The sequence below is a fragment of the Arachis stenosperma genome, chromosome 4, assembly GCF_014773155.1.
Source record: "Arachis stenosperma cultivar V10309 chromosome 4, arast.V10309.gnm1.PFL2, whole genome shotgun sequence".
NCBI lineage: Eukaryota > Viridiplantae > Streptophyta > Magnoliopsida > Fabales > Fabaceae > Arachis > Arachis stenosperma.
Genome location: NC_080380.1, coordinates 143,839,333 through 143,911,421, shown reverse-complemented (window position 1 = coordinate 143,911,421; position 72,089 = coordinate 143,839,333). Strand labels below are relative to the sequence as shown.

Genomic DNA, 72,089 nt, shown 5'->3' with positions numbered 1-72,089 from the left:
CGTACGAAGGTATGGTTTTGGTTTCTCGTAGTTAATATTTAATGTCACGTAAAAACTTAGGCTAGAAGACCTTAAGATAGGAATGAACTGAGTGAATAATTGATGGTTTGTGTATATGGTATATGTGAGGTTTAGCTGTTGTCGATAATTTGCTGTTGAAGTTGGTCGGTTTGGAAAAAGATTTAATATTGGTATTTGTTTGATTATGAAATAATTTGTTACTGGAAATGATTTGAGTGACTGAGAGGTGTTTGGTTTGATAGTTGGGACCCTTGAAGGGTGGCAGAAATTTAAGTCTTAGAGGAGATAATGTCAAAATTTCTTTAAGAATTGGAATTTGATTTGAGGTGGTATTTTAAAAAGAAAGAGATTATTATGTGGCTTGTGTATTTGAGATTATTTGTTGACCCTCTGTCGCAAGATGTGACCGGACACTTTAACTCCCCGGATTCCCCCATGTGCATGCATATAAATATGAATATTGAATATTATTGAGCTTGGAGTTTAACTCCATGGAATACTATATTATTGAGCTTGGAGTGTAACTCCATGGAATATTATTGAGCTTGGAGTGTGACTCCATGGAATATTATATTTGAGCTTGGAGTTTGACTCCATGGAATATTATTGAGCTTGGGGATGCGCGCACAGAGGGACTGTCCAATGGTTAACTACCAGGACTTGTCGGGTTGGCTGTATAACCGACAGATGAGACTCATCAGCCATAGGACAGGCATACATCATATGCATTTGTTTGTTTGCTTGAGTGTGCATTGTTTTGGTTTGCTTAACTGTTTAATTCTGCTTATCCGCTACTTGTTCTACTTGCTGTAAATGCTTCTCTACCTGTGTTTTTCTTGCTTGAACTATATGTGTATGTTTTCTGAGAAATCCTTCTTGGCGAAGGTGTGAGGAGAGAGGATTGTTCCGCCAATGATTCGGAGGATTAGAGGAGACAGAACGTGGATTATTAGGTTAAAGTTAGATTCAGAATTATAATACCTTAGACAACTTACCCAATTTCTGGTTTAGTTGAATTCTTAAGCTGAAATCTGAGTGTCGAAGTTCTAGGAATGCCTCTGGCTTTCCCGAGACCTTTTATATTAACTATGCGGGCACCTTTACCATACTGAGAACCTCCGGTTTTCATCCCATACTATGTTGTTGTTTTTCAGATGCAGGTCGAGAGACACCTCGTTGAGCGTTTGGGTATCCTCTTTACAAGCGAAGAACGGTCTTTTGGACTGTCATATTTTGTTTTAGGCTATGTATATATGTTTATAAAATCTCCGCATGTATATTTTGTGTTTTGTCCCTCCTAGAGGTCGACTTGGAGATACAGGGGTTTATTTTGTGGTTTGAGTTTTATTTTGGGTTGTATATATACATAATTATATACTCTGGTCGGCCTTAGCTTCGCAGGTCGAGTCTGGAGCTTGCTATCTGAGTTTTGGAACTCTGATATGTATATATATGTGTTCAGTTATATTTCGATTTTACCTGTCCGTTTTACGAATATCCATGCGAGTGTGTCACGATTTTCTGTTTATCAATTTGCTTAGCTTGTTCTTCAAGGCTCCTAAATATGATTTCACCCAACTATATCTATGTAGATATCATTTTCTTTTAGAGGTCGTAATACCTTGCCACCTCTGCTTTACGACTTAAGCGTAAGGCCCTGTGTGGTAGGGTGTTACATACCACATAGTGAAATACCTTGGTTTTCAATGTTTTTCTCCTCATATATAGTATCTCGTCAGCCAATAATGTCTAAGTTGTATTCCAAATACAATTTGGTTTGTTAACACTATTAGATATCAATAGCATCACAAACAGTTTTCTCAATTGATGACCAGACCTTATTAATAGCTGCAATGAATTTTCTATCATCAAGCAATAGTCCCATAAAATAGAAAATATCTTGGAAGCTAAGATATGTAATCCCATTAACTATCATAATAGACTCATATGTTGTGCAACGTTTTTGAATAATTACAAAATTCTCATATAGTAGATATCACATGTACCCGATGGAATATAGTTGATATCATTTCCTTTCTTCTATATTATAAACAAATTGATTTGAAAACTCAGCATACGTTAAAGTTTGACCTGCTTCAAATTCTTTGTTGGCCTCCATTTATGCTAAGAACATTTTATCTTTCCCTTTCTCTTAATCCATGATTTTCTCAAGATTGTCATCGTATTTAAAGATGATATTTTGTTTTTCGGATAAATAAAAGGCAAATAATTTGTTTGCCAAAGTTCTCCACACAGCCTCCCGTGTAGACAAATACCCACAATCATAAAATCATTTAATCTCATAATACATTTTTTTTAAGTATGCTTTATCTTTTATATTTTTAATACTAATATATTAATAATAATATTTTAAATAAAAAGATAGAAAAATATTTATTCACCGAAAATAATTTTTTCCTCAATAAATTAAAATTCTTCAAGCACAAAAAAATATAATATAACAAAAATATTTATAATAAAATAAAATTAAAATAATAATCTAAATAGAAAATACTAAAATAAATAAATTTAAATTTATAGAATAAAATTTTAAAACAAATCTAAATAAATAAATTTACATTGAATTTAATATTAAAATTTTTAGATTTCATTTTACTCATCTAATATGTATAAGTGTTTATATTAAAAAAACCAAATTATAACTTAAAAAATAACAACAACAAAAATTGTACCAAATTATATACATATATGTTTTATATTTTAAAATTTAAAAATTAAAAAATTCATAAAATTTTAAACACACTTTATAAATTATTTTTTATTAAAGAAATAGTTACAATTTAAAAATTAATAATTAATTATTTATTTTATTTTATAAAGATAAAATCAAGTATTTTTTAAAAAATAACAACATCTTGACGATTGTCTCATGCAAGCTTCTATCTCTCTCTCATTCTCAACTCCTTTCTTTCTTTCTTAAATCCTATTCGGTGGAATGAATGAATGAAGCCCAAAAAAGTGTTTTATATATACGATAACCATAAGCCACGTTTGGCTTTTTTTTTTATATTGACCGAAAGTCAAGTAAATGATTCTCTTTTAATTAATAATAATATTAATTTTTTTATTTTTTTTAAATATCTCATTATAATAAAAATAATTTAAAAATCTTAATGAATTTTAAATTTAAAGTATCATAAAATTTAATTTTAATTACTTTTGAAAAAATATTTTTTTTAATTAAAATTCTCAACAAATATAATAAATCATAAATAACGCATTATTCAATTTTCAAAAACTCAAGTTGTTATAATATTCAATAACATCTAGAATGGATTAAAATAACAAAAAATTGTTATCAATAAGTTTGTTAAGTAAAAAATACAACCGAAATTATCAATAAAATAAATAATTTTATCCATGAATTATACTTTTTCTAAAACAATAAACTTACTAACCAAATACGTATAATCGAACTCAGGAGTATTGAGAGTATCAAAACTCACAAAATTAAATCCATCTCGTGGGATACTTGATAATTCTGGAAGTATGTGCACATCGGTATATTGGTTTAAATTAACAATATACTCATGATGTGTAGTCATAAAGTTACCCACATTGAGTTCAAAGATAAAGATTTTTATATGAGCGCCACGTTAGCATATAAGATTTTCATTTGTATTACTATAAAGTTAAATGTTCTCTATATTTGATTGGCATTAATTTAAATTTGAATTAAATTTGTAGATAAAATAAATATTCAAAGTTTTAAATATAGCGTTCAAATAAAAAGAAGAGTACGAACCCGGCCCCTATCCATTTTCAAGAATGACAACGCGACCCCTCAAAATAAAATCGATCCACTTCGGTCCCTGTCCCCTGATTCCGTCACACAACGCGGTCCCTGTGGGTATTTTTCCGTCAACTCTGAACGGAAAATGCTGACGTGTCATCTTCAAAAATGGACAGAGGTCTAATTGTCTCTAAATTTAAATTGGTTAGGGGTTTATTTGTCCTTATAATTTTTTAAACAATATTTTTTTAGTTTTTTTATTTATTGTATTAATATTCTTTTTTCAATAAATTATTAAATATATGGTATAATAAGTACAAACTAATTAATAAATTATTCAAATTTAAAAATATCATTTATTATGAAACTAAATAAATCATTCTCAAATATAATTTTTAAATACATAAATAATAAACATTAAAATTCAGTTAATACATTAATAATAATAACCCTATAATATACTATTAGTATTATGATCTAGATAATTTTTCACAATAAAGTGAAAACTAATGAACACATTACTTGATATATAGTAAAATATTTTTGAGTAATAACAAATTTAATTTTTTATCTCTTTAAACTAAATTAAAAATTCTATTTAATATCTTTGTACTAAAATACATTATGAGCAAGCTACTAATACTAAGTGAAATAATTAAAATATATAACCTTTAATGAAATAATTAAATACTAATTGAAATAATTCTATTTTTTAATCTCTTTAATTGAATTTTAATATACTTAAAATTTTAATTAATCTATATTATTCTTATATTGATAAATCTTTATCAATCTATAACCTTATGATCATATGTATTATTAATAGATTAATAATATTATTGATACCTTAAATTTGTTAAGTTTATAAATGGTCTCTATCATATATATATATATATATATATATATATATATATATATATATATATATATATATATATTAATTATTTTATTTAGTATTAGTAGTCATTCTTGAAAATGGACCGGGGCCGGGTTGGTACTTCACTCTAAAAAGAATCAACAGATTTTAAAAAAGGTGTTTTCTTAACTATAACTGAGGCGTATTAAACATGGTAGAGATCTTATACGACAAAAGTTGTTACTTAATTTATAAATAAAATTTATCTTAGCAAAATTTAAATAATTAAATACTATCTTTATTTAATTTAATAAATTTAAATTAATTTTTTCAAAAATTTTAATTTATGAGTAAATAATTTAAAATTAAAAAGTAACAACTTAAGTAAATAATAATTTATGATTTAAAAGAGTAATATGGATATAACTTAAAATTTAAAAAATAACTACCTAAGCAAAATAACCTAAAATTTAAAAAATAACAACCTAAGTAAAACAATCTAAGCAAATAATTTAAAATTTTTAAATAGAGTTTCCTAATTAGCTAGTACAAATTTTAAATTTTTAAATAAAATTTTATAAATTAATTCAATTTTATCGGAACAATATTAGAAACAGAATTAAGTATAGAATAATGTCAAATTAATTTTTTTTAAATAATATAAATAACCTCACATTTTAATAAAACTCGTAATTCTATTTACTTTAATATAATCTTTTGTAATTAGTATAATAGCTTATAAATTATATAAAATTTTAAAAAATATTTTCAAACTCAATTGCTTACTTAAAATTCAAAAAAAAAGATTATTTGAATTTAAATTTAAAATTTTAAACATAATACTTTAATTAAAAATTATAATTAGATTTTTTTAAATAAATACACATTAAAAATCAATAACTAACTTAATTGTATCAACAATAATTCATATGAGAAATTTATAACTTTATGACATTAAATACTAAATTAGAAATCAACAGAATATCAATGGTGTGAATAGAATTAAAAATAAAACCACAAGCAATAACCAAATAACTTCAATTTATATTTAAAAAAATTCTAAATTCCAAACGTATAAATCGAAAAAAACCAAAAGAAAAATAACAACTTAAGAAAAAACAATGTTTCTTCCAAAACAAACATATACTTGACATTATTCTATTGAATAGACTCTAGAAGAGATTCTAAAACACGTGCATCCAAATTCTCAAGTTTCATTCTCAATCTTGATCTTCTTGCAGATTGAGGTATCTTCTTGCACCTTCGAATCTTCCGACTCCGAGGATAGTCGCTTGGCTGGTGTAATAACATTTTTCAACACTTCGGATTCATCATTGTCCGCAACTTCATTGGAGAATTTAAGTAACAAATTCTGTACAAAATACTACGTTAAATTAAAGACTTCATTCTCACCTTTAATTTTATCTTAATAATATTTTTTGAATAAAATAAAGATCTAACTTTGAGAAAATAAATAAATAAAAGATTCATTTTTTGAACAAATACCTTAGCACCTTCTACTTTTTCCCTTTCAATGATTGAGGATGTCTTTGAAATTGGAAGCAAACCATTGATGTAGTCAACATCCTAAAATTATAATTAGTTATTAATTATTATTTAAAGATTAGATACTACTAATGACCAAAGAAGAGAAAAATAAACTGATTTTTAATAGAAAGTGAAAAATGTGGATTATCAGTCATTTTCTTAACTTTATAAGAAGGTAAAAAATGTGGATTATTAGATATTTGAACTTCAACGATGAAGAGAAAGGTCTTATCAATTAGGTTGAGAAAAAGTGTAGGTGTATCCCATAGATCAACTTTCTGCAGGGTATTACATACTATATTAATAATAAATAATATAAAAATTACCATTAAAAATATCTTCACTAATATTTTTAGAAATAAATATTGGTTAGAACTTATCAATACCATAACTTGTTTTGCCTCCTTGTCAAAGACTACAAAACATGCAAAATAAAATAAAATAGAATTGATGAACAAAAATCAAAGAACGATTAGATGGAATAAACAAATAAATTTAAAATATAAATAATATAAATTTAAAATAAAATAGAAAAATATTAGTAGAAAACTCACGTCTTCATCGAGCCAAACCATCTCAATTGAGCATGGCAATGGAGAATTTTCGTAACTTGGTAGTGTCCATAACCGTATCACTCGTATACGTACACACAAATTGTTGATGGTAGGATTGATGTCTGCAATTTTGTGAATACTAGCCATTGGAATAAGTAGAGAGATTTTGAATATATGTAAAGAAAGGGATTGATGTACTTTAAATTGTGGTGCTTTACATCTCTCATAACTTATATTTTTATAGTTGACTCATAACTAAAATTTTTAAATTTGATTGACTTTAATTTAAATTTAAATTAAAGTCAATCAAATTTGAAATTTAAAAAATAACAACCTAAGTAAAACAACCCAAACAAATAAAATAATTTAAAATTTAAAAAATAACAACCTAAGTAAAACAACCCAAACTTAAAATTTGAAAATAACAACCTAAGCAAATAATAATTTATAATTTGTAATTTATAATTTATAATTTATAAATATAAATCTAAAAATTTCTAGTGATGACACCTAAGCAAATAAACTCTCAGACTCAACGTATGAGCGCCACGTCAGCAAATGAGCTCTCCATTTGTATTACTACTAGTATTAAACCCGTGCGATGCACGGGCTTATATTTGAATTTTACATATTAAATTAAAAATAATATTTTATAATTATAAATTTTTTTAGTTTAGTATAACACAATCATCGTCATTGTATAATAAACGTAATGAATATGCTGTTTTATCTTTATTCAAAGTAAAAAGTAAATAGAAGAGTTTAAAGTATATAATATTCTTAAACCATAAGGAGGGAGACATGAAAAAAATAAGAACATATATAACTGTAATAATAACATGTCAATTTTACACTAAATTTTATATCAAAAGGCTAATAAAAATTTATCGACAACCTAGTATCTTACTAACTTCATTAGAAAAGCAATTGGCATAAAATGTTATGCTCCTTGTTACACAGTTCATCTCAAATCTGAAAACAGAGTTATAGATAAATTTGCTATATCTATAGTAAATATTTATACAAAAGTGTAAATCATAACATGCTATTAAAATGAAAATAATATTATTCTTAAATATTATTAAAAACTTCTTTGAACACGACATTTGTTGTTGATGACTTTGGATTGCCGTCTTCGTCTAGAATTAAAACCCTGAGGCCACTACGACTCTTAACTCTTGATAAAGCAACATAAAGTTGTCCGTGGGTGAACACTGATTTTGGCAAGTAAAGTTCTACATGTGATGATGATTGACCCTGACTCTTGTTAATGGTCATTGCAAAGCATACTGTTAATGGAAATTGTCTCCGTTGAAACTTAAATGGCAACCCTAAATCTGAAGGGATCAAGTTCATTCTTGGAATGTACACTTTATCTCCAATATTTCTACCGGTCACTACCGTCGCTCCAATTACGTTGCTGCCAAGTTCGTTAACTATTAATCTTGTCCCGTTGCATAAACCTGAAGTCTGGTCTATGTTTCGCAATAGCATTACAGCGACTCCTGGCTTCAAAGTCAACTTGTGATTGGGTAGTTCCGAACATTTGATGTCATTTAGGAACTCTGGTGTGAACCACTCTTATTGTACATCTTCATTCTCATCAGCTTGACATGTAGTGTCAGAACTCAAATACTCCTTTTCCATCCCTGGAAAGATTGTCAAGACAAAATCGCTTACCTTCTCGATACTCTCAAGCGTTGGTGCGAGAATTGCCTTACTCTGAAAATACCTGTAATCTGACATGTTTTGCAACAAATTTGGATATGCAAAGTCTACCAAATGAAAGAGAGGGTCATCAGTAGTTGTAATCAATAGATTATCTGGAATTTCAATTTCTGATTCATCACCAATAACAGAACCAATATTTCCATTTCCAACATCAAGTATCCAATTAGCAAATATCTTCATTTCACCTTCATCTTGATCTGAAGAAGACATTAGAAGTCTCATTTCGTATGCAGTTTCAAAACCTTACAAAACGACCACAGATGGGATGAGTTAATAGCTGATGTCAATATATCATGTCTACTCCCTTTCGGAATCACCAGAAGTATCTGTCTGAAATCACCTCCTAGAACAACAACCTTACCACCAAATGGTTGATGTGTCTTATGTTGATCGGTAACTGACATAAGATCCCTGAGCGTCCGATCAAGTGCTTCAAAGCACATTTTATTGAGCATTGGAGCTTCATCCCAATATTATTAAGCTATTTTGGATGAGCAGCTCAGCCTTCAAACTGCCATGCTTGATATTGCAAGTAGATTCATCAGTAATTGTAATGGGTATTGAAAATATAGAATGAGTCGTTCTGCCACTAGGTAGGAGTAAAGACACAATTCCACTGGATGCGACATTTAAAACAATCTTTCCTCTAGACCGAATAGTAGAAAAAAGTCCATTCCAAATAAATGTCTTACCACACCCACCATGCCCATAAAGGAAGTAAAAAACACCAGAGTCTATAATAACAGCATTGAGTATCTCATCGAATACTAACATTTTCTCATGAGTCATCTTTTGTTCCGTATATAAGTTCGTATGAGTCAACTTTTTTTGTGTCATATGCTAACTCATCCTCTATTAGCTTATTCTAAAAAAAGTGAACATAAGACATCTCAGGATATGGCATTGACTAATAGTCTTTTAAAGATCTCGCATTGCTGTTGAGTATCTTCTCAATCTCAATAAGGCAGAAGTTTTTCAATTCGTCATCAGTCATGTTTAGTCCTAGCAAAAGCACATGGTGGTTTTATGAAATATTTAATAAGTAATTCTAAAATAAAACTATTAATATTATTAATAAAAATAAAAATAATAAGAGAATACAGTCTTGATATAAAAAAAAGGCATAGTAAAATATCTTAATTTTTCAAAGCTTTTCTCCTCTCATATAATATTCCATCAGCTAATAATGTCCAAGTTGTATTTCAAACACGCTCTGGATTGCTAATGCTATTAGATATCAATAGTATCGCAAATAATTTTCTCAATTGATGACCGGATGCAAGTTCAGCTACCTCATTAATAGCTGTAATGAATTCCCTATCATCGCACAGTAGTCTCATGGAATAGCAAGCATCTTGGAAGCTAGAATATGTAATTCCATTAACTGTCCTAATAGACTCATATGTTGTGCAACCTCTCTAAACAGCTAACAAAATTCTCATATAATAAATATCACATGTACCCGATGGAACATAGTTTAACCTTCCGATAGAATACATTCTTTTGCGTGGATGTCATTCCCTTGCTTCTCTATCATAAACAAATTGATTTGAAAACTCAGCATATGTAAAAATTTGATCTGATTCAAATTTTTTATTGGCCTCCATCCATGCTAAGAATATCGTACATTTTTCTTCCTCTTCTTTCACGATTTTCTCAAGATCATCACCGTCTTTAAAGATGATATTTTGCTCTCCAGGCAAATGAAAGGTTAATCACATCACTAAAAGCCAATCTAATTCGATTTGTGTGCTCCAATGAATCTATAATAATTATATAGCATATACCAAAGATTGTTTCTAATAGACCAATTGAAAAATTAAATGTTTGGTCTTTAAGTAATAAAAGCATATTAACATACGCTGACTTTGTAACTGATCGATATTGTTTGATATTTGTTGAAACTGTTGTTAACCTGTCTGATGACATGGGCTATCATATGCTCCATGTGTGATATCCGAATTACTAATACTATTAATATTGGTACATTGTTCTTTTTCACCTATAGAGTGTGGATTAGTAGTTGAAGACCTTGGTCAATATGGTGTTGGGTTATTACCTAATAAAATAATGAGACATTAATTTTGAAAAAATTTTCTGTTAAAGTTTATAATTGAATAAATGGTAGGAAAATCAAAATACATAAAGTGAATGCATATTCACATAAGCAAGTTTCAAAAAAATTCATCCAAAAATCAATCTGTATTGATGTTGCTATCTGTAATGTCTGACAACACCGATTCAAAATGCACATCATTGGAATTATCACTCGGATTTCCTGTAATTTTTTTATAAACAAATTTAGTAAAATATTACGAAAACAATATAAACTAAAAATTTATTACTTGTCAATAGCTAAATAATATATAGAAAATATTGTATTTTATGAGATTTTATTTGGCTAAAATACCCATGACCCACCACACACATTTGCTCCTTCTTCTCTGTTCCTATTCCATAAAAAATTTTAAATCAATCATTATGTTTTGTTATATATTTATATCCATGTAGTTCTCATTTTCTCTTTATTTTTTTTTCCAACCATTTTACCAACTATCCTGTTTGAATTTAACCTCCTCACTCCTCTGCATCTCTACTCAATAAATAAATAGTTAAATGGTCAATTTAACTTCAATGGCGACTTTAATTTTTTTTTCATTTTTATTTATTTAGTTACGTAAATATATTTTACGAAAAATAATATATATTTTTTTACAAAAGTTTCTTTTTTCAAATAAATATAAGTATAATCTCACAGTCAAAAATTCAACTAATAGTTAAAATCTTTTTTTTTCATTTCTTTGAATAAAAAAATTGAAAATGAATAGCTTATAATTAAAAAGAGAGAAAAAGATGAAAGTACCTCTATTATTGTACAGAGACAATCTAAAAAATAACAATATAAATGGAGTAAAGAGAAAATTTATAAATGTGACAAATAAAAAAATAAATTAAAAATCGAAACAGTTAAGAAGTCACTTAATTAAGAATTAGTATTAGAATTTCAAATTTCAAATTTTTAAATGGAGTTTGCTAATTAGCTAGTGCAAATTTTAATTTTTTTTAAATAAAATTTTCTAATTAAACGTTCGTTGTTCATCAGGAATATAGGAATTTGTTAATTTAAAAATAATTTTATTAGTTTCGTCATAAATAGTGTCAATCCTATTATTTGTCGATAAAAATAAATAAAATTAAATACAATCTAAAAATTAATAACCTTATAAATTACTTAAATTTAGAAAAAATATTTTAAAAGAGAAAAAAAATGAAAGTACTTCTATTGTGCAGAAACAATTTAAAAGATAACAATGTAAATTGAGTAAAGAGAAAATTTATAAATGTGGCAAGTAAAAAAATTTAAATTTAAAAATCGAAACGGTTAAGAAGTCACTTAATTAGAAATTAGTATTAGAATTTCAAATTTTAAATTTTTAAATAGAATTTTCTAATTAGTTAGTACAAATTTTAAATTTTTAAATAAAATTTTCTAAATTAATTCGATTTTATCGGAACAACATTCGAAACAGAATTAAATATAGAAAAATGTCAAATTAAATTTTCTTTTAAATAGTATAAATAACCTCACATTTTAATAAGATTGGTAATTCTATTTACTTTAATATAATCTTTTGTAATTAGCATAGTAGCTTATAAATTATATAAAATTTTAAAAAATATTCCCAAACCCAATTACTTACTTAAAAATTCAAAAAAAAAGTTTATTTGAATTTAAATTTAAAATTTTAAACATAATACTTTAATTAAAAATTATAATTAGATTTTCTTTTTAAAATAAGTACACATTAAAAATCAATAACTAACTTAATTTTATCAATGATAATTCATATGAGAAATTTATAACTTTATGACATTAAATACTAAATTAGAAATTAACAGAATATCAACGGTGTAAATCGAATTAAAAATAAAACAATAAGTAATAACCAAATAACTTCAATTTATATTTAAAAAGATATTCTAAATTCCAAAAATAAAAATCCAAAAGAACCAAAAGAAAAATAACAACTCAAAAAAAGACAATGTTTCCACCAAAACAAACATATGCTTGGCATTATTCTATTAGATATACTCTAAAAGAGATTCTAAAACATGTGCATCCTAATTCTCAAGTTTCATTCTTAATCTTGATCTTCTTGCAAATTGAGGTATCTCCTTGCACCTTCGAATCTTTCGACTCCGAAGATAGTCCCTTAGTTGGTGTAATAATAGCATTTTTCAACACTTCGAATTCATCATTGTCCGTAACTTCATTGGAGAATTCAAGCAACAAATAAACAAACAAAATACTATGTTAAATTAAAGACTTCCTTCTCACCTTTGATTTTATCTCAATAATATTTTTTTAATAAAATAAAGATCTAACTTTGAGAAAACAAACAAACAAAAAATTTATTTTTTGAACAAATACCTTAATACCTTCTACTTTCTTCCCTTCAATGATTGAGGAAGCCTTTGAAGTTGGAAGCAAACCACCGGTGTAGTCAACATCCTAAAATTATAATTAGTTATTAATTATTATTTATAAAATAGATACTACTAATGACCAAAGAAGAGAAAAATAAGCTGCTTTTAATAGAAAGTATACTTATAACTGTACTCACAATTTGAATAGGGTGAGCCTTTTTAAATTTATTTATGAGGTCCACATTATCAGTTATCTTCTTAACTTTATAAAAAGGTGAAAAATGTGGATTATCAGATATTTAAACTTCAACAATGAAGAGGAAGGTCTTATCAATTAGGTTGAGCAAAAGTGTAGGTGTATCCGATAGATCTCCTTTCTACAGGATATTACATAATATATTAATAATAAATAATATAACAGTTAACATTAAAAATATCTTCACTAATGTTTTTAGAAATAAATATTGGTTAGAACTTACTAATAAGAGTGGATCAAGTATCTCTACACAACTCTTTTTCAAAACTTGTTTTGCCTCTTTGTCACGAATCGAGACACAAGAACCCTCTTAACCGAGGCGTGTATTTTTTTTTCCCTAGAATTGATAAACAAAAATCAAAGAACAATTAGATGGGGATAAACAAACAAATTTAAAATATAAATAATATAAATTTAAAATAAAATAAAAAAATATTAGTAGAAAACTCATGTCTTCATCAAGCCAAACCATCTCAATTGAGTATGGTAATGAAAAATTACCGTAACTTGGTAGTATCCATAACCGTATCACTCGTATACGTACACACAAATTGTCGATTGTAGGTTTGATTTCTGCGATTTTGTGAATACCATCCATTGGAATAAGTAGAGAAATTTTAGATTTTGGATGTATGTAAAGAAAGGGTTTGATGTACTTTAAATTGTGGTGCTACACATATCTCATAACTTATACTTTTATAGTTGACTCATAGCTAAAATTTTTTAAATTTAATTGACTTTAATTTAAATTTAAATTAAATTTACAGATAAAGTAAATAAATATATTAACAATTTTTAAAATTCTAAATTAACGTAAATATATTTAAATTTACGTATGTAGCTACAATTTTTAAAAAAAATTTACAAAAATAAAAAAAATAGTACTAAAAAGAATCAACAAATTTTTAAAAAATAACAACTTAAGTAAAACAATTTAAAATTTAAAAAATAACAACCTAAATACAACAATCTAAGATTTAAACTAACAACCTAAATAAAAAAATTTAAAATTTAAAAAATAACAACCTAAATAAATAATTTAAAATTTGAAAATAACAACCTAAGTAAATAATAATTTATAATTTATAATTTATAAATATAAATCTAAAAATTTCTAGTGACAACACCTAAGCAAATAAACTCCAAGACTCAACGTATGAGCGCCATGTCAACATATGAGCTCCTCATTTGTATTATTATAAAGATAAAGATTTTGGTATGTTGTTCTTATTTGTTTTGCAGGTTTCCCCGTTGATGACAAAAGGGGAGGAAGGTTAAAAAATTGAAAAACAGGGCTGAAATCAATTTAATTTATGATTATCCCTGTGCATGTGTTCCAATCTTACTTTCATGTTTTTTTGATTATGCTCTGGTTTTTTGCATTATCATGTTCTGATTTTGGCTGTGAAAGTTTGATTAAGCTCTGATAAATTTTTTGATTTAATAATCTGCCAATTTTATGAAGTTTGGATGTTGACTATTTATCTTAGAAAAAGCTTCATAAAATCGTAAATTATTGTTTTTATTTGGCAAATTTTTTTTGGTAGGAAACTGTTTTTACAAGAATTAGTTTGTTAATTTAAAGTATGTTAAGTCTTGATTATATGTTGAAATGTACTCTGAAGGTACTCAAGCATGCTTTACTTTATTTGTTTTATTGAGCAGAAAATCATTTATATGATAACAAATCAGTTTTGATTATCACTTCATTTGTGCTCATAAATCAAGTTGTTTAACATGACTTAATATTCCATATGTTGAATACATTGTGGCTATAAGCTTGATTTTAAAAGTTACAGGTAAAGCTTTCCTTAATAAAATGACATATATTAAGGGGGAGCTATGTAACAATTGGAAAGGGGAAGGATTCCAAATCTTCAAAGGGAGTACTCTTAATCTTTACTCTTTTCAATTCAATTTTTAATAATATTTGTCATCAAAGGGGAGATCGATGAGTTTAAAAAATTCCAAATTAATTTAATGATGATCAAACATTATTAAAATAATTAATTACAAAATTATTAAGTTAAATTTTAATTCACATTTGTTAATTAAAAATTTTGTTGCTTGCAGATTGTGTTTTGGGCCGAAAAATGACAAGCCCAATGTGAAGTTAAAATTCAGTCTTGTACAAAATTGTTTAAAAATGTGTGGCTGAGTTATTTTGTTAGTTGGGCCAAAATTTTGGTAAACAAGCCCAAAAATAAAATCTTTGTTGCAAGACCAAAGCTTGGTCCGAAACCAATATTGGAAGAAAACAAAGTTTCTTGCTTTCACAGATACCACCCCCCATTTGATGGATTTCAAAATTAAATTAACTTGCATTAATAGCATTGGAAACATGAAAAAGAAAGTGGAAATTGATTTGATGGCCTTTAATGTTTTACACGTTACTAGACATAGGGTTTTGGAAACTTAATTCATTTTAATTCTCTTTCTTAGTTCCGTTGAAAGCTTTTTAATTTTCTCTCTCTTCTCTCTCTATTTTCGGTCACTTCTTTATAAGGAAGAAGGATGAAGAAGCAAGCCATCAGAAGTAGAAGTAGAGAAGCTATGTGCAAGCATGAAGCCATTCTGATGATGGCATTAGCAAAAGGAATATCCACAATAGGGTGTGGTTGAGATCTTTGCCACTTATGGTAAGAAGTGGTGAGGAAGTCTCAAACTCTCCAAACCCAAAAATGAAAGAAATCCAACTCGGTCAGAGAAAAAGATCCCAGAGGCATGGCTCGTCTCTACTTTTGATCAACCATCACAGAAGGTAGCTACTGTAGCTATGTGGAGGAAGAGGCAGAAGATAGAGCAAGTCAAGATGGAAGGCCCGGATTGATAAAGTTTGGTGAGAAGGGATGAGGAAGAGGTAATTGCATGTTGGATTTTACATTTGGTTCTCTCTCTTCTCTCTCTGGCCGAACCGATTTTGTGTTGAAGAAGAAGAAGATTAGCTCGGTTCAACCGTTTCAACCTTGGAGGCTTTCCCTTCTATAATAAGGGTGCACAGCCAAGGCTTGAAGCAAGGAGAAAAGAGTGAAAAGCACAGAGTTCTCATAGCTACCTAAGCTAACAGAAGTTCTTCTCCTTCAATGTCTTTCGTGTTGTATTTTTTTGTTTAGTTTTGTCTATCTTGAGTCTCATGAAAAAAGACAAACAGTGAGGTTTGTATGGAAAAGCCATAGAGCGAAAAAAGGCATAGTATACAAATTTAAAAGAAAAAGTCATAGATGTCCTAGAGGTCCTTTGTACATCTGTGTTGTGTTTCATGATTCTATGGGAATTCCCTTACAAGTTGGGTTAGCACTTAGCAGTTGAAAGCTTGGTAGGTGACCAAGTCATGTTCAGGATTGGAGATAGATTATAGACTTGTCCCGGATAGGAAGGGTAGTTCATAGGGAGAATTGGTGTCTGTAATCTGTTTGATTATAGTGAAATTCCGTCATTATTGTGATGAAGACTGGATGTAGGTTGCACTGCACTTATCAGCTGAACCAGGATACTTCTGGGTGTGATTCTCTCTCTCTACTCTACTCAAATTATGATTCTATTCGAATGAGACAAAATTGAAAAATATCTCCTCATTGGTTACGAGACAAAAAGAAAAGGTCTCTTGACTAGTAACGAAATAAAAATCAGAAATATCTCATTAAGCATTTTAAAAGGGCAGTAAGATTTACTCAGCAAAAAGGGGCTAAGATTCAACCCCCCTTCTCTTAGCCACTGATAACCATCATGGGTGAATTGTAGCAACATGGAAAGGGGATTTCCGGAAGGTGCTTTTGATTGTAAAGAAAGTTCGGATCATATGATTTTAAGAATGCAAATTTTAACTACAATTAAAGTATGTTGAAGTAATTGGCATATTGATTTCTTGCAGTTAATCCATTCTATATATGTTAATGGGTGCACCGTTACCAAAGTAACCACCTCCCACGTGTTAATGGGAAAAGTCAACAGACGCGACGGTTAGAAATTCGAAATTACGTCGGTTTTAAACCAAAATCAAGTCGGATTCCTGTCCCAAAAAGAGGATTCCGATTTGATTATCTCCAACTTCAACCAATACTCGAACCGACTCAAAACAAAGAGACCAGACTCCAGTAGGGACACTGTTCATAGTCTGGCCTAAAGCATAAGCCAAACCCAATCAAGACAAAAGGTCCAATTCAGAAGATTGGTCTTCACCACTTATCTGACCTCCTCAAAGAGGTCGGGATCTATGCAGGTAGTCAATTAATACTTATCCAAGTGAGTAACTGCCTCCCCAAGGTCTCTCACCCACTTCTAGAAGAGAAATCCTAACAACCTTAAGATTAAGGGGCGGTTATCCACCATCAGAAGTGGAACTATTTCAACGATGATTATTGGTTCATCCCCTATAAATATACTGACGCACTCAGGTAAACTCAAGTTCCAATACATAAAACCTGTTTAACCCTTTGCTGACTTAGGCATCGGAGTGTCTTGGTACTACCCCTCCTACTTATTGGAACGCATACACAACTCGGACGGCGGCTTACTGACGCAGGCAAGTTGGAGACCACCTTACTTGAACGCTTGGGCCTCACAAACAAGCCTAACAATCATCCGGTTTCAGGTAACCCTGGAAACAAGTACTTTAATCTTATTTTATCCAAACATAATTGATGGATAAAAAAATATTTTTACATGAAATATTCGAACATAAAATTACTTTTAGTTTTGTAAAAGATTTTTTAAAAAAATATCATTTAAAAAAAGATGTTTTTCGAGAATGACGCACAAACAGAATGAACTTGAGTGAGAGAGAGAGAGAGAGAGAGTTAAGTTTGTGGAGGATAATAACCAAGTTGAGAGGTTTTACGTGCAGCGGTTGAATTCAAGTATTTGGCAGCCAAGTGTGGAAAAATGGCATGAATGTCTCAGACTTCCTGCATGTGCTTTGAACTTTGAAAGGGTCTGCAGAAGCCACCCCAATCAATAGCTTTCTTAGAACATTCTCATGAGTATGATTTATCATCACTATTGGAATTAGGAATAATACATCCGTGTCACTTATGCAACTGTTGTTACTTAGAACACCTAAACAAGGAAGTTTGTGGTGGTAATGAAAGATAAAAGATAACGAGAAAATTAAGCATGAAAGACGTCAATGCAAGTTGTTAACAAAGTCATATAGTAATGACAAAAATATACTATCAAAGAACTTCACTATCAAGTAGTAACAAGAGACGAAGATAGTTCAGTTTGTGGAAGGTATGCAATGAAGCAGAGTGGCTACTCTGCATAACAAAGTCAGAAACAAAACTAAGTACACAGAAATCAATATATGTACACGGTTGAAGTTAATAATATTTATTTTCCTTAACCAGTGTTATATACAAAAAGCTGGTGCTAGAAGAACCATGCCCCTATGTATGGGATCTCAAATGGCCGAATAAAATTGCCTCTAATAAAGGGATACTCAAAGTAAGTACGAAAAAATCTTGGGATAACGAAAATGACATGATTGGCCATATTATGCAAATTATTCTAAACCAAGAAGCACGGATGTCTAGGCCTGTATGTGGTTTGAAAAGTCTGCTGAAGCAGCCATAATAAGGATCACTATCTTTCTTTTTTCTTCCGCGAAATGAGAGGCAATATTACACTCCGAATAATACAAATGCATGTAACGTTACTTGCTGCATGTCTGTTACATACTATCACCATCACTGCTTCACTATAAAAACCGATTAGAGTATCCCAAACATTTCATCCACTGAAACCTACTGCTGTACGATCACAATAATGGGGTTGTTATGTTCTCTTACTTTCTCCATACAGTTTCTTCTTCTCTTCTCATCCTCCCTATTCACAAACTGTTTAACTTTGAATGATTCAACTAGTACTCATCATCATGAATGCCATCAACATGAAAGCAATGCCTTGCTGAGCTTTAAACAAAGCTTCATCATAAGTAAGTCTGCATCTTACAATAGTTTCAGTTATCCTAAAACTGTTTCCTGGATTCCAACCACAGATTGCTGCTGCTGGGATGGCATTGAATGCGATGAGCTCACAGGTCATGTCATTTCCATCGATCTTAGTAGCAGCCAGCTCTATGGTTCCATGGATCCTAATAGCACCCTTTTCTCACTTGTGCATCTTCAAAGACTTGATCTTTCAGACAATAACTTCAATCACTCGCAAATTCCAGCCAGGATAGGTGACTTGTCACAACTGAGGCATTTGAATCTTTCTCAATTTTATGAAACCACATTGTCAGGTGAAGTCCCAACTCAAATTTCCCATTTGTCCAACTTGTTGTCCCTTGATCTTCGCAGCTATATTGAACAGCTTGATTTTCCATTAATCAACCGTTTACAACTCAAGGAATCCATTCTGCGAAGCTTAATTCAAAACTCAACAAGACTTGAACAACTTCGCCTTAATTTTGTCACCATTTCATCATCTTTACCTCGCACGCTCACAAACCTTACATCTCTGCAAAAGCTCTCTTTTCGCCATTGTGAACTGCATGGTGAGTTTCCTATCGGAATATTCTCTCTTGCAAACTTAACATCTTTGAATTTTGGGGAAAACCAAAATCTGCAGGGCACATTACCTGCATCCATTGGAAACCTGACAAATTTAGCTTACTTGATTCTTGAAGATAATAGCTTTCATGGTGAAATCCCTCGCTCTCTTTTTGGACTAGAGAATCTTGTAACTTTAGTTCTAACTTCTAATCTTTTCGAAGGCCGTCTAGCACTTGACATGTTTTTGAAGCTAAAGATGCTTAATGTTCTTGACTTGTCTTTAAACAAATTGTCCTTGTTCTCACAAAATAGGGATGTCAATGTGACAATCCTTCCTCCAATTCAATCGTTAGGATTGAGTGAGTGCAATTTAAATGGAGAAATTCCAAATTGGATAATGAATCTAACCGCTTTAAATTGCTTGGACCTTTCCCGAAATGATCTTCAAGGTGGAGTTCCATATTTGCTCTTCATGTTCGAAAATCTTACAGTTCTCGATCTAGCTCATAATGTATTGGAAGGACCGATCGAGCTTGACATGCTTTCAAAGCTCCAAAAGCTTACTTTTCTTGGTTTAGGCGGTGGCAACAAATTGTATTTTCTTGAAGGGAAGAACACTTCCAACGCAACATTTCCTTCTCAAATTCAAACTTTGCATTTAATATCATGCAACTTAGTTCATTTTCCCAATTTTATACAACACTTGCAAGAGTTGACTGATCTTTTCATATCAAACAACAGCATAAAGACAATACCGAGTTGGTTATGGAACAAAACAACCTTTCAGAATTTGGATATATCCAACAACCTAATGATGGGAGAAATATCCCCCTCGATATGCAACCTGCAGTCACTTGTGTATCTTGATTTATCTTCCAACAACTTAGTTGGCATGATTCCATCATGTTTGGGAAACTTTAGCCAATCCCTTCAATTTTTGAATGTCTCAGGAAACAAATTGACAGGCAATATTCCTCAAATTTATGTGAAAGGAAATGTCCTTCGGTTGCTTGATTTTAGTTCTAACGAGTTGTACGGTCAAATACCAAGAGCACTTGTCAATTGCAGAATGCTAGAGTTTCTTGATGTGAAACATAACCATTTCAATGACTCATTTCCTTTCTGGTTAGGATCTCTTCCTAAGTTAAAGGTTGTTTCTTTACGTGATAATGAATTTCACGGAGCTATAATGTGTCCATTGAAATACACATTTCCCCAGCTTCGAATCATTGATCTTTCCCAAAATGGTTTCTCAATGAAATTAACATCAGAAATAATCATGTGCTTCAAATCGATGATCATATCCAACAAAAGACAACTGGATTTCAAGGACGAGATTTACAGTGGGAATAATTTTTTAGATATTGGGTTCCTTTCATTTTCAATGTCCAACAAAGGAGTTGTCATGGATTATCCCGGGGATCAATACCTTCATCACATGGTAGCCATTGATCTTTCAAGTAACAAAATTTATGGTGAGATTCCAGATATCATGGGAAGTTTGAATCGTCTTGTTGTGTTCAACTTGTCCAATAACATGTTTACTGGCAGCATCCCATCTTCCTTTGGAAAGCTTTCAAATCTTGAAGTGTTGGACCTTTCTGCCAATAGCCTGTCAGGAGAAATCCCCCAACAACTCACAGAGTTAACATTTTTGGATTTCTTCAATGTGTCTTTCAACAGTCTCTCAGGTCCAGTACCAGAAAATGGGCAACTTTCCACATTTGATGACAATTCATTTAAGGGAAACAAAGATTTGTGCGGGATTCAATTGATGAAGAAATGTGAAGATCATTCTAAGCTTCCACTACCAACAACCGATGGTGATCAAGACTCTGAATCGGGATCTTTCTTTGAGTCTAATTGGATGGTAATTCTAATTGGATATGGGGGAGGCCTTGTTGCTGGGTTAGCATTGGGAAATGCTTTTGCTGGAGATGTTTTTAGGCTACTGAAAAGGATCTTTTAAATCACAAGTCTAGATTTTGTTATTTTCATGTATTTTATGTTAGATTCTTTTCATTTATGTGTTTTCATTTGAAGTTATTTTGTTTATCTCATGTAAGAGTGTGTTGTGTGTTATGTGTAATCCCAAATAAAGTAGATAAAGTAAAAAGATAAATATGGTGTGTTAAATATCTATTTTTCTTTTTCTATTTTGAAATAAGAAAAGTAATACATTGTGTTCTTTGCATACAATAATCCATTTCCCTTTGCATACTCTCTCTTATGAGTTATGATTATGCCTGCAAGATACGATAACTTGTAAAAAGAAAAGAGAAGCAATTTTTTATTTCAAAAAAACAACTATACATTGATATGAAAAAGATTAAAGTATGACCATTTGAGCCAACGGGAATAACAGAAATGAGATTTCCTAACAAAGCATCCAAATCCGAAATGTGAGAAGAAAAAAAATATATTAATATAGAAATACAGAAAACTAAAATCCTTTTATTAAAAAAAAGTTACTAACAAGAACAGGAAATTCTTCTACTTTTCTTTCTCTTCTTTTTCAAGATGGAAAGTCAACAACACCATAGAAGGAAAGAGAAGCAATGATGATCAATCTCTCTCTTTTTCATAGTAAGAACACTACTTTTTCTCAAGGAACCGATTGGAGAGTAAGAAATACTATTACAACACCACCCATAAATTGGGACCATAATCTCTATCAAAGGGAGCACAGAACAACCCACTAAGGGAACAAAACCATAGTCTTGAAAAAAAGAGGGCAATTACCAATGAGTATGAAAAGTTAACAAATTTACATATCCCACTATATAGTATTGATAAACATGTTTTTCTGGGTGAAGGATGTGAAATTTAGCAACATGGAAGGGAATCTGTAGAATTCTGGTGCTTTTGATTGTAAAGGAAGTTTGGATCAGATGATTTTAAGAATGGAAAGTGATGAGTTTGGAAAACTCTAAACTTAATGTAACGATGAACAAACATTATTAATTTAATTAATTACAAAATTATCAAATTGTGTTATAATTCATATTTATTGATTGATAATTTTGTTGTTATGCAGGTTATACATATTGGGCACAAAAGCAAAACTAAAGCCCAATTTTGCTAAGAAAAATAGCACCAGCCTTGTCCAATATGCTATATGATATGTGGCTGAAATGCTGAATGGTTATGCTTGTTGGGCCGACAAGAAAAGAAAAATGATGCAAGCCCAAATGTGAATCTTACATTCAGCATTGGTTCAAAAATGTTTAATGAAGTGTGGCTGAATTTATATTATTCTTGTTTTTGGGCCAGAATGAATTATTGTTATTAGTCCAAATTAATTTTGCTTGACACTGGCTTGATTGGTCAAAAATGAAGAAAAGAGAGAAAACAATTGCCTCTTGCTTCCAACGGATATCTCTCTCTCATGTGATGGATTTCAAATTTAATTCGATTATCATTAATCACATGGGAATAATGAGAGAGAAATTGGCAATTGATTTGATTGCTGCCTTAATGGTACACGCTACTCAGCAAAGGGAAGAAACAAACTCAATTAATTTCATTCTCTTTCCTAATTCAAAACTTTTCAAATTTCTCTCTTCTCTCTCATCTCTCTTCTTTATTCGGTCACTTCACAGAGAAAGCATGGAAGCTTTTGCAAGCTATCAGAGTAATGAAGAAGAAGCTAGAAGCAAACTAAAGACCATTGTAATGATGGCAAGGAAAAGAAAACAAAAAAATATGTTGTGGCTGAGATCTTCACCAAAAAAGGGGTAAGATTTGGTGAAGTAAGCTCATGCTCTCCATACCAAAAATGAAAGAAGATGATCTCGGTCAGAGAAAGAAGATCTCAGAGGCATGGCTCGTCTCTGCTTTGTGTTCACTCATCACAGAAGGTAGCTAAAGAGGCTACGTGAAGGAGGAAGCAAAAGTGGAGCAGGAAGAGCTGTCATGCATCAAGAAACATCAAGGGTTAGGAATCCTTCTTGGAGTGCAAGTCAAGATGGATGGCTCGGATTGGTGAAGTTTGGTGTAAAGGGAAGACATAGAGGTAATTGCATGTTGGGTTTTACATTCAGTTTCCTCTCCTCTCTCTGGCCGAACCGGTTCTGGTTTGAAGAAGGAGAAGTTTAGCTTGGTTCAACAGTTTCAACCGTGAAGGCTTCCCCTTTTATAAATAAGGGAGAACAGTCAGGGATTGAAGTAAGGAAAAGAGTGAAAAGCACAGTGTTTCTATAGCTACCTAAGCTAACATATGTTCTTCTCCTTCAATATTTTTTGTTTTGTAATTTTCTGTTTAATTTTGCCTGTCTTGAGTCTCATGAAAAAAGGCAAATAGTGAGGTTTGTATGAAAAAGCCATAGAGCGAAAAAAGACAGAGAGTGCAAAATTAAAAGAAAAAGTCATAGATGTCCTTAGAGGTCCTTTGTACATCTGTGTTGTGTTTCATGATTCTGTGAGAATCCCCTTGCAAGTTGGGTTATCACTTAGCAGTTGAAAGCTTGGCAGTGACCAAGTCATGTTTAGGGTTGGGGTTTAGATTCTGGACTTGTCCTGGATAGGAAGAGTAGTTTCTAGGGAGAATTGGTGTTTGTAATCAAAGATGATTATAGTGAAATTCCATCATTGTTGTGATGGAGACTGGATGTAGGCTGCATTGCATTTAGCAGCTGAACCAAGATATATCTTGGTGTAACTCTCTCTCTCTTCTACTCCATTTCTGTTTCTGCTGTATAGGAGACAAAACTGAAAATTATCTCCTGACTGGTCACGAGACAAAACGAAAAAGTCTCTTGACTAGGCACGAGACAAAAATAAGAAATTTCTCCTCAAGTGTTCTAAAGGACAGCAAGAGTTACTAAGTAAAAAAGGGGCTAAGATTCAACCCCCCTCCCCCTTCCTTTAGCCACTGAGAAACCATCACAAAGTTAACTACAATTAAGTTATGTTGAAGTAATTAGTATATTGGTTTCCTGCACTTAATTCGTCTGATATTTGTTAATGGTTCACATATAACAACAAATAGGACCTTGTTAACTCTGAATTATTGCATATTCAGATATTCTTATCAACAATGCTTTTTAATTTCTCTTAGCAATTATCAGTAACATCTGTTGTAAATTTAAAGCTATTGAGATATGGAAACATGCATAGAACAAAATGGATATGTCCCATCATATTTTACATTATTGTGAATATAAGTGCACAAATGTGTTCAAAGAATTGAGAAGAGGTGGCTTTCTTGCAATTCAAAGCCGTTTGTGTTTGGATCATAGAAAAATGAGATGCTGTCACTGCCATCACAGAAGATCCCACCCAGTTCATAATCACTGGCTATGTTTTGTTGTTGATCCTTTGTGACTTCCTCATCAAGTTCATCTCCACATGCATTGTTTGAGTTCTTTTCAACCAATTCCCTAAACAGCGAAGAGCAAGAGAGAAGGCCAAGAGCCGTGGGAGAAGACGACTTGCTGCTCGAAAATCGATACATTTTGTTATCAAAGGCTTCTTGATTTTTCAGGATAATTCAGGTTATCAAGACTGATGAAAGAGGTATTGTCAAAGGGCAATGGTTTTGAATGTTGTATTGGATTTGGAGCATAGTTGGATGGAGAAGTGAGTGTTTGAGAGTTTAGTACTACTTCTGTTTCAGGTTTTGGGTTTTGGGAGTTTTGGTGTGAAGGCTTCAACCATGTTATGTTATTACTTAAATCAAAGTTGGTGACAGCATTAATTCCTCTGTACTCAATTGCTGCTATGTCATAGGCTAGTGCTGCTTCCCCTTGTGTGCCTGCATTAGTTAACAATAACAAAATGTCATTCATAGGAACTGAATTGAAGGAGTAGAAACAAGAGTCATTATCGTATTTGCCAAGGCACCATAGTCATCAAAATCTTCTGCAGTCATCATAGTCTTCTGCATGAGATAAGGTTTGATTCATAGTTTAGAAAAATCTTAAGAGTGGTACATTATGCCAATTGGTCTAAACTAGAAAGCACGATCAATATCTTTTTTTCTTGCCCAAAATGCACGCCAATATCTCTAGCTCTTTCTCATAAAGAGGAGAACTATTACAAGTAGTGTTAGCAGCACAAGTGTCGAATTCCAATCCATGTTCTAAAATGTAAAAGGGTGAGAAAATCAAATCAAAACATATCAATTAGCAAAAAGAACCATATAAATGAAAGGATTTTTTTAAAAAATAAAAAAGGAAAAGTAAATCATACAGAACCGTCCATCTGTGTTTCTCTGTTGGATTAGCAAATTAAACAGAACAACAAAAGTTTTTGGTACTTAAGTAAGTTCTAATGGAAATTTCATAATCAATTTAATTTCTTTTTAGTCATCTTCCAAGGCTGCTAATTAATGGTTTATGGTTCAAAATTAAGTATAGGAATATCATTTTTTCTCTTTTGCAATAATATCATAATATGCTGCTGATTATAACTGTTACATGTCCACTTGTATTTGTAAAGAGAGTTATTTATGTTTAAAAGTATTCAAATGAAAGACCCAAATTAAAGTCTTGCTATATAAGCCAAAGTAAGTTTACTTTATGCAGTCAAGCCTATCAGCTAAAAGTAGAGCTATGCTTGTGTTGGTTACGGAATTGGGGAGAGATTAATTCGTTTAGAAAAATTGATCAATAATTCAATCCGAAATGCACGTATAAGGAGGGAAAGATTATTAGACTTTAGAGACCAAGAAGAATGAAATTTGTGGAGGTAAAGACTCATGAAACAGACCTATGAAAGGTGACAGACTTATAGGTCCCTTACATAAATTGTGTCTAACATTGTAAATATTTTAAGGACCTATAACTCCATTATTTCAATTCAAAAATTTATTGGTAATTCTTCTTGTCTTCCCCAAAATAAACGGCAATGCAATTTCACACGCTCATGAGTATGATTCATCATCACTATTGGAATTAGGAATAAAAGAAAACTAAAAGAAAGATGAAGATAAGGTTTGAAAGGTACCTTGTCCCCTGTGACTTGTGAGCGATGACTATATTATATATGAGTAGAGAAGTCATGAAGTTGCATGTTCAATTAAGCATGAACGACGTCAAATGCAAAGTTGTTAGCTAAGGGAAATAGTAGGGGACAAAAGATGGTTGTTAGAGTCTCCACCCAGCGTACACTCCATTTTAGAGTCAAATGTAAACTTGCATGTTCAATTAAGCATGTTACAACTTACAACAACTTGTTGGTGGGTCCCAACTAAGTGGGCCTACAAGTTAAAAACTGAAAAAATAAAAATGGCTTGGGCCACGTAAAAGAAAAGAGAGAGAGAGAGTTAAGCTTCTTTCAATTGCTTTGAACGAAAGAAAGAAAAACCAAGCAGCGCCATCCTCGAAGAGAAGAAGAAATTTGGGGGAAAAGGCATGTCATCCTGATTAAATTAATAAATTTACTCTATTTATTATAAAATTTCAGTATATTATTTATAGTGTATAAATGAATATTAGGATATATTTATTAGTTGTATTATTTTTTTTTTTATCTGATATGAGATATTCATTTGGTAGAGAGTTTATGTTAATTTTATTAGTTTTAATGATGTATTTTGTTGGTTGTTGAGATATCCTAGTGCTATTAGAAAAATTGATTGTATATTCATTATTTTGATAGTGGAAGATTTTACTAAATTAGGTCCCGTGGATTTTTTGGAGTATCTTTGATATTACCTGTTTAATCGCACAAGTTGTGAAAAAATTATTTTTGGTGTTTCCGCTGTTAGACAGGTTCTTATTGAACCTCAGCTTATATAAAATGTCCAAAGTAATGGCAGAGAAGTTAATTTCTTGTCGAAAAAGTTCTTGTGGAGTAAAGAGGATGACAATCATGGGTTATTATTAGTGAGGTGGGATATTGTCCAAGTCCCAAAAAAGCTAGGAGGTCTAGGAGTGGTTGATGCAGTCATTCAACTCTCTTATTCAAGTGATGGTATGGTGGAGATTTTTAAAAAAAAAATTATCTATTATGAAAAAAAATTATGTGCTCTTGTAATGATTTGAATCCAAACATTGTTTTCTCTTGCCAGTCCATGCCAAAGAAAGGAGGCCTGTAGAAGGATATATGCTAGTTACAAATAAAGGAGCAACCGATGAGAGATAATATTATCAGAGGATTATCTTTAGTGGTAGGAGATCATAGAAGAATTCGCTTTTGAAAAGATAATTGCATACCATGTAGTATGCTGAAGTTAGTCTTTCCAAGGTTTTTCTCGGTTTCAAACCAAAGCGGATCGGTAATAGGAGATTGTGGATTTTGAGATGAGTTAGAGTTGATATAAATTTTTAATGGAGATCAGAAGATAATTATTCTAATGGGAATTGGAGTTAGTTAATCAACTCTATGGGGTCCTTCAGTCAGTCATATTAACAAATAGAAGAGAGGATCGACTAGTGTTAAAATTTGATAAATCAAGAGTCTATTCTATTACCTTCTTTGTGCAGATTTTGCAGGCTGAACTATTACCAGAGGATATTAAAAGTTACGATTTTACTAGTTTCATTTGAAAGGCTTGGTCCCACCACGAATTAAGTTCTTTACTTGGTTTGTGTTAGTAGGCAGAGTCAATATTAAGGAGATTAAGTAAATTTGGTGTCATTGATCAAAATGATAGTATGTGTTTTATGTAAACAGGATATTAAAAATGATTACCACTTTTTTATTGGTTATGAGTTTATTTGGGTAGATATGGTATGCTTGGTTGTGTGTCTATGATAAACCATGGTGTATTCCAAGTTCAATTAAGCAATTTTAAGAACACTTGGTTGATTTTTTTTTTTTTTTGCTATCATTTAGAACACTTGGTTCGAAAGAAAAAATAAAATCTTCAGGAATCAAGAAATAAGTATTGTGGAAGTAGTCAAAAGGTTGATTAGGAGTTATAAAGAATAAAGTAATATTTGATTCTTTGAGTTGCTAATCGTATTGTCGGAAATAATTAGGAATTAGTTTATTTTATCTAATACTTTTGCATTGATACTCCATTTTAATGTGTTGAACTTTTTTGTTTCAAAAAAAATTATTTTGTAGTCAACTAGCATTGTTTAGTGGTCCATTAGCATGACAAATGGCGTTGACTAATAATATGACATGCTCCATTATATGCACAATTTTTTAATGGAACGGAAAGTGGTAATCCCTTCAATAAGTTTAGAGAAACTAGAATGAGACTCGCGCTATGTGTGGGTAGTAAATTAATGATAGTATATAATAAATATTAAAAATGACTATGTTTTGTAGAATTAAATTAAATATGTGTAAAATAAAGTTAAATTTAAAAGATGTTTTATTTAAAATAATTTGTAGTACAAAAGATTTTAATGTTAGAGTTGTACAAAGTGACATTTTTATTTAGTGGTTTAATTTTTGCATTTATTTTTGTCGATGAATTTAGTCTCCTTATGTGGCGCTAGTCATCCTTTTTCTGTCGTAGATCCTTGTGAAGACATGTTCTATATGAATTGTTGAGTTGTATGCATTTTCTATTGTGTTGTTTGCTCCATCTTTGCATGTATGTTCTTCTTCTGAAGATGTATATTGAATTTGTATGGTTTTGTTTCTCCTTAATCTCTTGATGTGCATGCAGTTTTCCAATGGCATCTACAATAAAAAGAACAAAAATGTGTAGAATTTTTTTATTAAATAAGTTATTTTAATAAGAATAATTGAAATAGTATAAAGTGAAATTACCTATTAATATTTTTCTTTGACCCACTCTATCAGACAATATCTCAAGTATTGCAAATTCAAAATAGTGTTGAAAAATGTTCAATTTAAAAATACAATAAATATGTTTGTTTTGTACCTTTTCATCTAATATAATCATTTCTAAGCAAAGAAACTCTTCTTCATTTGTGGGTGTTAATGTTTCCCATAGACGAACCACGCGAACTTTGATAAACCAATTGTTTGTTTGTTTTGTGATATTGTCCAAAGAATGATGCTCCATTGAGTAAGTTTGAGATGTTGTGTAGTGCGAAAATAATTTTTTTGTGCTATATTTGATGTTATTTGAAGAAATAATGATAAGAAACTCATATAAGTAGTTCAAATAGTATGGAATTTGAATATTTGTAACGTTAAATTTATTATGATTAATAGATTATAATGACATTTGTAACATTGTTTATTACATTTAATGAGTTATTTATAAAAATTAATAAATTAATTATTGGGGTTATAAGTTTATTGTAATGTTTATAGGGATATTGATTCTTGTAGGTTACAAATTTAGTTAGATACTATTAATTTTTAATTATTGTCATTGGTAATTTTACAGCCTAATTTGCATATGTTTCTATTATTTGTATATTTTTTGTATATTTTATTTTTTGCTGATTTAAAAATAATAGTTGACTTAGCAAAACTTGAGTGGTTGATTCTAAAATTTTGCCAAGTAAGCGATATTGCTGACATGGCATTAATAAGAAGAGAAAGATATCTTCAAAGTAATGTGGGTAAACTTATGTATTTACTTTTATATATTAAGAATAGATCGATCAATAATCCAACTAGAAATGGACGTATAAGGTGATTGATCATTACTATTGTCAATTGGAATTTAGCATCACTAATGTAGAAAAATCTTAGAGTCGTAAAGTGAAATGAATGATCACATTATTCCAATTAATCAAAACCAGAAAGCACTATCAGTATTTTTCTTCTCTTGCCCAAAATGCACGCAAAAATTATCAAAACACCATCCTAGTTGGTGCTTAAGTTCTAATTTAAATTTCATAAGCAAATTTCATTTAATTTAATTTCAATTAAGCTAAGTATTATATTGCTAGAAATACACTTTCGAATAAAATAGAGTTGAAGTTAAGCATTAGACTATAGTCTGTGGAAAAACATTAAAGTAAAAAACATTTGCTAAGAGATTTTCTTTTCAAAATGATGCAGTATATTGGATTATTGGTTGATTCTTTTCAGCTTTGTTCCTTCATTTGGTGTTTGGTGCAAGCTAGAAAAAATGGTATTCATAGTAAAAGTATCTCTTTTGTATGCTTCAAGCACACCTCCCTTTCCCTCTCTCTTTACAATTTATTGTGCTGTTTTCATGGTCATGTACTGTGTTTTTAAGATACATGATTATTGGTCTTTGCTAAGCTTTATTCAGTTCTTTACGATTCAATAACTGCTTAATTCATTTTAATTTTCTATATTTTACATAATAATTTTGAAAATGACATGAAGGGCCACATTTTTTCTTGCTCAAAATGCACGCCAATATTTCTAGCTGCTTTTCATAATCCAGAACTGTTGCAAGTAGCGTAAGAAGCACTACACAAGTATCAAATAATTTTTGAGAAAATTGTGTAATGGACTTGAATCAAAACCCTACAGAATGGTAATGGTGGACTTTATATGTCCCTCACAAAATGATAAATCGTGTTAAAGACAAATGTTTTCTATTATTCTAAGAAAATGTTATTTTATTTCCCTTAGATAATATTAAAATTAAAGCACAATGCAAAGATATCTGAAATCTTCCTATATAAGCCAGTAAGCCACAGTGAGTTTACTTAGAGTCAATGATATGAAACAAATTGAAGAGAAAAAATTAAGTCTACCGATAGAATTCCTCAGCATATGCTTTGAAATTTGAAAGGGTCTGCCGAAACGCACTTATGAGTATGACTTATCATCACTATTGTCTATTGGAATTTAGCATCACCATCACTGCTTACGCATAAAGATAAATAAAAGGATCATGCATGTGAAGGTGAAATATAGATTGTGAATGCTTGCTTTTTGTTTATGAGTAAAAAAATGAATTTTACTTTTTGGTTAAGATCTGAAACTTGAAAATTGTTACGGCCTGGCCCAAGGTTCGCACGGGTCGACCCGACCCAAGTTCTACCCGACCCGGACACGCGCCCTCCAACCGACCCGGACACGCGTCCTGTACGGACGGCACGCGGCTGCTGGACAATGTCCTTGGGGATATGGGCATGTCCTCTCAAGGGGGCCCACGACTGACATGTATATAAGGGGAAGATTGGCTCTTCCCCCGAGGTACGTCACTTTTACACATCACCTTTTCCGCCTGCACATTACTGACTCGAGCGTCGGAGTGTCTTTGCAGGTGGCACCCCCCTCATCCTCTCTATAGGACAAGTGCTCGTCTGCTCGGCTAACCCGCGACCAGAGCGACCCAAGCTAAGGCGCTCTCACCCCCTCACTTTCACACCCGACCTGTCCGGAACCCGACCACCGAACATTGGCGCCATCTGTGGGGAACGCCTGCCTAAATGGAAGTCGCACTAGGTCCCGGCGACCGAGCTCGAGCCGCTGGAGCGGAGGGGGCAGCCTCCGTCGCCTCGCAAAGGGGGGCGCGGAGGTCTCCCCAACAACACACGAGAACACGACCATTCGGGGGAACGGGCGGCGACAGCGCCATAATAATGCAGGAGCTACGCCACAGAGTCCAAAACCTAGAACGACAACTGGCTGACCGGGAACGGGATGGACAGTTTACCGACCCAAGCTACACCCCGTCTCCCGCGAGCGAGGAGGAGGACTCTCACAGAAGCCGCCCGCGACGTATATCCGCCTCCCGGACGGAAGCGGAGAGCACGCGGGAGGAATCACCCGTAAGAAGAAGACGAAATGACACAATCATCTATTCCCGCGGCAGAACAACCCGCCGAGCGGCAAGAGGTCGCGAAGACGGGGACGGAACAAGAACAAGACAACCTGTGATAATGGGCGTCACCCCGTTCCACCGATCCATCCTCGAGGTCCGGTTGCCGAAACACTTCGACAAACCAACGGACATGAGATATGACGGAACTCAGGACCCTTTGGAACACCTCACGGCCTTCGAGGCCAGGATGAACCTAGAGGGAGTACGAGACGAAGTAAGATGCCGCGCCTTCCCGGTTACCCTAGCAGGACCGGCGATCAGATGGTTTAACGGCCTCCCTCAAAGTTCCATCTACAATTTCTCAGACATCAGCCGCGCATTCCTTGCCCAATTTACAACGCGGATAGCGAAGGCCAAACACCCTATCAACCTTTTAGGGGTAACCCAGAGACAAGGAGAGCCGACCAGGAGGTACTTAGATCGGTTCAACGACGAATGCTTGGAAATCGACGGCCTAACCGACTCGGTGGCCAGTCTCTGCTTGACAAACGGCCTCCTCAATGAGAACTTCCGAAAACACCTTACCACGAAACCGGTTTGGACAATGCATGAAATCCAGACGGTGGCCAAGGAATACATAAACGACGAGGAAGTCAGCCGAGTCGTGGCTGCCAATAAGCGGCAGTCCGGCTACAGCCAAGCTCGTCAGCCCGGTGGGGACGGTGAAAGAGCAAAAGAAAAGGCTAGGGAGGACGCATCGAACAAAGCACCCAGGCCGTTTCCTCGAGTCGGAAAGTTCACTAACTACACCCCACTCACTCTCCCCATCGTGGAAGTTTATCAGCAAATAGCTGAGAAGGGAATTATTCCGAAGCCCCGACCACTTAAGGACCGTACGGGAGGAAATAAGAACCTCTACTGCGATTATCATAAGGGTTATGGCCATCAAACACAGGACTGTTTTGACCTGAAGGATGCACTGGAACAAGCGATAAGGGAAGGAAAGCTGGCCCAGTTCTCCCACCTCATCAGGGAACCGAGGAGACGTTACCGCGATCAAGATGAAGAAGGCAAAGCCCGAACGGCTAAGCGGCGACAAGAACCCGAAGACAGAGACCACAGCCTCACAGTGATAAACGTGGTAACGGCAAAAAACGCCGCGCCAAAATCCCGATCGGCACACAAGAAAGACGCTAAGGTCCTGGCGATCTCGTCCCCGCCGGTGTAAGGCTCTAAGAAACCTCCATCCATTTCTTTTGGCCCGGAAGACCAATGGTTCAGCGACGCCCCGGAAAACCCCCCCATGGTCATAACGGCCAGAGTGGGAACCGGCCTCGTCAAACGGATCCTCGTCGACACAGGAGCTGATTCGAATATCATGTTCCGCAACGTGTTCGACGCACTAGGGCTAAAGGACGCCGACCTGACGACTCACCAACACGGGGTTATCGGGCTAGGCGATCACTTCATCAAACCGGACGGAGTCATATCCCTACCAATCTCGGTGGGGCAAATCCAAGGCCGAAGATCGGCGATGGCCGAGTTCGTAATCCTCCGAGATTCCACAGCTTACAACATCATCTTGGGAAGAAAAACAATCAATGATTTTGAAGCCATAATCAACACCAAGCTGCTAGTTATGAAGTTCGTTACCGATGACGGATCCATAGGCACCATAAGGGGAGACCTCGAGACGGCGGTCGCTTGTGACAACGCCAGCCTTTCCCTTCGAAAAAAGTCCAAGGAAGCATCCGGCGTGTTCCTAGCCGACCTTGATGCCAGAGTGGACGACAAGACGAGGCCAGAGCCAGAAGGGGACCTAGAGAAGTTTAGAATCGGTGACGAAGAGGAAAAGTTCACATTCGTTAACAAGAACCTCCCGCATGAGCTGAAGGAACCTTTGATTGAAATGATAAAGGCCAACAGGGACTTGTTCGCCTGGACACCAGCCGACATGCCGGGCATAGATCCAAAAATCATCTCGCACCATCTTGCCGTCAAGGCGGAAGCACGACCAGTGGCTCAACGGAAGAGAAAGATGTCGGCGGAAAGAGCAGAGGAGGTAGCCAAGCAAACGGCCAGCCTCCTAGAAGCAGGCTTCATACGTGAAGTGGACTACTCGACATGGCTCTCGAATGTGGTATTGGTGAGAAAACACAACGGCAAGTGGAGAATGTGCGTGGACTACTCCGACCTCAACAAAGCATGCCCCAAAGATTGCTTCCCCCTCCCCAACATAGATGCACTCGTCGACGCCGCGGCGGGATACCGGTATCTAAGTTTCATGGACGCCTATTCCGGTTACAATCAGATACCGATGCACCGTCCCGACGAAGACAAGACGGCGTTCATAACGCCAGGAGGAACCTTTTGCTATAAGGTAATGCCATTCGGCTTGAAAAATGCGGGGGCAACATATCAAAGGCTGATGAACAGGATATTCCACGACCTCATAGGGAAAACAGTTGAAGTTTACGTGGACGACATCCTGGCAAAAACAACACAACCTGACGACCTCTTGAACGACCTGGCAAGCGTATTTGCGTCCCTCCGTCAACACGGTATGAGGCTGAACCCCCTCAAGTGCGCCTTCGCCATGGAAGCCGGCAAGTTCCTGGGATTTATGATAACTCAGAGAGGGGTAGAAGCTAACCCGGAGAAATGCCAGACAATTCTCCAGATGAAGAGCCCGGGTTGCATCAAAGACGTCCAGAGGCTGGCAGGAAGGTTGACCTCACTGTCCCGATTCCTCGGAGCTTCGGCAACAAAGGCCCTGCCATTCTTTAACCTCATGAAGAAAGGGATGACGTTTGAGTGGACACCCGCGTGTGAAGAAGCCTTTCAATATTTCAAGAAAATCCTGGCGGCACCTCCCGTTCTCGGGAAGCCAAAGGACGGGGAACCACTATACCTATACCTCGCCATAACAAGCGAAGCCCTGGCCGCAGTTCTGGTACGGGAGGACGGGAAAGCTCAACAGCCAGTCTATTTCATAAGCAGGGCCCTGCAAGGGGCGGAATTAAGATATAGCAAGTTGGAAAAGCTAGCCTTAGCACTCCTAACTTCCTCGAGAAGGCTAAAACAGTATTTCCAAAGTCACCAAGTTGTCGTCAGAACGGACCAAGGGATCCGGCAAGTTCTCCAAAAACCCGATCTGGCGGGGAGAATGATGACTTGGTCCATCGAGCTCTCCCAATACGACATCCGATACGAACCCCGGCAGGCCATCAAGGCGCAGGCCATGGCGGATTTTTTAGTTGAAGTAACAGGAGACCCAAGCGAAGACGTGGGTACACGGTGGAAGCTCCATGTGGACGGAGCCTCCAACCAGACCTTCGGAGGTGCCGAGATCATCCTGGAAAGCCCGATCGGGGTTGTATACGAACAGTCGGTCAGGTTCGAGTTTCCCATCTCGAACAACCAGGCAGAATACGAAGCCCTTATAGGAGGCTTAACCCTAGCGGCAGAAGTCGGCGCGACGAGACTGGAAATATGCAGTGACTCCCAAGTCGTCACTTCCCAAGTAAACGGTAGCTACCAAGCCAAAGACTCCTTGCTTCAGAAGTACCTGAAAAAGGTTAAAAGCTTGAGCCAAAAGTTTGAAGAGGTCACGGTCCATCACGTACCTAGAGAAAGGAACACACGGGCAGACCTCCTGTCGAAGTTAGCTAGCACAAAGCCGGGAGATGGGAACCGGTCTCTCATCCAAGGCATGACGAGAGAACCCGCAATCACGCTGCACGTGACAAGCCTAGGTTCTTCATGGCTAGACCCCATCATCGACTTCCTAGAACACGGCCAAGTCCCGGGTGATGAAAAGGATGCGGCGAAGTTAAGAAGAGAAGCGGCCAAATACGCCGTCATCCAAGGATAGCTATTCAGGAAAGGGCTCAGCCAACCCCTACTGAAATGCCTACACCCCGACCAGACGGATTACGTCCTCAGGAAAGTCCATGAGGGTTGCTGTGGACACCACATCGGAGGCAAAGCCCTAGCGAGGAAATTAATCCGAGCTGGATACTACTGGCCGTCGATGATGACAGATTCCAAAGAGTTTGTCAGAAAGTGCGTAAAGTGCCAACAGAACGCCAACTTTGCTAGGGCCCCGGCCTCCGAGCTAAGCTTGCTAACGACCTCTCGGCCGTTCGCTCAGTGGGGAGTCGACCTCTTAGGACCCTTTCCAGTCGGCCCTGGGCAGGTCAAATATCTCATAGTGGCAATTGATTACTATACCAAGTGGATAGAAGCCGAGCCACTGGCTAGCATATCCTCGGCCAATTGCAGGAAGTTCATGTGGAGGCAGGTGATAACTCGATTTGGAATACCGGAAGTCGTTATCTCGGACAACGGCACGCAATTTACTGACAGGAAGTTCACGGAATTCCTCAACGGCCTGGGCATAAAGCAAAGGTTCTCCTCGGTAGAACACCCTCAGACGAACGGACAAGTGGAGTCCGCCAACAGGGTTATCCTTTTAGGACTAAAAAAGAGGTTAGACAACAAAAAGGGTGCTTGGGCTGACGAGCTAGCGTCGGTCCTCTGGTCTTACCGAACAACCGAGCAATCTTCCACCAAGGAAACTCCTTTCCGACTAACGTACGGGGTAGATGCGGTAATCCCCGTGGAGATCGGTGAACCAAGTCCACGGCTGCTGTTGAAAGGAGTGGAGGAACCCGTGGAAAAAGACCTGATAGATGAAGCTCGGGCAATGGCCCATTTGACAGAAACGGCGCTAAAACAAAGAATGGCTCTGCGCTACAACACCAAAGTGCTCAAGAGGGAATTCGAGCCAAACGACCTCGTTTTGAGGCGAAATGATATCGGCCTGCCGACCCCCGGAGAGGGCAAGCTAGCGGCAAACTGGGAAGGCCCCTACAGAGTCAAAAAGGTGATGGGAAAAGGAGCTTATAAGTTAGAAAGGCTTGATGGCAAGGAGGTCTCGAGGACATGGAACGCGGACAACCTTAGAAGATTCTACTCCTAGAGGACGGAACGACATGCCGGCTAGTCTAGCTAAGTAGTTAATTTGTCATTTGAACTTTATAGTAGCTTTTAAGTCCTTTATGTGGTTACCGAATAAGATACACTTGTGCAAATTCTCCACCCTATTTTGTCTCCGCTTTTCAGATAAACCATCTCGTCGTGACTAGCGACGGCGCGCGACCCAGGACTGATCACCCCGGGAGATCGTTAACTACCGTTGTAACAAGTAACCACACGAAACGTCACGAGCCGCCGGTATAAACGACTACAAACAAAAAACGGTTAATACAATAACGCGATCAGACGAATAAACGACAACTAAAGACCAAAGCGGTTAGAAGCGATAACGCAACTAGACAAATAAGAAAAGGCTTATCGCGATAATACGAGCAAGCGACCAAAAAAAGGTCATTGTTCACAAAGCCAAAATAAAAACGGCAAAGATCAAATTGTTCATAAGCAATTGTTCATAAGCCAAAACGGCTAAAACCAAGATTATTTACAAGCCAAAACAAAACGGCTAAACAAGAACTCTAAAACGAAGGATTCATTTCTTGGGAACATCGACAACTTGGCCATCCTTAATGATTTTGCGAACGCCGATTGCCGAGGTATCGAACTCGGGAGCAATGACTTTGACCTGAGCTTTAAGAGCCTCTTCGGTCGCCAGAATCGCGCCCTTCCCCTGCTTGATGACGTCTTTATACTTTGCCTTCCATGTTACCAGCTCGGCTTCAGCGGCCTGCTTCTCTTTCTCGACCTCGGCCACACGCTTCTGCGCCGCACCGACCTGCTTTTCCAAAGCCATTTCACGTTCGACCAAACGTTCAATCGTCGCGTCCGACTCTTTCTGTTTTTTCTCAGCAGTCGTGGCCTTCTGTTCGGCGGCAGTAACTTTCTGCTCGGCAGCGGTGGCTTTCTTCTTGGCGGCGTCCAATTTTTCCGAAGACTGAGTCAATTGCTCCCGAAGGGTCTCAACTTCACTTTTTAGATCGTTATTAGCCTTCCCGGTAGAATCCAGCCTCCGGCGGAGGGACTCCATCCCGGACAGTTCGAACTCGGCCTTCCGAGCTATGACTGCGCCGCGCAGGAGAGTACGGTACATCCACCTCGCCTGCCCGGCAAGGGATGACTCGTGGAAATACTCCTCGGTACCGGGGATCAGCTGAGAGTCTATGAAGTGCCCGGCGTCAAAATTCCTTTCCATGACGGTGAGGACGCCCTCAGGGCTAGACGACGCCGTGGAGGTTTTCTTTCTTTTCTTCGGGTTGGAGACCTCTTCCACCTCGACATCTGCTTTTGGCACGGAACCACCAGTTCTAATCACCTCGCGGATAGGGGAGGCATGGACGGCCTTGCCACCGTCAACCACGGTACCCTGAGCCGAGGTGCCGATCTCGTCAGTCTCGGCCCTTTGCTCAGGAGCATCCTTGTCCTCCGGGGGAGCATCAAGCCCCTCGGGAGTGGGTTGCTCGTCACCCTCCTCGTCGTCACCATTACCTAAAAAGGTCTGAAACAAGTCGGGAAGACCCGTCACCGACGCAGACATATCCACTGCAGAAAAACAAAGAAGGTCGGTTAGTCGCCACATAATATCAACAGAAGGAAAAAAGACAAGGGAAAAGTAAAAAGCTTCTCACAGATATAATTACGACCGGACTCCCGGTCACCCATGAGGAGGTGGGGATTTACTTGGTTCTTCCCAAAAACTGCCATCAATACCTCGGCAATTTGCTTATCCACCTTCGACATACTCCTATAAGTTACTTTAATAAAAGTATTGGACCCTGCCCCGAAACTCCAATAAGTCGGGATGAGCCGTACCCCCTCCAGAGACAACCAAAAAGGATGACGACCTTTGACAGGGCGGACCTTAAAATATTTGTCCTTAAACCCATGATATGAATCTTCAAACAAACCAAAGATCTTCCGACCCTGGGCAGACCGGAAGGACATGAACCCTTTTTTGTGTTTCCCTTCCTTGGAAGGGTTTGTGAGGGTGAAGAAGAAGAGGTATACATCCATGGACACCGGCAGGTCGAGATATTCACAGACCATCTCGAAGCAGCGGATCGAGGCCCAACTGTTCGGATGCAGCTGCGACGGTGACACGGAAATTCGATTTAAGAGCGCCATTTGAAAGGCTGAGAACGGAATGCGAACACCGACTTGAGTGAACATGGCCTTGTAGAACCAAATCCAGTCGGCGACCTGGCGGGGTTGGAAGTTGATTTCGTACAATCGCTCGTGAGGAGCCGGGACAAAAACATCGTAATTGGCCTCCTCGTCAGTCCCGCCACACAAGTACCCGGCTTGTCGGAACTCGGTGAGCTCCTCCTCGCCCATTTGGTTGGGTGAATCCTTCACGTCGGAAACGACCCAAGCATAGGGATCGTACGCCGCGGGGTTAACGGATGCCCGGGAGACCGTGCGAGCCATACCTACATGGGGGGACCATCCAGTCAGTCTAAGAGATCGGTTGCTCAGGCCGAATACAGACACTACCCCCACGACTCCCCGACCAAGGCCAATCAAGACTAAACGGCGAAAAGAACCCGAAAAAGCCTACCCTGGAATGGTACTTTCCCCCCTAACACATCTACTCGCAACTAAAAGGCCATACAGTAATATCCAAGCAACAAGCATACAAAAATAATGCATAAAAAGGGAGAGTGATTCGAAAGTTACCTTAATTGGTGAGAAGAGGATGAAGTTGTGGATCTGGAAAAAACGCAAGACACCACAGCAATATACGCAGAAATCTCGTAACGGAGGTGAGGAAGGAGAGGAATGGGAAGTGTGAAAAAGCACAGAAGCACAAAATCAATCATTTAAAAACCACCCCAGGAAGCGCGAAACGACTGGGGGCAAGATGGTCTTTTCAAACAGGGTTTTCCACCCCATTATGAGCATTCAATGCTCGGCACAAGGAACGAAGCGATGAAACGGTTGCTTACGCAACCCAGGGGACACGCGCGTTGGGGGCATATCCCTCCCACGAGCGGCCGACCAGGCGAGATACGAGGCGACACGCCACTGGTAGTTCCCACGACTACCATTGGCGCGTGGGGGCACTGTTACGGCCTGGCCCAAGGTTCGCACGGGTCGACCCGACCCAAGTTCTACCCGACCCGGACACGCGCCCTCCAACCGACCCGGACACGCGTCCTGTACGGACGGCACGCGGCTGCTAGACAATGTCCTTGGGGATATGGGCCTGTCCTCTCAAGGGGGCCCACGACTGACATGTATATAAGGGGAAGATTGGCTCTTCCCCCGAGGTACGTCACTTTTACACATCACCTTTCCCGCCTGCACATTACTGACTCGAGCGTCGGAGTGTCTTTGCAGGTGGCACCCCCCTCATCCTCTCTATAGGACAAGTGCTCGTCTGCTCGGCTAACCCGCGACCAGAGCGACCCAAGCTAAGGCGCTCTCACCCCCTCACTTTCACACCCGACCTGTCCGGAACCCGACCACCGAACAAAAATTTTCTTAACCCTTGCTTTTTTTTTTAAAATTCCTCTATTTTCAACTATTGTCCTTATTCTCAAAGATTTAGGGAGATTGATTTTCTGGATTTGTGAGATTGAAATTGTAGGTCTTAGATATTAGAAAGAATTTTTGACGATTTCGGATGGAAAAGATTGAATATCTAATTCCTTAAAGTTAGACAAATTCTTTATATGAGTTTTTTTCCCTTATTATATTCACGGATTATTATTAAGTAGGCATTGTAAAAAAAAATGAATGATTACTTTTCTAATTTGAGGACAGGTTTGGTACTTGTTTATGAAGATTGGAGATGTTTAAACACTAAATAAATCGATGGGTTTATTTTGAGTCATTGGATTTAATCTTGAGTTGTTTAATCATAACTTGTTAACCTGAGAAATAATGGGTATGAATTGATTATAGTTTGATCTTGGAGATGTAAAATTTATCAATATTTTCTTTTCTTTTCATGAGTTTTCTATTTTTATTTGGTTTATTATTTCGGTTTTTTTTCATATGTTGCATTCGCTCGTCCTAAATATTTTCCTTATTACTATACTTTGATTGATTGTGTTTGAATACTTCGTTTTGTTATTGTTGTTGATGTTTAAAAGTAGAAATCTCTATATGATACTATTTTTTTATATGCTAGCTTCTAATTTAGATACAATATCTATGTCCTTTTTCTAATATGCTCTCTTAATTATTGGCAATGCTCTCTTCATTTTTGGCCTTTTTAGAGTCTTGATAATAATGTGACGAATGGTTATGGAATCAGAAATATGGTGAAGTTTTTTCGGTGATTTCAACATTTACTTATGTCCTAAAGGCTTTTATGCTATGGTGATATTGTTTTGCTGGGCTTTGTTTTGTTTTGTTTTGTTTGCTTTCTAGTTTTGTTGTAAAAAAAAAAAGATTCTATATTCTATCTAGCGCGGTCACATCTTGTGGTATGATTATTGAGTATGGTGCATACAGAGGGCTAGGAATTATAATCTATGAAAAATAGTAGTTCTAAACTCTTTCGTTTATTTTATTCAAGTAATGATAGTCGTTAAGTTTGGGAACGTTAGGTGTTCTTCTTGGGATAATTTGTGTTGAAGTATGCGTTATAATCATACCGCGTGGTTTGACTATCGTTCATTCCTCTGTATTTCATGTCAGAAGTTTCTTGTTTCAATTCTTGTTGAAATGAAATTTAATTATTTTGTTTCATGTCCTACACCTTATCCATATCTCGATTTGATCGTGCTTTTGGCTATCCCATAGATTCTCAACAACACAGGTGTTGATGTTGCATTTCTTTACGTGAACTATGTAACTCCTTGATATAATCTGAACTTGCTTTACTGTGATACATCATATCTTCTAGTACTCTCCTCAAATTCTTATTCCGGATCTTCTTTGAAAAAATTTTGATTTGATTCTTTTCTTGTCAAATTGTGTCCCTAATCATCCTCTTGAATCTTTGTAAAAATTGCCATTGACTTTATTTACCTTCTTTTTGTGAACTTTGTACTTCTTTGATTCAACCTGAATTTGTTTTGACTTAATACACAATCTTTTCTTTTATTATTTCTATCAAAGTTTCTTGATTCAGATTTTCTTGTTAAGATACAATTGACTCTCTTTTTGGGACACTTCATTGTTTCTGTACATCATTGTTTAATTACAATCTTAAGCATATTTTCATGTTCGTGCTAACACCATTTGTGATGTTTGCTATTCTCTTCCTAAGTTTTGAATCCTTTAGAGCGAACTCGTGCTTGTTTCGGTATCACGTGTGATTTCCGGATAGCAAACAATATGTTAGTTCATTAGGACACAACTTATCGATGCTAAAGTTTGGAAAGTTGTAATTTTAAGACATGACATAAGATTGATTGCTTCTATAGATTTATACTACAGAACCAAGGAGATTGTGAAGTAAGATTATATTTTGAGGAGATTGACGAACGAAGTGAAGAGTGCTATGTAAATCTGAGTTGTCAAGGGAACGAGAGTCGGTGAATGTCAACCGCATCATTTTAACACACCTATCTTTTAACTTTTGCACTCGATTATATTTCTTTCTCATGTTTAGTAAAAGGCAAAACCATGTGACGTTTTTCATACTGTATCAATTTTCGAGGGAAAATTTTTTTCTAAGGGGGTAAAAATGTAATGTCTCAAGATTTTTCTTGAAACATTTTTTATTTGATTTCTTTTATTGCTACCCTACCCTCTAATTTTATTAAAATACCTATTCTACCCTTATCCCTTTTATCAAACCCTAACCCTAATTCCAAAAATTAAACTCACACCCTCCCTCTTACACACATACACATATTTCAGAAAAAAAAGAGAAGGAACGAAAGCAAAGGAAAGAGAAATGGGGAGTTGCAAAGGGAGAAGGAGAGGAAAAAAACAGGGGAAAAGGGGGAGGACGGCACCGGCGGAGGGAGGAGCGCAGCTCGCCGTCACCGTCGCAAAGAAAGAAGCAAGAGGTAGAGAGAGAAAGAGCGACACGCGAGAGAGAGAGAGAGAGAATGACCAGAGAGGGAGACCACAACGGAGAAGAGGAAAAGGCGCCGCCTCTACCACCACCAAGTCGTACCTCGTCGTTGCCGCCGAATCTTCTCTTGCTGCCGCTGCTGAGGAGCCCAAAAAGAGGGAAACTTCGAGAAAGGGGAAGGAGAACGCGACGGAACTCGTCGTCGGGAAGAGATGAAACGACGGTGGTGGGTGTTGCTGCCGCTGCTACCGTCATCATCGTTGGAGCTCGCCGTTGAAGTTGCTAGAGCCGCTGCCTTTGCCCTTTCAAAATGCCGCATGAGTTGCTTCGATGCCACTGAGTTCGTTTCACCACAATTCTGTTTTATTTGTTCTATTTTATTTCTGCCACTATTTTATCACTGCCATTGATGGTGCTGTCATTACTCCGTTGATTCTTGTGCATATTGGTAGGCATAAAACTACTGTTGTTGCAGCCGCAACTATTTGGTGCTCCGGTCCAAATTATGTGTCTTTTCATTTCATTCTACATCAATCTTCCTCACCCTTTAATTCAGCACTTCGGGTTTGGCCTCTTCGGTCCCTTGAGACCACGTTGTGAGTAGGCTTTACATTTATAATTGGTTGGCTTTGCATCTATAATTATTTTGATATATATTGCTTTGAACTTATAATTATGCTTACAAATATTATTACCAAAGGATTTTAAATTAGATTGAATAATCGATTTATTAGAACTAAATATTTATCTTTGTTAAGTTCATTTTAATATGCACATGAGACTATATATATGTTTGAAGAAGTTTTATATTATTTTAAAACATTTAATTTTACTCGAATATGTATTTTTGAAACATTGGAGTATTTGTTGGTACTCACTTATTTTGAAATTGTGAAATATATTTGAAATTCCTTAAGATTGAGAAAATACGAGTGAATATGATTTGGATGAGAAAGTATTATTTGATTTGAATTGATACCTGATGTTTGAAAGACCGGAGAATTTGTTATATTTGAAATTATATGTTTGAATTGGTTTGGGAGGCTCGTATTAGAAAACCGTAGTTAACGACGGTTATGACGTTAACCTAGATGCATCTGGCTCAGACCTCAGCTAGCAGGGCGTTGCTAGCCTAACGTGTAGGCCACAAGTTGGATCTGTTATTCCGTACGGACACACTAGAGGAAAGGGCTACCCATAGAGGTGGAGCCGCCCAAGTGTAGACTTTTGATTTGATTTCTATATGAGAACTCCCGTATTGATTCACTTATTCATATAAATTATTATTTCTAACTAAAATTATTTTTAAAATAATATTTATATGGTCTCATGTCAATTATAGATGTATTGTCTAGTCACTGAGTTGCAAAACTCACCCCGTTTTTCTAAAAATATTTTTCAGGAACAAATACTTGACTATGTGAGACTTTCTATTCAAGAGTAATGATCTGCACTGAGTATCTATTCTTTGTCAAGTTCTTAGATTGTTATATGCTCCATATGTCACAGGCAGGATCTAACCATTCTTATTATTTTAATTTTTGTTAAAAATGTATAACTATTTATTTTAGAACTTGTAAAATATTTGTAATTTTTTTATTTAACTTATATTTGAATATGTTAGGCTTGCTATGGAATTATTTTTCTGAGCGCCGGTCATGGCTCATTTTGGGCCGTGACACTCTAATTGGAATTAAGTGACCAAGGAATTGGCGGTTGATGAATTTGGCTCATTTTTTTTGTTATTGGAGGCATGCATGTGATGTGCTGTGTTATGGGGGGTATAGTGGTGCTAGACCAAGATGTGGGGGCAGCCTTTTTTTATTTGTGCTTTAATAAGTCGGACCATGCGAGTTGGTTTGGAAAGAAAATATTATGGTCAAATCGGATGGTCCGATTTACAAGGAGAAAATTTTGAATTTTGGAAGAAGCAAATCGGACCGTCCGTGTTGTACAAAAAGGTTTTTTTTTTAATAAAACAAAAATCAGACCGTCCGATTTCTCTGGGAGCACTCGTACCGTCCGATTTGTAGTTCCCTGACACCACACGCTTATAAAACACGCTACTTCTCCATGTTGCTGTCCTACACCATTACCTTCTCCATAATAAAATTAAAAAGCGGATGAATTTTAGAGGAGACTAAAAAGGTCTAAGGAATTAGGGTTTAGTCACATACAGTTTGCTATGAATTAAATCTTGCATGATTAAAATAGTTAGTGAGAAAAGCCAATCCGAAAAATAGATAACTCTGAAGCCTTAACTGTTTCTCCATATATATATTTTACAACTTGTTTACTGCTTGTTTTCTGATATTCTGAATTTACTGTTAATGCTTTTGAACCTTCAAACACCATTTTCTGTTTGCCTAACTAAGTAAATCACTTAACTATTGTTGCTTAGTCCATCAATCCTCGTGGGATCGACCCTCATTCACTTGAGGTACTACTTGGTACGACCCGGTGCACTTGCCGGTTAGTTTGTGCTTGTAAAATCCACACCAGGGACCGAAATCTACTCCTCTGTGTAGATACCAGTTTTCTTAAAGCGCATCAAAGTGTCTTCGATTAGATGTGTATCGAGATGACAAATAAATAAAAGTTTGTCAAAAGATAAAAGAAGTTAAAAACAAGAAATTCGAAAGATAAATTGACTAAAACTAAAAGATTTGCGTTGAAAATAAAAGAAAGCAGTAAAGATGCATTCGACTGGGTCAAAAAACTTTTGACTTGAAAGTGAAAAGTGCATTATGTAAATTGGACATTAAAATTAAAGAATACTTAGAAGATAAACTTGCTTGAAAAATAAAGTTTACAAGAAAATAAATTGAAAGAGTAAAAACATGAAAGGAACCCTACAGAAAAGTAACTTGATCGCAGACTCAGGAATTTTCTAGGGATGTGAGTGTGCTTGAGTATTTTCTGAGTTAAAGTTCCAACCCTTATTCCCTAAAACTTTTTAGTATTTATAATCCACTTTGTAACTGACAATTAATTACAAAAACACAATCTTGAATGCGCACTTCTCGTAACCGTTCCAGCCTTTTAGCCGATAAATCCCTACTCATAAATTTTCCATATGATAAATGCCTTCAATTCTCTCCTTGCATAACCGCTCGATTTTCTTTTCGAAATAACTCATTCAATTACTTTTTTTGAATACTTGACCAACTTGTCATGTTCGATTCGATAAAAATATTTTGAAATGGAATCCGTATCAAGTACCTCCAGCTAATGCCCACACATGTATCTTTTCCAAAACCACTTAAGTCTTCGACTTCCTTACTACTTCGAACTACCTTACCTTGATCAGAAAATACTTTCTGATCAACAGCCATATTATGCAAATTATTCCAAACCAGTATGAGTTTTGAAAAGTCAGCAGAACCAGCCATAATAAGGATCACTATCTTTCTTTTCTTCCGCGAAACGAAAGGCAATACCGCACTTGGAATAATACAAATGCAGGTAATGTTACTTGGTGCATGTCTCTTAGATAGCATCACCATCACTGCTTCACTATAAAAACCCATTAGAGTGTCCCAAACATTCCATCCATTGAAACCTACTGCTATACGATCACAATAATGGGGTTCTTATGTTCTCTTACTTTCTCCATACAGTTTCTTCTTTTCTTCTCATCTTCCCTCTTCACAAACTGTTTTACTTTTAATCATTCAACTACTACTCATCATCATGAGTGCCATCAACATGAAAGCAATGCCTTGCTCAGCTTTAAACAAAGCTTCATCATAAGTAAGTCTGCTTCTCACAATCCTTCCAGTTATGCTAAAACTCTTTCTTGGAGTCCTTCCACAGATTGCTGCTCCTGGGATGGCATTGAATGCAATGAGCTCACAGGTCATGTCCTTTCCATTGATCTTAGTAGCAGCCAGCTCTATGGTTCCATGGATCCCAATAGCACCCTTTTCTCACTTGTGCATCTTCAAAGCCTTGATCTTTCAGACAATGACTTCAATCACTCGCAAATTCCAGCCAGGATAGGTGACTTGTCACAACTGAGGCATTTGAATATTTCTCAATTTGGTGAAACCACATTGTCAGGTGAAGTCCCAACTCAAATTTCCCAATTGTCCAACTTGTTGTCCCTTGATCTTCGCAGCTATACTCTTCAGCCGTTTCCATATAATCTAATCAACCATTTGCAACTAAAGGCATCCACTCTTACAAGCTTAACACAAAACTCGACTAGACTTGAACACCTTCGTCTGAATTTTGTGACCATATCATCATCTTTACCTCATACTCTCACAAACCTTACGTCTTTGCAAATGCTTTCTTTTCGCCAGTGTGAACTATATGGTGAGTTTCCAGTCGGAATATTCTATCTCCCAAACTTAACAGCCTTGAATTTTGGGGGAAACCAAAATCTTCAGGGTCCATTACCTGCATCCATTGGAAACCTGACCAATTTAGCTTACTTGTATCTTGAAGATAATAGCTTTCATGGTGAAATCCCTCGGTCTCTTTTTCGACTCAAGAATCTTGAATTTTTGTCGCTGTCGTATAATTTTTTTGAAGGCGAACTAGCACTTGACATGATTTTGAAGTTAAAGATGCTTAATGCTCTTGACTTGTCTTTCAACAAATTGTCCTTGTTCTCACAAAATAGGGATGTCAATGTGACAACCCTTCCTCCAATTCAATGGTTAGGATTGAGTTTATGCAATTTAGCTGGGGAAGTTCCAACTTGGATGATGAATCTAACCTCTTTATATCACTTGGATCTTTCTCAAAATAAACTTCAAGGTGAAATTCCATATTTCCTCTTCACGTTAGAGAATCTTACATTTCTCTATCTAGCTGGTAATATGTTGGAAGGACAGATCGAGCTTGACATGCTTTCAAAGCTCCAAAAGCTTACTGCACTTAGTTTAGGCGGAGGCAACAAATTGTATTTTCTTGAAGGAAAGAACACTTCCAACGTAACATTTCCTTCTCAAATTCAAAAGTTGGATTTAAGTTCATGCAACTTAGTTCGTTTTCCCAATTTTATACAACACTTGCAAGAGTTGACTGATCTTTTCATGTCACACAATAGGATAAAGACATTACCGAGTTGGATGTGGAATAAAAGAACTCTTCAGAGTTTGGATATTTCCTACAACCTATTGATAGGAGAAATATCCCCCTCGATATGCAACCTGCAGTCACTTGTGGTTCTTGATTTGTCTTCCAACAATTTAGTTGGCATGATTCCATCATGTTTGGGAAGCTTTAGCCAATCCCTTCAACTTTTGAATGTCTCAGGAAACAAATTGACAGGCAATATTCCTCAAACTTATGTGAAAGGAAATGCCCTTCAGTTGATTGATTTTAGTTCTAACAAGTTGTATGGTCAATTACCAAGAGCACTGGTCAATTGTAGAATGCTAGAGTTTTTTGCTGTGAGCCATAACCATTTCAATGACTCATTTCCTTTTTGGTTAGGATCTCTTCCTAAGTTAAAGGTTGTTTCTTTACGTGATAATGAATTTCACGGAGCTATAATGTGTCCATTGAAATACACATTCCCCCAGCTTCGAATCATTGATCTTTCTCAAAATGGTTTCTCAACAAAACTAACATCAGAAATAATCATGTGCTTCAAATCGATGATTGTATCCAACAAAAGACAACTGGATTTCAAGGACATGATTTATTCTGGCAATATCTTTATAGATATTAATTTTCTTCTGTTTTCAATGTTCAACAAAGGAGTTGTCATGGATTATCTTGGGGGTCAATACCTTCATCATATGGTAGCCATTGATCTTTCAAGTAACAAAATTTATGGTGAGATTCCGGATATCATGGGAAGTTTGAATAGCCTTGTCGTGCTCAATTTGTCCAATAACATGTTTATTGGCAGCATCCCATCTTCCTTGGGAAAGCTTTCAAATCTTGAAGTGCTTGACCTTTCTCTCAATAGTCTGTCTGGAAGCATTCCTCAACAACTCACAGAGCTAACCTTCTTGGGTTTCTTCAATGTGTCTTTCAACAATCTCTCAGGTCCAATCCCAGAAAATGGCCAACTTTCCACATTTGATAACAATTCATTTGAGGGAAATAAAGATTTGTGTGGGATTCAATTGTTGAAGAAATGTGAAAATCATCCTAAACTTCCATTGCAAAAACCTGATGGTGATCAAGATTCTGAGTCAGGATCTTTCTTTGAATTGTATTGGATGGTAATTCTAATTGGATATGGGGGTGGCCTTATTGCTGGGTTAGCACTGGGAAATGCTTTGGCTGTAGATGTTTATAGGTTGCTGAAAAAGATCTTTTAAGTCACAAGTCTAGATGTTGGTCTGTTCATGTGTGTAATCTTATATTATTTTTATTTTTGTGTTGGCATTTGAAGTTATTGTGTTTCTCTTATGTAAGAGTGTGTTATGTATAAATCCAAATAAAGCTTATAAGGTAAAAAGATAAATATAGTATGTTATATATCTATTTTGCTTTTGCTATTTTTGAAATAAGAAAAACTATATTTTGTGTTCTTTGCATACAATAATCAATTTCCCTTTGTGTTCTTATGCTTAAGCTTATTCAAGACGGGATGTTTTGTAAAATGTTAAAAAGAAGCAATTCTTTTTTCAAAAGAACCAGTATTCATTGATATAAAAAAGATTATAAGTAGATCAACTGAATTGGAGGGAAAAACAGAAAACGTAACTATATCTTTCTTTCTTTCCTTCAATGTTTGTGCATGTGTTAGTCCATTTTTTTAGAGGAATGGTTTAACATGGTCTTGAAATTGCAAATGTGCTTCTTTTGTAGTTCTTAGAATTTTAATGTTAATTGTTTAGACTTGAAATTTCATTCTGTAAGTATTTTTATTTTGTTGTTGATTAATTGTTAGTCAGTTTGCACTATTTGTTGATGTGCAATTTATTTTAGGTGACACATGGTATTCACTAATAATGTGAAAATTTTCACACTTACAAAATTGTTGTTGTGAATGCTGGGCGAATCAAAAATTAAAATGACTTAGGAAACATAACTTTACAAATTAAGTAATAAATTTTAAAATTTAGTAGATTGAAGCAAGGTTGTAATTTTGATGGACATTTGTTGATTTTAACTTGCTGTAGTTCCAAGGTAGAGATATTTGTTTCTGAAAATTCTTCCTATCCTTTCTTCTCATCTTCCATTATGGTGATGGCTGCAGAACATTCACCAAGCAAATAGTGATTCATCTTCATCACCAACAACCCTAAAAGCAGATATATTTTTGTGTTGTGTTCAAAAATGTAAAAGGGTGAGAAAATCAAATCAAAGCACATCAATTAGCAAAAAGAACCATATAAAATGAAAGGATTTTTTTTAAAAAATAAAAAAGGAAAAGTAAATCATACGGAACCGTCCATCTGTGTTTCTCTGTTGGATTAGCAAATTAAGCAGAAGAACAAAAGTTTTTGGTACTTAAGTAAGTTCTAATGGAAATTTCATAATCAATTTAATTTCTTTTTAATCATCTTCCAAGGCTGCTAATTTATGGTTTATGGTTCTAAATTAAGTATAGGAATATCATTTTTTCTGTTTTGCAATAATATCATAATATGCTGCTGATTATAACTGTTACATGTCCACTTGTATTTGTAAAGAGAGTTATTTATGTTTAAAAGTATTCAAATGAAAGACTCAAAGTCTTGCTATATAAGCCAAAGGAAGTTTACTTTATGTAGTCAAGCCTATCAGCTAAAAGTAGAGCTATGCTTGTGTTGGTTACAGAATTGGAGAGAGATTAATTAGTTTAGAAAAATTGATCAATAATTCAATCAGGAGGGAAAGATTATTAGACTTTAGAGACCAAGAAGAATGAAATTTGGGGAAGTAAAGACTCATGAAACAGACCTATGAAAGGTGACAGACTTATAGGTCCCTTACATAAATTGTGTCTAACATTGTAAATATTTTAAGGACCTATAACTCCATTATTTCAATTCAAAAATTTATTGGTAATTCTTCATGTCTTCCCCAAAATAAACGGCAATGCAATTTCACACTCTCATGAGTATGATTCAATGATTCATCATCACTATTGAAATTAGGAATAAAAGAAAACTAAAAGAAAGATGAAGAAAAGGTTTGAAAGGTACCTTGTCCCTGTGACTTGTGAGCGATGACTATATTATATATGAGTAGAGAAGTCATGAAGTTGCATGTTCAATTAAGCATGAACGACGTCAAATGCAAAGTTGTTAGCTAAGCGAAATAGTAGGGGACAAAAGATGGTTGTTAGAGTCTCCACCCAGCGTACCCTCCATTTTAGAGTCAAATGTAAAGTTGCATGTTCAATTAAGCATGTTACAACAACTTGTTGGTGGATCCCAATTAACTTGGGTCCACAAGTTAAAAACTAAAAAAAATAAAAAAAAGTGGCTTGGGCCACGTAAAAGAAAAAAGAGAGACAGAGTTAAGCTTCTTTCAATTGTTTTGAAAGAAGGAAAGAAAAACAAAGCAGCGCCATCGTCCAAGAGGAGAAGAAATTTAGGGAAAAAGGACATGTCATCTTGATCTGATTAAATTGGCAAATTTATTTTATTTTTTATGAAATTTTAATTTATTATTTTTAGTGTATAGATGAATATTAGAAAAAATTTGTTAATTGTATTGTCTTTTTTTTTGTTTGATATGAGATTTTTACTTGGTAGAGAATTTATGTTGATTCTATCAGTTTTAATAATATATTTTATTGATTGTTGAGATGTTCTAGTGTTACTAGGAAGATTGATTGTATATCCATTATTTTGATAGTGAAAAAATTTACTAGGCTAAGTCCAGTGATTTTTTTTTCTCTTTTAAAAGTTTTTTACGATAAAATTTTGATGTTTGATTATTTAATTTCTGCCATTATATTTGATGCTTGAAGTATCTTTAATATTGCCTATTTAATCGCTGTAGAAAAATTATTTTTGGTGCTTTTGTTATTAGACAAGTTCTTATTGAATCTCAGCTTATATAAAATGTTTAGAGTAATGGCAGAGAAGTTAATTTTCTTGCAAAAAAAGTACTTGTGGAGTAAGGAGGATGACAATCATGAGTTACTATTGGTGAGGTGAGATATTGTCCAAGTTCCAAAAAAGCTAAGAGGTCTGAGAGTAGGTGATGCATTCATTCAGAATATGGCTCTTTTATTCAAGTGATGGTGAAGATTTTAAAAAAAAAGATTGTCTATTATGAAAAAAAAATTGTGTGCTCCTGTAATAATTTAAATCCAAACGTTATTTTCTCTTGTCAACCTGTGCCAAAGAAAGGAGGTCCATAGAAAGATATATGCCAGTTACAGATAAATTAAAGGAGTAACAATGAGAAACAATATTATTAGAAGATTATTTTTAGAGGTAGGAGATGGTAGAAGCATTTGCTTTTGAAAAGATAATTGGTTACCATGTAGTATGTTGAAGTTAGTCTTTCCAAGACTTTTTTCAGTTTCAAACCAAAACGGATCGGTAATAAAAGATTGTGGGTTTTGAGATGGGTAGAGTGGATATAAAATTTTTAATGGAAAAGACAATTATTCCAATGGGAGTTGGAGTTAGTTAATCAACTCCATGTGATCCTTCAATCAGTCATATTAACACATGGAAGAGAGGACCGACTAGTGTGAAAATTTGATAAATTAGGAGTCTATTCTACTATTTCTTTTGTGTAAATTTTGCAGACTAAACTATTACCGGAGGATATTACAAGTTACGATTTTACTAATTCTATTTGAAAGGCTTGGTCCCACCACGAATTAAGTTCTTTACTTGGGTTGTATTAGTAGGCAGAATCAATACGAAGGAGATTAAGTAAATTTGATGTCATTAATCAAAATGATAGTATTTATATTTTATGTAAACAGGATATTAAAAATGTTTACCACTTGTTTTGTTGTTGATCCTTTGTGACTTTCTCATCAAGTTCATCTCCACATACATTGTCTGAGTTCTTTTCAACCAATTCCCTAAACAGCGAAGAGCGAAAGAGAAGGCCAAGAGCCGTGGTGGAAGACGACTTGCTGCTCGAGAATCGATACATGTTGTTATCAAGACTGATGCCTGCAGAACATTTCAAACTTTGATACACCTCTTCAGAAGCCACTACTCTTCCTGCAATAATTATTTAAAGAAAATCGTGTAATATGTTCTTCATCATTCTTCTGCATTCCTCTCATTTATGTTTTATATTGAGAATTAATTCATATAGGTCGCATTTGGATACTCAAACATAAATACAAGATAGCTATATGTATATATTTTTTCACCTTTGAATAAAATAGAGTTAAAGTTAAGAGTTAGACTTTAGTGTACATTAAGAAAAACATTAGAGTAAAAAAAATTGCTGAGAGTTTAGTTTTCAGAATGGTGCATCATAGTGATTGATTCTTAAATAAATGATGGGTCATGTAGTAATTGTTATCAATGATCACTTATCGCTTTATAGGTCATTGCAAGCTAAAAAAAATGGTAGTCATAGTAAAAGCATCTCTTGAGTTTTATGTGTCAAAAGTATTAAGTGAAGAGGAAGCTAGGGAAGTTTGTGGTGGCAAAAGCTCTCTTTTCGAGACTGTGAACTATATGGTGAGTTTCCAGTCGGAATATTCTATCTCCCAAACTTGACATCTTTGAATTTTGCAAAAAACCAAATTCTCCAGGGTACATTACCTTCATCCATTGGAAACCTAACCAATTTAGCTTCCTTGGTTCTTGTAGATAGTGGCTTTCATGGTGAGATCCCTCGCTCTCTTTTTGGACTTGAGAATCTTGTAACTTTAAATTTAGCTTCTAATTTTTTCGAAGGCCGCCTAGCACTTGACATGTTTTTGAAGCTAAAGATGCTTAAAAATCTTGAATTGTCTTACAACAAATTGTCTTTGTTCTCACGAAATACGGATGTCAATGTGACAATCCTTCCACCAATTCAATGGTTAGGATTGAGTAGGTGCAATTTAAATGGAGAAATTCCAACTTGGATAATGAATCTAACCACTTTACATACCTTGCTCCTTTCCCAAAATGATTTTCAAGGTGAAATCCCATATTTCGTCTTCAAGTTAGAGAATCTTACAGATCTTGATCTATCTGGTAATTTGTTGGAAGGATAGATCGAGCTTGACATGCTTTCAAACCTCAAAAAGCTTACTTATCTTGGTTTAGGCGGAGGCAACAAATTGTATTTTCTTGAAGGGAAGAACACTTCCAACGGAACATTTCCTTCTCAAATTCAAATTTTGGATTTAAGTTCATGCAACTTAGTTCATTTTCCCAATTTTATACAACACTTGCAAGGCTTGACTGGTCTTTTCATATCAAACAATGGCATAAAGGCAATCACGAGTTGGATGTGGAATAAAACAACTCTTCAGACTTTGGATGTTTCCAACAAGATATTGATGGGAGAAATATCCCCCTCCATATGCAACCTGCAGTCACTTGTGTTTCTTGGTTTATCTTCCAACAATTTAGTTGGCAAGATTCCACCATGTTTGGGAAGCTTTAGCCAATCTCTTCAAATTTTGATGCTCGATGAAAACAAATTGACAGGCAATATTCCTCAAACCTATGTGAAAGGAAATGCCCTTCAGTTCATTGATTTTGGTTGTAACAAGTTGCATGGTCCATTACCAAGAGCACTGGTCAATTGTAGAATGCTAGAGCTTCTTGACGTGAGTCATAACCATTTCAATGACTCATTTCCTTTCTGGTTAGGATCTCTTCCTAAGTTAAAGGTTGCTTCTTTTCGGGATAATCGATTTCACGGAGCCATAATGTGTCCATTGAAATACACATTTCCCCAGCTTCAAATCATTGATCTTTCTCAAAATGGTTTCTCAAAGAAATTGACATCAGAAATAATCACGTGTTTCAAATCGATGATCATATCCAACAAAAGACAACTTGATTCCAAGGACGTGATTTATAGTGAGAAAACGTTTCTGGATATTGATTCGCTTCCATTTTCAATGTCCAACAAAGGAGTTGTCATGGAGTATCTTGGGAGTCAATACTTCATCACATGGTAGCCATTGATCTTTCATGTAACAATTTCCGGTGAGATTCCAGATATCATGGGAAGTTTGAATCGTCTTGTTGTGCTCAATTTGTCCAATAACTTGTTTACTGGCAGCATCCCATCTTCCTTCGGAAAGCTTTCAAATCTTGAAGTCTTGGACCTTACGGTTAATAGCCTGTCAGGGAATATTCCTCAACAACTCACCGCGCTAACCTTCTTGGATTTCTTCAATGTGTCTTCCAACAATCTCTCAGGTCCAATCCCAGCAAATGGGCAACTTTCCACGTTTGATAACAATTCATTTGAGGGAAACAAGGATTTGTGCGGGATTCAATTGTTGAAGAAATGTGAAGATCCTTCTAAGCATCCATTGCAAAAACCTGATGGTGATCAAGATTCTGAGTCAGGATCTTTCTTTGAATTGTATTGGATGGTAATTCTAATTGGATATGGGGGTGGCCTTGTTGCTGGGTTAGCTCTGGGAAATGCTTTCGCTGTAGATGTTTTTAGGTTGCTGAAAAAGATCTTTTCATGTGTGTAATCTTAGATTATTTTATTTTTGTGTTTCTCTTATTTAAGAGTCAGCTATGTGTACTGTAAACCCAAATAAAAGTAGGCAAGCTATGGGTGAGCTTCTAAGAAAAGATCTTTTTTCGAGTTATCTTTTTTTAAAAGATCTTATAGAGAAGTAAAAGTAATTTTATGTTTGGATATCTCATGTAAAAAGGTCTTTTTATCTATCAATTATGTTTGGGTATAACAATATAAAAGTACTTTTTTGTTTATTTATTACATGAAAAACATCTTTTTTTTAAGGAAAAAAGATCTTTTAAAAAAAGATGTAAATTACAGCTTCTCAAAAAAGCTCTTTTTTTTTATTTTACTAGTACTTTTACTTTTACTACTAGAAATTTGCCAAACACGTTAAAAAATAAAAAAAAGATCTTTTTTCAATGAAAAAAGATCTTTTTTTAACAAAATAATGGCACCCAAACATGCACTTTATTTTTGTGTTTCTCTTATTTAAGAGTCAGCTATGTGTACTGTAAAGCCAAATAAAAGTAGGCAAGATAAAATGATAAATATAGTGTGTTATATATTTATTTTACTTTTTCTATTTTTGAAATAAGAAAAGTCATACTGTGTTCTTTGCCTATAATAATCCATTCCCTTTGCATACTTTCTCTTATGCTTATGCTTATGCTTATGCTTATTCAAGACATGATACCTTGTTATAAAAGTAAAAAGAAGCCATTATTTTTTCAAAAACAAGCATTCATTGATATGAAAAAGATTATAAGTAGATCAATTGGGCCAACAGCAATAACAAAAATGAGATTTTCTAACAAAACTAAAAGCACAACCAACATCCAAATTCTAAATATGAGAGAAGAAAAAAAAAACTAATGTAGAAATACAGAAAACTAAAATATTTTTATTGAAAGAGTTACTAACAATAACATGAAATTTCTTTTGCTTTTCTTTCTGTTCTTTTTTTAAGATGAAAAGTCAACAACACCATAGAAGGAAGGAGAAGCAATGATGATCAAGTTCTCTTTTTTTATATTAAGAGCACTAATTTTTTTCAGAACCGAATGAATGGAGAGTAAGAAATAAATTATAACAAATAGGATCGTGTTAACTACAACTAAGAATGAAAATTTTAACTACAATTAAGGTATGTTGAGGTAATTGGTATATTGATTTCTTTCAGTTAATCCATTCTATATATGTTAATGGTTCACATATATTACAACAAATAGGATCTTGTTAAGTCTGAATTATTGCGTGTTCATACACTCTTGTCTGTTAAGGGTGACAGGCATACAGCGGTGACTTGTGACTCAAGAGAGGCAGAAAAGTTGTTATAGTTTAACTTGGAATCAATTCTGTAATGATATGAGTGGCTGCTATAGTTTGTTAGAGTTGGTTGTAACAAATTCCGATAGAATCCATCACATATAATGGAAACAACATGATCGTGTATTAATGACTTGGACAGTTGCTTCTACGAGCCTTTCCTGCAAAAATGAAGTTGTGCATTACCTCACCTTTGCTGAGATATGGGAAAAGATCACATACATCTTCATTATTTCATCAAGAACTAGGATTCAAAGCTTCAAGTGTTAATTGTGCGCAGTCAAGAAAACTGGCACCATTACTGAATATCTGGCCTCTGTGTTTGCCAAAGTACCATAGTCACCATAGTCTTATGCATAAGATAATGTTTGAAAGTTGATACATATATGATTATGAGATGAGATATCATATAAATTACAGATCGACATATTTTAGAAAAATCTTAAAATGACATGACTGGCCATATTTTGCCAATTAGTCTAAACTAGAAAGCACGATAAATATTTCTTTTTCTTGCTCAAAATGCAAGCCAATATTTCTGGCTCTGTCTCAAAACTCAAAACACATGAATTAGCTAAAAGAACAATACAAATGAAAGGAAATTTTTTAAGAAGAAAAAAGGAAAAATATGGACATGTACATCTATGGCTGCCTGTTGGATTAGCAAATCAAACAGAACAACGAAAGTTTTTTATGCTAAGTTCTAATTAAACTTTTATAATCAAATTTTAATTTAATTTAATTTCTTTTTTTGCACCTGCTAAGGCTGCTAATTAACTGTTTCTGGTTGTAAATTAAGTGGAGGAATACCATTTTTCTTTTTTGCAATATCATAATAGGCTGCTGATTTTAGCAGTTACTTATCTACTCGACTGCCTGTAAAGAAAGTTATTTCTGTTTAAAAGTATTCAAAATTAAAGAACCAAAGTCTTCCCATATAAGCCAAACTAAGTTTACTTTATGTAGTCAAGTTTTACTTTTAGCAATGGTGGTTTAAAGGTCAGTTGAAGTGCAGGAGAAGGCATTCGGAAATTTCACTATTGAAACGCAACCTATGATGTTAAAAAGGTTGGAATATGAAACTTGTAATTGATGCCTCACCTCTCAAGTATCTAGTATGAAGTTAGGTTGAGATAACATTGGTTTTATTATGATGAATTGAACGATAACACTAATCCTTTTGGCCCAAAACAGGACAATCTTGATTTATTGAATTCTAAATTTGTCTTCCCTACTTGGAGTGAAGATGGTGCATGGCAGATAGCAAACAATGAAAAGGTAAAAAATAGAAATTAAGGGAAAATGGTAGAGGAGTTACGAGCAAGAGGGTTGAAGGCAAGCTCTGAAAGAAAGAAAATAATTTCTCAATAATACAAAAAAGAGACAATAAATTAGTCACTAGCATAAAATACTTTCTCAATTTAAATGAACAAGAATATGCAAGAGATAACACAATTGATAATTTACAGCAACAACAGATTTAGCTAAGTGATTATTTACAGCAACAAATTTAAGGTCTAGTGATGATTTCCAACAAATTCAACTTGGTGATCTTTTCCAACAACACAAAAATTTGCTCAGTCATATGTTCAGCATCAAACTCATTTACTGCAACAAGTTCTACTTTCACCAATAAAAGAATTTGCTCAGTCATATGTTCAGCATCAATTTCAATTTACAGCAACAAATTCTACTTCCAACAACAACAAAATTTGCTCAGTGAACTAAAAATTGCTCCTAAAAGTATACTGTGAAAGAACTACAATACATATGAAATAGAAAGTAGAGACAAGAGAGTGATGCTATTCTTCTGCATAAGATAAGGTTTGAAATAAAGTTAAACAAATATACCTATACTGCTGCTTTAAATGATGACTATGAGATACAATATATACATACGGATGGCCATATTATGGAAAAATCTTTAAAATGACATGAATGGCCATAGTATTCCAATTATTCTAACCCAAAAAAGCAGGACCAATATTTTTCTTTTCTTGCCCAAAATGCACGTCAATATTTCTACCTCTTCTCATAATCTCAGAACTGTTGCAAGTAGTGTTAGAAGCACCACATAGAACTGTTGGCACCATATCCAACTTCAATGCATGTTCCAATAAGTAAAAGGATGAAAATCAAAACACATATGTTAAAAAACAGAAGCATATAGATGAAATGATTTTTTTTTTTAAAAAAAAAAATACAGAGAAAGAAAAATAAATAAATAGACCTCAAACTAGGGCTGACAATGGGTAGGGTAGGGTAGGGTTTGGACCCTACCCTAACCTTATCCGCGGGTTGAAAATTTTATTAAAACTCTACCCTACCCTATCCGCGATTTGAGAATCTCTCAATCCTAACCCTACCCACACCCTAAAATTCTAAACCCTACCTTACCTTACCCTATCCGCAGAAATATCAAATTTTTCAAAGCAAATATAAAATTCAATCATTTCGAATTTTATACATATTAATAACATAAAAATAATAAACTAATACTCTAAATTACTAAATTAACTAACTAGTTTTAGTGGTTGTTCACTTATTGTAAGTCATTACATAAGGGAGGTTATATGTTCAACTCTTACTTTCTTCACTATATATACCTAATTTTTATAAAATATATGTTATATATGAGGTGCGGGTAGGATAGGGTAGGGTACGCCCTAAACCCATACCCTACTCTACCCACAGGCATACCCGGACCATAAACAATAAGATTTTGTTGCTAACTTCTAGTTAAAATTTCATAAACAAATTTTAATCTAATTTAATTTCTTTCTAATCACCTGCTAACCCCACTAATTAATGGTTTATGGTTGTAACTTAAGTGTACAAAAAGTTGTATAACTGTTTTTAACGGTAATATCATAATATTACTTTTGGAAGTTACTTTTGTATGTGTTCTTCAAGAAAAGGGTAATAAGACAGGTAAGTTAAGAAAAATTTTGCCATATCATATAAGTCCTTAGGAATAAAAAGTGTTAAATAAGCTCTGATGGTTATTAGTGGCTAAAAGAAGGGGGAGTTGAATCTTAGCCCATTTTTTCAGTAACACTTGCTGCCTTTTTAAACTCTTTGAGGAGATATTTCTATCTGTTTTTTGTCTCGTCACTAATCAAGAGACATTTTCTTTTTGTCTCGTAACCAATGAGGAGATATTTTTAATTTTGTCTCTTGTGCAACAGAATCAGAAATGGAGTAGAAGAGAGAGAGAGAAGGAATCACACCAAGAAGTATCCTGGTTCAGCAGTTAAGTACAATGTTGCCTACATCCAGTCTCCATCACAACAATGATGGAATTTCACTATAACCATGCAGATTACAAACACTAATTCTCCCTAGGAACTACCCTTCCTATCAGGGACAAGTCCAGAATCTAATCCCAATCCTGAACTTGACTTGGTAACCCACCAAGCTTTCAACTGCAAAGTGCTAACCCAACTTGCAAGGGGATTCCCACAGAATCATGAAACACAACACAGATGTACAAAGGACCTCTAAGGACATCTATGACTTTTTTTCTTTTAATTTTGTGCACTCTGCCTTTTTCCACTCTATGGCTTTTTCATACAAATCTCACTGTTTACCTTTTTCCATGAGACTCAAGACAGACAAAATTAAACAGAAAAATACAAAATGAAGAACATTGAAGGAGAAGAACTTCTGTTAGCTTGGGTAGCTATAAGAACACTGTGCTTTCACTCTTTTCCTTGCTTCAAGCCCTGGCTGTTCTTCCTTATTTATAGAAGGGGAATCCTCCAAGGTTGAAACTCTTGAACCGAGCTAATCTTCTTCTTCTTCAAGCTAAAACCGGTTCGTCCAGAGATAGAGGAGAGGAAACCGAATGTAAAACCCAACATGCAATTACCTATGTGTCATCTCTTCACACCAATCTTCATCAATCCGGGTCTTCCATCTTGACTTGCTCCTCAAGAAGGATTCCTAGCCCTTGATAAGTCCTTGATGTTTGATAGCTCCTCCTGCTCTTATCTTCTGCTTCATCCTCCATGTAGCTACAGTAGCTACCTCCTGTGGTGGTTGATCAAAAGTAGAGACGAGTCATGCTTCCAAGGGATCTTCTTCTTCTGACCAAAGTGGATCTCATCCATTTTTGGGTATGGAGATCTCAGCCACACCATACTTCAGATTTTCTTTTTCTTGATGCCATCATCACTATGCCTTCATGCTTGTGCATAGCTTCAACTTCTTTCTTCTGATAACTTGCCTTAGCTTCCATATTTCCTGTGAAGTGACCAAAAGTGATGAGAGAAAGGAGAGAGAAGAGAGAAAACTTTCAATGTGATTTGAATGAAGGAATTAAAATGAATTAATTTTTACTTCCCTTTTGTTTAGTGTCGTGTGTCATCATTAAAGGCCATCAAATCAATTTCTCTTTCTCTTTCATGTTTTCAATGTTTGTATTAAATCCAAGTTAATAAAAATTTGAATTACATGATCCATGTGAGTGGGTAACCGAATTCAATCAAGCATTTTCCTTTTCTTCCTTGTTTTCAATTCGGACCAAATTCTTTGGTCTTGTAACAAGGATTTCAATTGGGCTTGTTTAACAATTTCCTTGCCCAATTGACATATCAATGATTCAGCCAATGTATTAAACATTTTTGCATAAGGCTGAATTTTATCTTTCTATTGGGCTTGTTATTTTTCGGCCCAAAGCAAAATCTGCAAGTAACAAAATTATTAATGAGCATATATGAATTAAAAATCAAATTAATAATTTTGTAATTAATTATATTAATAATGTTTGATCATCACTAATTTAATTTGGAGTTTTCCAAACTCATTAATCTCCCCCTTGATGACAAACATTATTATTAAAAAATTAAAAAGGGATTAGAGTTTAGAGTACTCCCTTTGAAGATTTTGATTCCTCCCCTTTTCCAATTGTTACATAGCTCCCCCTTAATTTATGTCATTTTATCAAGGGAAGCATTACCTATAACATTTTTATCAAGCCTAAAGCCACCATGTATTCAACATATGGTCTTTTGAAATGTTGAATGGCTTGATTTATGAGCAGAAATAGAGTGATAAACAAAACTAATTTGTTATCAAATAAATAATTTTCTGCTCAATACAACATAAAATCCTGAGTACAGAGTACATTTCAATCAAAAAATCATCAATTGATAATTTCAAAAATTTGCTGCCAAATTATTTGATTAAATAAACAATATTTTCTAGCCATCATATCAGAGTAAAGAATATCAGTTTATAGCAAGGAAAACATTTTCAATCAAACATAATCATATCAGAGCACAAAAATTATCCAACATTTGTTCAACATATTAGAGCACAAGAGAATTATAATTAAGTTCCAAAAAATAGCAAACATTTCAACAGATCATAATAATTGGAACATAGAGTTTATGCACAGGGGTGATCATGAATCAAAAAAGATTTCAGCCTCTGTATTTCATCCCCTGTTTCTTTCAATTTTTCAATTTTTCCACTTTTTTCTCCCCTTTTGTCATCAATGTAGAACCTGCAAAAAAAAAAAAAAAAAAACAGATGACAACGGTATGCAAACAAACAGAACAATAACCATAATATCCCAAGAGTTCAAGACAATATCAATGGTCCAGAGTATCCAACAGCATACAGAATACCAAAATAACAAAATAGAACCAGAATTCAACAAGTGACAAATAGATCAATCATCCGAAAGATTATATTCAGAGCCAGATTCAGCATCCTCATCTACAGCCCCCATGTCTTTTTCAAGATTCTGAAGCATCAGAGACACTCTTTCTTTGCATTTGGTCCAAGCTTTTTCATTCTCATACGCCTATTTTCAAGCAGCCTTGTAGGATTGCACCATTAATTTTGACATATTTGATAATTCAGTGAGGACCTCTTTGATGGATTCTCCAACCTTTGCTGGCTCGATAGGGCAGCTTTCGAGATCACTATCAGAATATGCAGTTGGCACAGAACGTTTTCCTTTGTTGCCTTTCATAGAGCCCGAAACTCCTCCTCCTTTGATTGTAAAAACTTTATTTTCTACAGCCTCATTAAGTAGATCAATATTAAAATATTCAAAGATGCATGTAAGAAAGATTCCATAAGGAAGATTAGCCTTTTTGGTACTTCTAACACACTCCCACATGTGTCTCACCATGAGATATGCAAAAGAAATAGGAGATGAAGTAATAATAGTAAAAAGCACTAAGGTATCAGAAATAGTTACTCTATGGTATGAACCACTCTGAGGCATCAGAATGTGAGTGATGATTCTGTGAAGCAGTGCTCTTTCAGGGCCAAGAGCCTTGTGAGTTGGAACTGTGCCATCCAGACCGGAGAGGTTCTCATAGGTTTGGTTCAGAGCTATCTGATATGTGATCCCAACTTGTGAATCCCATTTTTCTGTCATATAAGTGGCTGCTCCTTCATCAACATATCCCAAGGCAGCACTGATTGTTTCTCTGTTCAGAGACATGTGAACCTGCTTGACATAGGAATGGATTGCACCATCAATAAACCTCATGTTCGCATAGAACTCGCGAACCAAGGCAGGATACACAGATTTATGAATACTGAACAAATGAGTCCATTTCAGATTTTCAAAGAGAGTGACAAAGTTGATTCCTTTTGCAGCAAGGGATTCCAAGTTCACTATGTGGGATACACATAAGTGACGCTTCTTCGGAACTTCATTATGAAACTCATATGAGGCACATGAGTTAAATCTTCCTGGATCAAAGTGTGAGTGGCCCTTGTTATATTTGTTTTTTAAATCAAGTGACTCTAGATTTGGTGGTTCCTTGGTGTTGCGCAGAGTATATCCTTTCCCACGCTGAGAGCTGCGACCCGAGGCATGAGGAGTTGCTTTCTTGGAGGTGAATGAGGCAGAGATGATCGAGACTCCTCTTCTTCTACAATCGGTTCTTTATCCTTTCCAGATTTTTTGCGAGAGGTCTGCCTTGGATGAATGACCTTTCTCCTCATGGTTTCAGTTTGCTTGGAAGAGGTTGAAGGAGATGAAGAAGATGTAGAGTGTATGTGAATGTGAGTATGAGTTTGAGGTGTAGAAGTAAATGGAAGATTTTTAGAGAGAGGGGTTCGGCTACTTCTCTTTGGTGCAACCTTCTTTTTCATGTTATGAAAATGGAGAAGGGAGAGGGAAGATGAAGAGAGGCCGAAGAGATTGGAGAGAGGTGGGAGGTTATGAGAACATTTAATGCTGAGTGGAGAGAGAAGGTTAAATGGGTAATGGACCATTAAGTGGCGCGGTTAACCAAGGAAAGAATTTTAAAATTAAAACTTGAGAAGTTAGCTCCTAGAATCAAGGGATAGGGAAGGAAAAAGATTTTGATGTGACAACAACTCCTTCCTACAAGATTTGATATGACAACTTCCAAAAGTATTATTAAAAATTGAGGAACTAAAAACAGGTCAGAGTAAGGTCAAAAAGGTTTGGTGGGACTCAAGATAATTAACATCAGTTAAGTCTCCCCCTGTATCATGCCCCGTTTATCACGTCCTGAAATTTGTCTCCTGCTTTCCTACGAAACAAAACCAAACAGAATAAAAGAATTTCACAAATTGTCAACAAAATTTAATTCTAACATTCTCAGACTGTTTCTTAGAGAGCGGAATCTGTCTTCACACAAGGGTTTAATAAAAATGTCAGCAATTTGTTCTTTGGATTTTACAAATTGAATATCAATAGTACCCTTTTACACATGTTCTCTAATAAAATGATATTTAATTTCAATATGCTTGGTTCTTGAGTGCAGAACAGGATTTTTAGAAATGTTTATAGAACTCATATTGTCACAAAACAAGGGTATACTATTGATTTTTAATTTGTAATCCTCCAACTGAGTTTTCAACCAAATTAATTGTGAACAACATGCAGATGCAGAAATGTATTCAATTTCGGCTGTGGATAGAGCCACTGTGGCTTATTTTTTGCTAGACCACATATTAAGTGAGCTTCCAAGGAAGCAACACATGTCGAATGTGCTCCTTCTATCCACCAGATCTCCCGCATAATATGCATCACAAAACCCCACAAAAATCATCATATTTAGGATACCATAAGCCATATTCCCTTAATATGTCTAATGATGCGTTTAACGGCCGAAAGATGGGATTCCTTTGGGTGAGATTGAAATCTCGAATATACACCCACACTTTGAACAATATCCGGTCTAGAGGAGGTAAGATACATTAGTGAACCTATCATTCCTCTATATCATGTTTCATCCACATCTTTGCCATCATCATCCTTTTCAAGCTTAGTGTTTGGATGCATGGGGGTTCCCATATGTTTAGAATTTTTTAGGCCAAATTTCTTGATTAATTCTTTAGCATACTTTCCTTGGTGAATAAAAGTACCACTAGGAGTTTGTTTAATTTGGAGGCCAAGAAAGAATGTTAGCTTTCCCATTAAACTCATTTCGAACTCACTAGTCATGAGTTTTTCAAACTATTCACACAAGGATTCATTGGCCGATCCAAACACTATATCATCCACATAAACTTGAACAAGGAAAATATCATCATTAGATGCTTTAATAAATAAAGTAGTATCGGTGGTACCCCTTCAAAAGTGATTTTCTAATAAGAAGGAACTAAGCCTTTCATACCAAGCTCTTGGTAAAAAAAAAAGATATTTTTCACATAATAAATGAATAAAAAAATATTTTTATTTTATTTTATCCAAATATAATTGATAAATAAAAAGATATTTTTATATTAGATGTCTAAACATAAAATATCATTAAAAAAATATCTTTTTCGAGAATGATGTCCAGAATGAACTTGAGTGAGAGAGAGAGAGAGAGTTAATTTTGTGGAGGATAATAACCAAGCTGAGAGGTTTTACGTGCAGCGGTTAAATTCAAGTATTTGGCAGCCAAGTGTGGAAAAATGGCATGAATGTCGCAGACTTCCTGCATTGCTTTGAACTTTGAAAGGGTCTGCAGAAGCCGCCACTATCAATAGTTTTCTTGTCTTCCCCTAAATGAACGGCAATTCAATATCACACTCTCATGAGTATGATTTATCATCACTATTGGCATTAGGAATATACACATATATCCCTTATGCAAGTGCGTTACTTAGAACACCTAAAACAAGGAAGTTTGTGGGGGTAATGAAAGATAAAAGATAATGAGAAAATTAAGCATAAAAAGACGTCAATGCAAGTTGTTAACAAAGTCAAACAGTAATGACAAAACTATACTATCAAAGAACTTCACTATGAAGTAGCAACAAGAGACCAAGATAGTTCAGTTTGTGGAAGGTATGTAATGATTAATGAAGCAGAGAGGCTACTCTGCATAACAAAGTCAGAAACAAAACTAAGTACACAGAAATCTATATATACACGGTTGAAGTTAATAATACTTATTTTCCTTAACCAGTGTTATATACAAAAAGCTGGTGCTAGAAGAACCATGCCCCTATGTATGGGATCTCAAATGGCCGAATAAAATTGCCTCTAATAAAGGGATACTCAAAGTAAGTATGAAAAAAGGTGAATGTTACCCAATCCCCTCTAAAATAATATGTTGTAATTGATCTTTATCTTAACCATAGTTGGGTTATTTTATAATTTATTATTATTAAAATATCAAAGTTCCACTCCTGTTAATTAAAGCACATTCCACTCCTCCATTCTTTGTTTATCACTTCATCACCTAGATTTGGTCCTTCCAAGCACCGTCGCGTTCGTGACAAGAAGCGCTAACGTCATCACCATGCCCTCCCACACAACCTCTCTTCCCAGTATAGTATAGCCAGTGCCTCTTTTTAGCGTAAATCACTGTTTACCCACATAATTAATGGTTAATTTGGTTATTAAATTTTTTTATTAAAAAAACATATCTTTATTTAATTACATGATGGAACATATATTTATATGTAAAATATAATATAATAAAATAAATCTATTCAAAGTATTTAAAAGTATAATTAAAATCATGAACATACAAATATAATAATAAAATTTGTACTCCAAAAAAATAAACATATTTTTTTTATCATACATATATTATTTAAAAATAAATATATTATTAAAATTAATAACAAAAATTTAAAATGATAAAATTCAACTTTTTTACCGTATTGTTTATAGTATTTTTATTTTTTAATTTTTAATTTATTAGTACTTTATTATTTAATTAATAATTAAACAAATTATTTTTATGAAAAATTATTTTTTATATTATATTAGAGAAGAGACCAATATAACAATTTAAAAAATAAATTATATAAATATTTAAGAGATAAATATAAAATACATACCTAAGTAATGTTTAGTTTGGTTATTAAATTTTTTTATTAAAATAAATCTTTATTTAATTACACGATAGAACATATATTCATATGTAAAATATAATATAATAACTCTATTTAGAGTACTTAAAAGTATAATTAAAATCAGAAAAAAATATAATTTTTATTGTACATAAATTATTTTAAAAAATAATAAATTATTAAAATTAATAACACAAGTTTAAAATGATAAAATCTAACTTTCTTACAAATATTTTTTATAGTATTTTTATTCTTTTAATTTTTAATTTATTCGTACTTTATTATTTAATTAATGATTAAATAAATTATCTTCATGATAAATTATTTTTTATATTATCTTAAAGAAGAGACCAATATAACAGTCTAAAAAATGATGTAAAAATGATTTTTAAATAAAAAATAGATAATATTAAAATTTTTAAATACAAAAGTAAATTATATAGATAGATATTTAAGAGATAAATATGAAATACATGCCTAAAATCAATAAAACAGACAAAAATAATTCTCCATTTCTCAATAGTACTCCCATTTTGTCTGTTTTATTTATTTTAGGTATGTATTTCATATTTATCTCTTAAATATTTATACAATTTATTTTTTAAACTGCTATATTGGTCTCTTCTCTAATATAATACAAAAAATAATTTTTCATAAAAATAATTTGTTTAATTTTTAATTAAATAATAAAGTACTAATAAATTAAAAATTAAAAAAATAAAAATACTATAAAAAATACGGTAAGAAAGTTAAATTTTATTATTTTAAATTTCTGTTATTAATTTTAATAATATATTTATTTTTTAAATAATATATGTATGATAAAAAAAATATGTTTATTTGTTTGGAGTACAAATTTTATTATTATATTTATATGTTCATAATTTTAATTATATTTTTAAATACTTTGAATAGATTTATTTTATTATATTATATTTTACATATAAATATATGTTCCGTCACGTAATTAAATAAAGATATATTTTTTAATAAAAAAATTTAATAACTAAAATTAACCATTAATTATATGGATAAGCAGTGATACATGGCAAAAAGAAGCGCTGACTATACTGGAAAGGACAAGTTATGGGCGACGGAATTCAACGACGTGACTAAGGGATGATGCACTAAAGAAATAGAGGTTGTGTGGGAAGGCAGTAGACGTTGGTGCTTCTTGTCACGAACGCAACGGTGCTTGGAAGGACCGAATCTAGGTGATGAAGTGATGAACAAAAAATGGAGGAGTGAAATGTGCTTCAATTAAGGGGAGTGGAGCTTTGATATTTTAAGAATAATAAATTATAAAATAACCCAACTATGATTAAGATAAGGACCAATTATAATGTGACACATAATGAAGAGTAACTTACATGTTATTTTAGATGAGGTTGGATAGCATTCACCATGAAAAAATCTTGGGATAACTAAAATGACATGATTGGCCATATTATGCAAATTATTCTAAACCAAGAAGCACGGATGTGTAGGCCAGTATGTGGTTTGAAAAGTCTGCTGAAGCAGCCATAATAAAGGATCACTATCTTTCTTTTTTCTTCCGCGAAATGAGAGGCAATATTACACTCGGAATAATACAAATGCATGTAACGTTACATGGTGCATTTCTGTTACATACTATCACCATCACTGCTTCACTATAAAAACCGATTAGAGTGTCCCAAACATTTCATCCACTGAAACCTACTGCTATACGATCACAATAATGGGGTTCTTCTGTTCTCTTGCTTTCTCCATACAGTTTCTTCTTCTCTTCTCATCCTCCCTGTTCACAAACTGTTTTACTTTGAATGATTCAACTACTACTCATCATCATGAATGCCATCAACATGAAAGCAATGCCTTGCTCAGCTTTAAACAAAGCTTCTTCATAAGTAAGTCTGCTTCCTATAATCCTTTCAGTTATCCTAAAACACTCACCTGGATTCCAACCACAGATTGCTGCTCCTGGGATGGCATCGAATGCGATGAACTCACCGGTCATGTCATTTCCATTGATCTTAGTAGCAGCCTGCTCTATGGTTCCATGGATCCCAACAGCACCCTTTTCTCGCTTGTGCATCTTCAAAGCCTTGATCTTTCAGACAATCACTTCAATCACTCGCAAATTCCAGCCAGGATAGGTAACTTGTCACAACTGAGGCATTTGAATCTTTCTCAATTTGGTGAAACCACATTGTCAGGTGAAGTCCCAACTCAAATTTCCCGTTTGTCCAACTTGTTGTCCCTTGATCTTCGCAGCTATAATGAACGGTTTGATTATCCATTAATCAACCGTTTACAACTGAAGGAATCCACTCTGCGAAGCTTAATTCAAAACTCAACAAGACTTGAACAACTTCGCCTTAATTTTGTCACCATTTCATCATCTTTACCCCACACGCTCACAAACCTTACATCTCTGCAAATACTCTCTTTTCGCCATTGTGAACTACATGGTGAGTTTCCTATCGGAATATTCTCTCTTGCAAACTTAACATCTTTGAATTTTGGGGAAAACCAAAATCTGCAGGGCACATTACCTGCATCCATTGGAAACCTGACCAATTTAGCTCACTTGGCTCTTGAAGATAATAGCTTTCATGGTGAAATCCCTCGCTCTCTTTTTGGACTAGAGAAGCTTGCAGATTTATTTCTATATTCTAATTTTTTCGAAGGCCGCCTAGCACTTGACATGTTTTTGAAGCTAAAGATGCTTAATACTCTTGACTTAACTCTCAACAAATTGTCTTTGTTCTCACAAAATAGGGCTGTCAATGTGACAATCCTTCCTCCAATTCAGTGGTTAGGATTGGGTCAGTGCAATTTAAATGGAGAAATTCCAACTTGGATAATGAATCTAACCACTTTAAATCACTTGTATCTTCATGGAAATAATCTTCAAGGAGAAATTTCATATTTCCTCTTCAAGTTAGAGAATCTTACAGGCCTTGATCTGTCTAGAAATTTATTCGAAGGACAGATCGAGCTTGAAATGCTTTCAAAGCTCAAAAAGCTTACTTTTCTTGGTTTAGGCGGAGGCAACAAGTTGTCTTTTCTTGAAGGGAAGAACACTTCCAGCGTAACATTTCCTTCTCAAATTCAATATTTGGATTTAAGTTCATGCAACTTAGTTCATTTTCCCAATTTCATTCAACACTTGCAAGAGTTGACTGGTCTTTCCATATCAGACAATAGGATAAAGACAATACCGAGTTGGATGTGGAATAAAACAACTCTTCAAAGTTTGGATATTTCCAACAACCTATTGATGGGAGAAATACCCCCCTCCATATGCAACCTGCAATCACTTGCATATCTTGATTTGTCTTCCAACAATTTAGTTGGCATGATTCCATCATGTTTGGGAAGCTTTAGCCAATCCCTTCAACTTTTGAATGTCTCAGGAAACAAATTGACAGGCAATATTCCTCAAATTTATGTGAAAGGAAATGTCCTTCAGTTCATCGATTTTAGTTCTAATCAGTTGTACGGTCAATTACCAAGAGCACTTGTCAATTGCAGAATGCTAGAGTTTCTTGATGTGAGACATAACCATTTCAATGACTCATTTCCTTTCTGGTTAGGATCTCTTCCTAAGTTAAAGGTTGTTTCTTTACGTGATAATGAATTTCACGGAGCTATAATGTGTCCATTGAAATACACATTTCCCCAGCTTCAAATCATGGATCTTTCTCAAAATGGTTTCTCAATGAAATTAACATCAGAAATAATCATGTGCTTCAAATCGATGATCATATACAACAAAAGACAACTGGATTTCAAGGACGAGATTTATTTCAGTGGGAATGTGTTTATAGATATTGATTCGCTTTCATTTTCAATGTCCAACAAAGGAGTTGTCATGGATTATCTTGGGGGTCAATACCTTCATCACATGGTAGCCATTGATCTTTCATGTAACAAAATTTATGGTGAGATTCCAGATACCATGGGAAGTTTGAATGGTCTTGTTGTGCTCAACTTGTCCAATAACATGTTTACTGGCAGCATCCCATCTTCCTTCGGAAAGCTTTCAAATCTTGAAGTCTTGGACCTTTCTCTTAATAGCCTGTCAGGAAATATTCCTCAACAACTCACAGGGCTAACCTTCTTGGATTTCTTCAATGTGTCTTTCAACAATCTCTCAGGTCCAATCCCAGAAAATGGGCAACTTTCAACATTTGATGATAATTCATTTAAGGGAAACAAGGATTTGTGCGGGATTCAATTGTTGAAGAAATGTGAAGATCATCCTAAGCTTCCATTGCAAAAACCTGATGGCGATCAAGATTCTGAGTCGGGATCTTTCTTTGAATTGTGTTGGATGGTAATTCTAATTGGATATGGGGGAGGCCTTGTTGCTGGGTTAGCACTGGGAAATGCTTTCGCTGTAGATGTTTTTAGGTTGCTGCAAAAGATCTTTTCATGTGTGTAATCTTAGATTATTTTATTTTTGTGTTTGCATTTAAAGTTATTGTGTTTCTCTTATTTAAGAGTCAGCTATGTGTACTGTAAAGCCAAATAAAAGTAGGCAAGATAAAATGATAAATATAGTGTGTTATATATTTATTTTGCTTTTTCTATTTTTGAAATAAGAAAAGTCATACTTTGTGTTCTTTGCATACTTTCTCTCATGCTTAATTGCTTATGCTTATTCAAGACAGGATGTCTTGTAAAATGTAAAAAAAAACAAGTATTCATTGATATGAAAAAGATTATAAGTAGATCAATTGGGCCAACAGTAATAACAA

General features: G+C 34.7%; 5 protein-coding genes and 2 pseudogenes across 5 annotated transcripts; 5 read left to right on the top strand and 2 right to left on the bottom strand.

Annotated features, from left to right (window-relative positions):
- Nucleotides 1-7,804: 7,804 nt before the first annotated feature.
- LOC130975800 (uncharacterized) lies at nt 7,805-8,907 on the bottom strand (annotated as a pseudogene).
- Nucleotides 8,908-18,894: 9,987 nt separating this feature from the next.
- LOC130973307 (receptor-like protein 6) lies at nt 18,895-21,767 on the top strand. Its single transcript, XM_057897776.1, has one exon. It carries the CDS (start codon nt 18,912-18,914, stop codon nt 21,609-21,611), a length of 2,700 nt encoding a protein of 899 aa, XP_057753759.1. The 5' UTR covers nt 18,895-18,911; the 3' UTR covers nt 21,612-21,767.
- A 2,874-nt stretch (nt 21,768-24,641) lies between these two features.
- On the bottom strand, nt 24,642-26,302 carry LOC130974104 (uncharacterized; annotated as a pseudogene).
- Nucleotides 26,303-34,896: 8,594 nt separating this feature from the next.
- On the top strand, nt 34,897-36,090 carry LOC130975799 (uncharacterized). The gene has a single exon (XM_057900535.1). It carries the CDS (start codon nt 34,897-34,899, stop codon nt 36,088-36,090), a length of 1,194 nt encoding a protein of 397 aa, XP_057756518.1.
- A 10,665-nt stretch (nt 36,091-46,755) lies between these two features.
- LOC130974103 (receptor-like protein 6) lies at nt 46,756-49,603 on the top strand. The gene has a single exon (XM_057898854.1). The coding sequence runs from the start codon at nt 46,773-46,775 to the stop codon at nt 49,473-49,475; it is 2,703 nt and encodes a 900-aa protein (XP_057754837.1). The 5' UTR covers nt 46,756-46,772; the 3' UTR covers nt 49,476-49,603.
- Nucleotides 49,604-54,292: 4,689 nt separating this feature from the next.
- Nucleotides 54,293-55,729, top strand: LOC130975798 (receptor like protein 22-like). The gene is made up of 2 exons (XM_057900534.1): nt 54,293-55,175; nt 55,221-55,729. Exons 1-2 carry the CDS (start codon nt 54,293-54,295, stop codon nt 55,727-55,729), a joined length of 1,392 nt encoding a protein of 463 aa, XP_057756517.1.
- A 13,197-nt stretch (nt 55,730-68,926) lies between these two features.
- Nucleotides 68,927-71,934, top strand: LOC130974102 (receptor-like protein 6). Its single transcript, XM_057898853.1, has 2 exons — nt 68,927-69,230; nt 69,294-71,934. Exons 1-2 carry the CDS (start codon nt 69,062-69,064, stop codon nt 71,771-71,773), a joined length of 2,649 nt encoding a protein of 882 aa, XP_057754836.1. The 5' UTR covers nt 68,927-69,061; the 3' UTR covers nt 71,774-71,934.
- Nucleotides 71,935-72,089: the final 155 nt, after the last annotated feature.

Bases quoted from the DNA above. Each gene is read 5' to 3' on its own strand.
- LOC130973307 (XM_057897776.1), top strand. From the start codon at position 18,912: ATGGGGTTGTTATGTTCTCTTACTTTCTCCATACAGTTTCTTCTTCTC.
- LOC130975799 (XM_057900535.1), top strand. From the start codon at position 34,897: ATGAAGAGCCCGGGTTGCATCAAAGACGTCCAGAGGCTGGCAGGAAGG.
- LOC130974103 (XM_057898854.1), top strand. From the start codon at position 46,773: ATGGGGTTCTTATGTTCTCTTACTTTCTCCATACAGTTTCTTCTTTTC.
- LOC130975798 (XM_057900534.1), top strand. From the start codon at position 54,293: ATGCTTTCAAACCTCAAAAAGCTTACTTATCTTGGTTTAGGCGGAGGC. The intron at 55,176-55,220 runs GTCAATACTTCA...TTCATGTAACAA, and splicing joins TGTCATGGAGTATCTTGGGA to TTTCCGGTGAGATTCCAGAT.
- LOC130974102 (XM_057898853.1), top strand. From the start codon at position 69,062: ATGGGGTTCTTCTGTTCTCTTGCTTTCTCCATACAGTTTCTTCTTCTC. The intron at 69,231-69,293 runs GTAAGTCTGCTT...TTCCAACCACAG, and splicing joins TAAACAAAGCTTCTTCATAA to ATTGCTGCTCCTGGGATGGC.